This window comes from Myotis nattereri, assembly GCF_964212035.1.
Source record: "Myotis nattereri genome assembly, chromosome: 10".
NCBI classification, from domain to species: Eukaryota; Metazoa; Chordata; class Mammalia; order Chiroptera; family Vespertilionidae; genus Myotis; species Myotis nattereri.
In genome coordinates, this window is record NC_138085.1 from 6881858 (window position 1) to 6953094 (window position 71237).

Consider the following 71237-nt stretch of genomic DNA (forward strand, 5'->3'; position numbering starts at 1 on the left):
ACCTGAGGAGGACACTCTTGGTGCACCCCCTTGTGGTCTTTGTGCACAGTCTTGTTGTAGTTAAGCCTTGATTGTTGTAGTTATCACTGGGAGGAATTGACCTCCAGGTCAATTGGCTGTGAGAATCAGCTGTGTCTGCAGTGGGAGAACTTCTGTGCTGGACACACTCCTCTGGGGCAAGACTTGCTTCAATGGGGCTTTGGTGCTCACTGAGTCTGCCCCCTGAGTGTGTCCTTTATGGTTCCATGGAGCTGCAAACTGGATGGTTCCACTCTGACCTCTGGGTTTCCTGGCTCCTGGATCTCTAGGGAGGTGCTAATCTAGCCTTTGCCTGGGGCTATCCAGCAAAAGCCTCCCTGCAGGGATTAGGCGGGGCGGGTCCCATGGGATCAACAGGGCGGGGCTAGCAGTTATGGCTGCTCTCAGTCCAGCCCTCAGAGGCTCTGCTTCTCAATGTCCTGGTAATTGCTGCAAGCCCCTCAGAGAGAAAGCTGGTCTCGGGTTCTGACCTATGCCAGACAGTCCCGCTTCTCCCGTATGAGTCTGGGTCCCTAGAGACTTGCCTGGAACTGGAGCTCAGAGCCTGAGACTCCCTCCTGATTGAAAGGACAACCACGCCCTCAGCCGCGAGCTCGCTCCGCATGCACCTCCCCACTATAGTATTTTACTGCCATACTGCGTCTCCTCTGAGTCTCGGTATGCTTTTCTCTTTCCTTCTCCCTTCTAGTTGTACAATTTCCACTCAGCCAACCTTCCTGTGGTTCTGGATGGTGTCCGTTCCGTCTTTTAGTTGTATTTTTGAAGTGGTTGTTCGAGGCAGCAAACTCCAGTGTTTACCTATGCTGCCATCTTGGTTTCTCTCCATGACTAACTCTTTAAGGAGACCAGAATGTAGACTATCCCATATTCTGGATTTGTCTAATTGTATCTCATAGTGGTTTTTTCTTTAAGTCTTTATGATAGAAAATTTCAAATATATACAAAGTAAACAGAGTAACATAATAAATCTCCAACAGCCAGCTTCAATAATTCTCAATTTCTGGTGGTTCTTGTTTCATCTATACCTCCACCCATTCCTCATCTCATTTTACAAACTGATCCTCTAGCCCCCATACTTCCTATAACTGGAAGTTAGGTCTACATATTCATATCAAATATTTGGGGGAAGAAAACTGAGTAGATGACATCATGTCTCCATGCCACATTACAGCTGTAGGTATAAAGGAGTCCTCTGTCCCCTATCAGTGATGGTAACCCACCAGGTTGTGGAGGTGGAGAACAACATGCAGCTTCAAAGTAGAGATGCATTTGTTTCTTCACTTTGGGTGACACCTTGGTGCCATGCTAACACCTTTCACGCAATGGCATTACTATCCCATTTACAATCCTTGTCTGAATCAGAGGTTACACTGGAGTAAGAGGTTACACAGAATAGCGATTTTCAAATTCTACCATTCCTTCTATATTTATTAGCTGGTATTCTTCTTTAAATAAGGGTTTTCCTTTATTAACTGGAGATGAACTGCAAGGCTTCCTAAAAAGGCAGGGCAAATGCTTAATTCTGTCCCTTTAATTACTAATTTTTATTTGTTTCTATTCTTTTTTTATAATCAGTTAGAAATATATGTAGTTTACATATAAATAAATATACATATAAATTTATATATAAATTTATGAAATATAAATACATATATAAGTACATTTTCATTGACTTCAGAAAGGAAGAGATAGATAGAAACATCAATGATGAGAAACGTTGATTGGCTGCCTCCTGCATGCCCTCTACTGGGGATCAAGCCAGCAACCCAAGCATGTGCAATGACAGCAAATTAGATTTTTTTTTTCCTTTCCCTTACTCTCTGAGTATTTTTACTATGAACTTGATTTTTATTTATTCAACACTTTGCAACCAAATATAATCATGTGCTAATATATTCTTATACCCTTAAATTTAAGTCTTATAAATTTTCTTGGCAATAAATAATTAAATTACTCAAGTGTTTAAACATTACCATGAAATTGACAAGGAACAGTGCAAAAAAATGATGATATAGAAAATAATTGAAATGTTTATTTCCCTACCATTATCTTCACTACATGTTAAAACATATATCTAGCTACTGAGATCATTATATATTGTTTTTATTATTTCTGTTAAATTTAGGATAAAAGCTTTGTTTTTTAAAAAAAATTACTCAATAATCAATCAAATACTAAAATTCAAATCAACTCACCTGTTGAACAGGACTATCAACTGTAAAGGCCTTGTAAAGAGCCAATGCCTGGATTTTACTTCCTTTGCTCCAGATCACCATATTTCCAGCCACAGAGAGTTCCTCGTCATAATCCATTTCTCCAATTTCACTTCTGCCTCTCCTTAACTGCCAGCTTTCCTTAAAAATTTACATACGTAAGACATGTTTACGCGGTTTTTATTTCTTTTGCAACATTATGGAGCAATATTTATTAATTAAAATTGAACAGCAATCCAGATACAAGTCTCCTGCTCTGTCTGTGGAGTAAGGCTCAGTCCAAGCCAAACTCTTAGGTTTGGTGCCACTGATTAACAGAGGAGGGGGTGTGGGTGTATGTATCATACTGTATCTTACAGGATTTCAAAAATGGGAATTTACCTCAAGAATTCTCTATATTAAGTATTTTATTATTACGTTACCATTTTATGCTGCCAAAAACATAAATAAACAAAAACTAGACCTTACCTATATATCCAAAAACTAAACCAACAATCCTGGGAGACTAAAACATATGAAGCATATGGGGGGTGAAGCAGAGGGGGCAGTGAAGTGCACATGGGACACTGGGGGAGCTTACCCACCATGCAGACTTCCCTGCTTCACAACTGCATATACATTCACCTTCCTGCCCTTGTGCCAACCGTCAAAATGAACAGAAAAGAGAAAGGTTTGGATTCCTAACTACAGACTTCCGCTCCTGGAAATTTTGGTATCCCAAAAGGGATACAGAAATGGAATTAAGATGAGAAAGACTGACTGTTTAACATGCACTTACTTCTCATGCCCCTATTTAAAAACTAGTACTGTATCTACTTATGTGGCATTTCTTTTCTCCTCTAGAAACTTGTAAGTTTTTGGCAGCAGGGAACATTGCTAACTCCACTATCTAACCATCAAATAATATGAAATCTGGTCCCACATACTAAGTGAAGAAAAAGAGATTTAAATGGACCATAATCATAGTGACTCTCATTATAAATCCCTGAGTTATATGTCTAAACAGCCATGACACTGTAATACAATTAAGGTCATTATTTTTAGCTTTCATAAAAGTTACCAAATCTTAACCAATACCCTAGAAGTAGCATCATACTCATTTCTCAGTTGCATCTGGGTAGCCTTAAATTACAAGTAGATCGAATCTCTCTACATTTCAAAAGCAAACTGAGAATCTTGATAAAACCTTCTGTTTTTCGTGGATTGTAACCTCCTGCAGGGATCCCACCAAGCCAGCAGCACCATCAGACGACCACAACTCAGAGGCTGGCTGCAGCTGCCGAAGCTGAAGGTTCAAAGCATTAGGGTGGTGTCTGCAGTGGTCCCGACCAAAAGGAACAAATTCCTGCAAATCCCCAGCTGCAATCATTGTTGCCCTTTCTTCAGAGAAGTTCAGCATGGCTTTCAGATATCAATATTATTTCTGTATGAATTCAAACACATTCTGGCCAGCTGTTGGAATCAAAACGAGAAGAAAATTATCAGAAGTTTACAGAAGAGCCATTAATCCTTAGATGAGTGTCATACAATCCTATCACGCTGTAGGTGTACAAGTAATCATAACATCAACGGGCATTCCAGATCTGATTCTTTCAGGTAATTAGTTACCATTTCATAGTTACCTTACACTATCAGTACATAATTAACATTACAGCTACATGTTAGTTGCTGACAAAATCAACTGTAGGAAATCACTGGGCTGAGAGATAAGCACTTATGTCTGACAATATTGATCCTACATTTCCTACTACTACTCACTAATTTCTCCACATTTCACATTTAATGATTTAGGCAAGTTTTACTTCGTAGTAAATGGCTCTCAACATTTAAGGGCATTTCTGTTCAAATGCTGGAACAACATTTAAAAAGCACACCTAACAGATCACTGGCATATTGAAATGAAACAAACAAAAACCACATATCATTTCTAATTCATCAAAAGTTGACCCACTTGGTGCTTTAAGAAACTAGTCAATGTCATCATTAATTGTGAGCCTCAATCCACCTAAACAGGTAATTGCAAGCAATGCCAATTTCTGGGGCAAATCCCAAAGACCAAGGCATGAACAAAATCACTGGCGATGGAACAGTCATGCTTGTTTGCAAACTTAACAGTTCTGGCTTTGAAAGAACACAATCTACTACAGTTCAGCTCATTACTACAAAGAAGTGGGCGAGCTGTGGGTGGAAAGAGCCCTCACCCCTTACTTCCAGAACATTTCTACGAACAGTCACTGACAGCCAGTCAAATTCGGCCATTGTAGAAGGTGGATGACAGTTCTGCCTCAGACAACTCTTATATGGAAAACGGTTTTGTGGCATAGCGGTTAAGCTGCAATCCTCAAATACAGGAATCAAAACACACATTCATGTCAGCACTAGACAACCTTTAAAAACAGTGTTGGAAATGGCTTTCACATCACAAACAGTTTAATATGACTTTGTTTCTCCTCTGAGATCTTTTTGGCACCAGCAGCTTTCTTGGCTGAAATATCTAAGGCTGTGGTTCCCATGCAGCTCCTCTAGGGTTGCAGTTATGTTTTCTGTGAATTAAGTGTTATTCCTGAGAGAACGGTTATGTCACATTCATGACACTTTTTCCTCCTTCTGATAAGTCAGTTTTGAGAACAGTTTAACTTGGGCCATGACTGAGATAGTGCCTGTGGGAGCCTAATCAGAGTATGCCAGATGTTCAAGGCCAATCTGAGCAGGAGAATCCTAATTGGGATGTTCAAGGCCAATCTAAGCAAGGACACAGAGATTGTACTGTACACACTGGGCAGGAGTACCTTACTATCACCCAAATACTGATGTCACTGTTGGGCAGGAAGCCTTTGTGTCTAAGTTAGTATAAATGTGTTACTAACCAGCCAGTGGGTGGCTGCTTGGTATGGCTCCTGTTTGCTACTGTATTAGCAAGGGCTGCTTGGCGCAGCCACTGTGTGAAGCTACTTTGAAGAACTGTTTTGTCTGATGGCTCCTTGTTAGCAATGGCTACATGGCCTGCAAAAGAGACTCTCCTGCCCTAACCGCTTTGGCTCAGTGGATAGAGAACAGCCTGCGGACTGAAGGGTCCCAGTCCAGGGCATGTACCTTGGTTGCAGGCACATCCCCAGTAGGGAGTGTGCAGGAGGCCGCTGATCTATGTTTCTCTCTCATGATGTTTCTAACTATCCCTCTCCCTTCCTCTACGTAAAAAAAAATGAAAATATATTTTTAAAAAGACTCTCCTATATGCCTCTGTCTCTCATGTCCTCTTTGTCTACTGCCTGGCGTTCACGTGGGTACAGCCCCTGGCAGAGGACTGTGCACCCCACAGTGCCTTATAAAACTTACACCAAACACCACAAAATCCAGCCGGCCTTCCTATGTTCTAGTCAACAGGTTAACCAACATATTAACTCTGAGAGGAAGCCACAGAATCAGTAATTAAAGGATCGCCTGCACAGAACAATGGCCACTTTGTGCTGATTAGTATATTTAGATCTTTGCAGCCCCAACTGTGTGTGCGCTTCCTGGGGGCCCTATAACAGCACCGCATTGAACTGATGCGCTCCCAGGGAGACCGCGGCCTCGCTTCCTGGGAACAGGGACCTGCCAAGAGCACCCGAGGCGGCTCGGGGGGACCCGAAGGCACAGGAGGCACCGGAGCCGGGTCTGGGCGGAAGGGCCGCGTCAGGGGCCTCAGGGTCAGCGAGACCCGCGGGCTGAACTGAGGCCTCAGCAGCGCCAGCCACAGGGCGGGCCTGCTCTGAGCTGCAGCTGCGGAGACACCGCGCTCAGCTGGGAAGGAGGCTGGGGGCTGCGCGGGGAGGGGCGGCGCGGAGCCCATGCCACGCCGCCCGGGGCGGTCGGGTGGGGGGTCAGGGACACGCGGCGACCAGCAGCGCCACCGGCCAGGCCTCGCCTGAGTCACTCGGGACGCGCGAGGCGCGGGAGCCCGGCTGCGCCCCCGGGGCCACAGCAGAGTCGGTCACCTGGACTCCGCCGCAGCTGAGCGTTTCCTCCCCCTCCATCCCCCGCTCCTGAGAACAGGCGAGCAGCAGCCAAGGACCGCGGGCGTTAGCTCCCGCTCTAAAACCAAAGGACGGACTCCGCTGAATTTCCCGTCCTGCTTCGCGCGGGGCCGGGGGCGGGGCCTTGAAGCACTGGGTCTCGCGGGAGGCGCCGCAGCCCGCAGTCCAGCTCTGCTCGCCTCCAGGAAGGATGCTGGGTCCGCCCGCCGGTACCGCCTTGTCCCCGGCGCCGCGTGGAGCCAGGAAGCAGGACCCGGTCAGCTGGAGTCTGAGCTGTGACCGGACCGTCCCGGCCTCTCCATCTGCGCCGGGTCCTGTCACTAGGAGCCTGAGCTGCCTCCACCCGGAGCTGCTGCACTTCCAGGCAGGTTCTGCTCGCTCCCCCGTGGGACTGGGGCGGTGAGGGGCGCGCTGATTTCCCCTCTGCTGGTGCTCCTTCACCCTGTAGGGCCAGACCCTGTGACAAGTGCAGGAAAGACACGGAGGTCCTCACAGAAACATGGCGTGCCATTTCTGAACTTCACAGACACACCGCCAGGTGACGCCTAGACCTAGATGAAGCACCCCAGCTTTACCGGCCTTCGCTCTCCGTGGACTTAGCTGTACAATCTCACACTGATGGAAACTAGAAAACTTTCCTGAGCTCTGCTCTCCCACGGCATAGGATGTCTAGGTTAAAAATGTCAATGGAGCCCTAGCCGGCTTGGCTCAGTGGATACAGCGTCAGCCTGCAGACTGAGGGGTCCCAGGTTCCATCCAGGCCAAGGGCATATGCCTGGGTTGCCGGCTCCATCCCCAGTAGGGGGTGTGCAGGAGGCAGCTGATCAGTGATTCTCTCTCATCATTGATGTTTCTATCTCTCTCTCCTCCCTTCCTCTCTGAAATCAATAAAGAAATATATATTTTTAAAAAATATCAATGGAGCTCTGACCCCGTTGTTCAATTGGTTGAGTGTCCTCTTGTAACCAAAAAAGGTTGGGAGTTTGATTTCCAATCAGGGCACATACCTAGGTTGCAGTTTGATCCTGGGTGAGGGGCATGCAGGAGGCAATTGATTGAAGTTTCTCTCTCACATAAATGTCTCTCTCTAAATAAACAAACAAATAAATAAATAAATAAATAAATATATCCTCAGGTGAAAACTATATATATATATATATAGTTTCCTCTCCTTCTCTCTCTCTCTCTCTCTCTCTCTCTCTCTCTCTCTCTCTCTCTCTATATATATATATATATATATATATATATATATATATATATTCATTCAATAGACAACTTATGGCCTAAGAAATCAAGTTCAAATTCTTTATCCAGAAATATAAAATTGGCTGAAACCTATGTCTGCACTAAGATCATCTCCTGAGTGTCCCCAAACACACCTTGCACTTTGTGGTCTTGGGATCTGGGTACATCCTCATTTCTTTATTTGGAATGCCAGCCCTCAGGGTTTAGCTCAAATGCCTCTTCTCAGAAGACATCAATACAAGAAGGAGTTTGCTGAGAGGACTGAATACTTGCCCCCCCCCCCCTCCGCCCCAAAATTCCCATGTGGAAACCATATGCTGTATGTGATGGTGTTTGGAGGTGGTGCTTAGGTCATGAGAGTGGAGCATTCCTGACTGGCATTAGTGCCCCTTCCACAAAGTGAGGACCCAGTGAAGGGAAGGTTGGCAATGAGCGAGAAAGCAGGCCCTCAGCAGACACTGAAACTACCAGCACCATGATCTTGGGGATTTTCATTGAGAAAACAGGATGCTATGTCCCTGACAATGATCAGAGAGACCAGGGCAAAGCCAGCGGGGCAGGCAGCACGTTCCGGGACCAGACCAGGGACGGTGGGTCCCTCGACCTGCCTCCTAAGTGCCTAAGTGCGCAGATGCTGAGCAGCAGGTGAAATAAGTGGGGAAATGCTGTGTGCCATGCCCTAGCCATCTGTTATCGTCTGCTCCTGGGATGAAGATGTTTTTATCGTGAGTGTGTGAGCAAACCTTATTCCTTTACTAAAATTCGGGTCTTTTGTGAGTTAAGATTCAATTTAATTCACACTCATCTGTTCAACAAATGTTCACTGAGGAAGGCCGTGTGGCTCAGGGCCAGGTGTCAGCGACCTGGACTTCTGGCTCAGCAGTGGACAGCAATGTGACCTGAGTCTTCCAAGCCTCAGTTTCCCCTTGTAGAACACAGGGCTGAGCAGAGCTCCTGCCTCTTTTCCTTTTGTGCAGATCAGAGATAGGGGAGGGCGGGGGAGCCCCGAGGGATGTGTGAGGAGCAGGGAGAGGGTGCGTGTGGGGCCCACAGGGGAGCAGGGCAGAGGCCGTTGCAAGGACTTGGGTGTTGATCCTGGAGGCACCTGGAGGGTTCTGAGTGGGAAAATGGACTGGGAAGGGTTCGTGCTAACGGTCACCCTGGCTACAACGTAGAAGACGGAGGTGGTCAGGCAGGAAGACCCTCTTCAGGGGTCAGAGATGGTGGTGGGAGGATTAGCTCTGTGGTAGTGGACGTGGGTGTGGGAGAGGGTGTGGGAGTTGGAACTGACCAGGCGGAGAATGGGTGGGAGGGAAGGTGGGGTCAGCGCATGTTCTCAGCTGGGCCTTTAGTGGACAGCACTACATGCAGGAGACACAGGCTCAGAAGGGAGGACGGGACCATCCTGAAACCTGAAATGCTCACTGGGATGTGCTGTGGTCTGAGCCCTCTGAGGACGCACAGCCCTTAACATACGCAGTGGACACTGTGCATGGGTGGGTGTGATGCTGTGTGAATGCTCTCACTGAAAAGTGAATACTTGGAGAAATCTCAGACAGGGCTCTCTGGGAGGTCTCTGAATTCTGCTTGCGACTTTTCTCTCAGTGTGACATTCTTTCCAGTTGAAAAGTTAAAGAGGGTACAGGCCAGGAGTGGGGAAGGAATGGCCAATGTCGTGGAGAGGATGGGTGGCTCAGAGCCCAGGGCCAGGAGGGAGGAGTGCAGGGAGGGGGGAGAACGAGTGGGAGGAGGGGGGTGGAGGGGAGCAGGAGAGGGAAGGGGAGCTCTGTGGGTAGTGGTCCAGGCCCCGGTGGAGGTCTGGCGGGAGTCCGGTGCCGGGTCATGTTAAAAGGCTGCAGAGGCTGGAGTGGGGATGGTCTGCCTACGACCATCGGGATTATCAGCAGTGGTGGCCACGTGCAGAGTTGGTTTGTTTCTTCCCAAGTTGAAGTGATGACCGTTTGAAATGGATGGCTCTCTCTTTCTTTTCCTTATGTTTTTAAGGTTCGCTGCGTGCTGGAAACGATGCTGGTTCTGAAGAGCAGTGGCGTACAGAGGATTCCGGGCTGTGAGCCTGAGCCTGTGGAGAAACTGAGGAAATTGCTAAGAGCGGAAGTGAGTGCCCTGTGGACGTGGACCCACCGTGGAAGGCTGGGAGGTAGTTGGAGCCGCGAGTCGGGTGCCCGGCCTGGTCAGCAAGAGTTGCGAGGGATCGAATGGCAGCTGTGTTTCTGCGGTGAGACCCTGTGAGGGGCCCGTGTGCAGTGTGTCCCTGTGAGATCAGCATCCCCCACACTTAGCCGGTGGTGCTGGACTCAGCTGTGCAGCAGAATCACCATAGACCTTCTGACCACTTTGGAAGAGGGCCCACCAGGACCAGAGGCGTTAGCCCAGCAGTTGAGGGGCTTTTCTATGTAACCTCCCCAGGTATGTTTACGTGGGACCACAGCAGAGACCCACCGCCCTCTCCAGTCAGGGCGTCCTCTACCATTACTTCTTTATTCATTTTTCTGAGGAGAATTCTTATTTTATATATACTTTTCTTGACTTCACAGAAAACTGGAGACGGAGCGCGAAAGAGAAACGCCAATGATGAGAACCATTGATTGGCTGTCCCTGGACACCCCCCATTGGGGATGGAGGCCACAACTGGGACATGGGCCCCAACCTGGAAGCCAACCATAACTGCCTGGTTCTGGTTCATAGGTTGACACTCAACCACTGGACCAGGCCGACAAGGCTCGGGTGCCGGTAAACCTGCTTGTATAAAGAAAAGAATGGTATTCCTGGTTTAGTTAGCTTCAAGGTATTCTTTGAAACTATTGGAGAAGTCGGTAAGAATTGATAACTGAAAATTTGAGAATGACTTTCTACGACCTAATGGAACCCACTTTTTCTTTAAATCCTATGGCAAGGATGTGCTTATTGATTTGAGAGAGAGAATCATTGATGTGAGAGAAAAGCATCAGTTGGTTGCTTCTCATACACACTCCCACTGGAGACTGAACGCCCAACCTAGGTATGTGCCCTGACCGGGAATTGAACCCACAGCCTTTCCGTGTAGAGTATGATGCTCCAGCAAACTGATCCACACCGGCCAGGTCGTGGACCAATTTTTAGGAAAGAAAACTTTCTGTGACTCCTAACCTTTGTGCATATCCGTGGTCCAAAATACAGCTCAGTCCATGGGAGTTCATGGAACACCTTGATGACTTTGAGTTGAGTGAATGAGATGCAATGTGTGCAATGTGCTCATCACTGTGCCAGGCTTGTGCTCACTCTTTTGTGGTTTCAGTCGGCCTCATCCTGTTTTCTGTGTCATTCTTATGTATTTTCTTTAAAAATAGCACTAGGTTCATAACTTTTGCATCGTTTCTCTAAAATGTTGGCCCTGAAAACGGGGAGCAGAGAGTTTGAATTTTTATCATCCAGTTTATATCCCTTTGGCATAAGCTCATCAATTCAACTGTTCTTGAAATCTTGATTTGCATAATGATAAATAATTTTCATTATCTCAAGATTCCTTAAAGTATATGTTATTCGCTGTGTTCTCACTTCAGGTCACTGCATCTATAAATTTGTTTCCAGGTTAGATCACATTTCGTTGGACATGAATTGAAATCTCATCATGCTGCCCACAAATGAAGGCGGTTAGATTTATGGAATAGCTTCTGTACGAGGAATTGATTGAGATAAGTATGAAAAAGTAACCACTTTAGGTGGGATTTTTTTCAGTTTTGTTCTTTTGTTCCGGGCAGGAATAAACTGCTGGGGACTCGCTATGATTACAAGGAATATTAATGGTGCTCTGTTAAGCATGATTGTTCTGTTCTAATGAGGGAAAGCACGTTCTGATCTGGTGGAGAGTTGTCCGCCCTGGGACATGGGAGCTAACAAGGGAATGCAGGCCACCCTCCTTTCTGAGAAAGGCCTAGATCAGCAACCTCGTTGCCTGTAATCTGGACCAAGAGCCACCCGGCATCTGCCAACACCCAGCCCGAGTTGCCTGTAACCTGTAACCACTATACCTTCCTACTTTCCCAGGCCTGAAATGTCTGCTTTCCCGTGTGATCTTTGTCCTTCTACCCAAGATAAGCAGCTGGCTTATTGGGGGAGGGGGACAGGGGGTAGAGCAGACGTTTGTGGGTTACCTGCTGCTCTCTCCTTCTGCTGCATTCATGGAATAAATGATCTCAACCCTGTCTCTTCTCATTGGCTCAAGGAGTGACCAGCAGCCCGGACCCATTGCTTGTCCAGATTCACTTTCAGTAATTTTATAACAGTCATTGGAGCTGGATAATGAATCGAAATGCTAATCAGTACTCTCCCCCCACCCCCAATCTAAGTCCAAAGATTTCATCTACTTTAAACAATTTAAATTTGTCTTAAATTAAGAATGAGTATTTTAATTAACCCAAGTAAACCATTACTAGTTTAGAAATAATTGATTGGCAGCCTAAATGTTTAAATTCTGTTCTGAGGGTGCCTGTATATTTGTTCTCTAAATGTCTTTCTTGCATGTGCTAATTTAGTACTCCTTGCACTGAAAGCTACGTACAAAGTCCTTTTGTTAAAATATTTTCCAGTCCGGCCGGCACGGCTCAGTGATTGAGTGTATCACTACGACCAGGAGGTCACCATTAGATACCCAGTCAGGGCATATGCCCTGGTTGGGGGCTTGATCCCCATTATGGGGCGTGCAGGAGGCAACTGATCAATGCTTCTCTCTCATCATTGATATTTCTCTCTCGCTATCTCTCCTTTCCCCTCGGAACTCAATAAAGATATATTTTTTTAAAATATATAAAGTATATCCCTAGCCAGTTTGGCTCACTGGATAGAGGGCTGACTTGGGGATTGAAGGGACCCAGGTTTGATTCTGGTCAAGAGCATGTACCTTGGTTGTGGGCACATCCCCAGTGGGGAGTGTGCAGGATGCAGCTGATCGATGCTTCTCTCTCATCAATGATTCTCTCTATCCCTCTCCCTTCCTCTCTGTAAAAAATCAATAAAATATATATTTTTAAAAATATATATGTATATAAAATATTTCTCAAATATATAGCTTTACTTTGTTCATTTTTCTTATAAACTACACATTAGTGAGTGGGCTGTCAAATTGTTTTTTAGGCAATTGACTGGTGGACTTGAGGGGTCTTACGTATGAACTATTGACAGTCGATGGTGAGAATTTCCGAGCTGGGCTCTGTAGGTAAGACTTCACAAAATAAAATGATTGTGTAGTTCCCTGAAAGGAACGAATCAAATTTCTGTAATGTGGCTGATGGGAAAAAATAATTTTTTGAAACATAGACAGACATATCAGAATGAAGTGGTTAATTTCCATTGATAATGGTATAGGATCTATAAACATAACCTTTATGTTTCTTTATATTTTATGTGCCAGATAGATCTTAATCTTGATGGGGAGTGTTTCCTAATTTTTGCGTATTCCTAAAGCAGTTGGCATGGGGCATGAGCCTCTGGCAGAGCCGTTTAGAATGCTTGGCCTAGAGCAGTTTGGTTGGGGAGCCATGGAGACAGTGGAATGTTAGGTGTGAGGTCGGTGGGCGTGGAGTCGGTGGGCGTGGAGTTGGAGGGTGAGGAGTAGGTGTTTGCGGAGTTGGTGGTGCGGAGTTGGTGGTGCTGAGTCTGTGCGAATTGTCAGTGTGTGAAGAGTCCGTTTGAAGAGTTGGAGTAAGAAGAGTCGGTGGTCGTAGAGTCGGTGAGTGCAGAGCCTCTTCCTGTGTGAGAAGGGACTGTCCCTGCCTCCCCCTCAGGGCTCTTGTGAGGAGTGACTGTGCAAGGACAGAGGGCACCTGGCGCAGGGCCGGGATGGGCAGAGAGACAGTGTCCAGGTGACTCCCAAGTCTGTGAACAAACCTTTCCCGCTGCCAGGCTTTGACCAGAACCGTGTCCACTGGCGGCAGGTCCATGGCTTCCCTTCTACCAATTGGGATCCCTTGGCCTGGCCTACGGGAATTGGGCTGAAACTGGCTCTCTGACAGCCCCTGAGGAGTCCCAGATTGCGAGAGGGCATAGGCGAGGCAGTGGGACTCCACTGGTATATGATGAGGGCGGGGAGGGACACAGGAGGTTGGCTAGTGGGGAGGGACCCTGGGAGGGCCCCAGGGCATGTCAGGCCTGTCTAGTTCAGCCCCAATCAGCCAGACCCCAGCAGCAAGCCAACCTGCCAGTTGCAGCGTCTGCCACCCAGTGGTCAGTGCACGTCATAGCAAGCTGTTGAGTGGCCTTAGCATATCATTCGTGTATTATGCTTTCATTGGTTGAATGGATGACCGGACACTTAGCATATTAGGCTTTTATTCTATAGGTTGTTAAAAAAAAAAAAAAAAAAAACGGATAGGGCCTGACTGCTGTGTTGCTTTCTGTAAGGATGGATGTAGGTGGGTGACTGGCAATAAGGGTTTCTGCTGGCAACTAGGATGTGGGCCGAGCTGTGATTTGGGAGTCCCTACGGCCTTTCCAAGACATGGTAAACCAGCTAAGGGGCCTGAGAGCCCCCCGTCCTCCTGTCACCTGCTTTACAGCCCTGTGCTGTGCGTCACTTTGCTCAGACACCACAGAGGCCTCATGGGTCTTCATCACCTACAACGGGGTCAGCATGTCTTTTAGTGGCTGTAGGTCTCCCAGAAGGACCCTGTGTTGGAGTCCCTTGTGTGCAGCGGTGCTCTAGGAAGCGAGCAGGTGCATGGAGGCCCTTCATCCTGGGGAATGAGGGTAGCTGCACTGGGGCGGGGCAGGCCAGCGGGTTCCATGGTGCGCATCCTCACCCCACCCCTCTTCCTGCACTAGGATCGTGGACACATCCCCCAGCAGTTCCTTGAGGAGCTGCTGGGGGACATCATGGCCCTCGAGGCTGAACAGGTCCAGAGGAGGAACCAGCCCGCCCACCAGAGCTGGGAGCTGGAGCTGCTGATAGAAGGTAGGCAGCAACCCCTGGCGCCGGGGAGCCAGCCTGGCTGTGGCTTCTCCCTCACCCAGGGAGCTGAGCCCTTGGCTCTGAATCTCCTGGGTCAGCCCACCCTCAGCCCAAGTCAGTAGGGTGTGATTCAGGGGCCATTTGGGACCGTTTCATTGCCATTCTACCCAAGGGGAACATGAGGGGCCTGGCAGCCTCAAAGTCAGGACATGAACTACAAGTAAGTAGATTCAGATTTCTCAGCGCCCGTGTGGGCAGTCCCGGGAGCTTCCAGATGACAGCACGCTGACACCAGAGGCTGTCTTAGATCTGTCCGTGGGGGATTGAAAGCTCTGGATGGCAGGAGCTTCCCCAGTGCTCACTCACCTGCATTATAACAGAGGCCTGGGCTGATTTCCTCCATTCATGTCCTCCTCGGGCAGATGGGTGCAGTCTGCACTCTGTCTCCCTGGGCAGAGACTGCTCAATGACCTCTCCTCCCGAAGGACCTAACCCACGGGTGGCAAGTCCTCGACACACGCGCCCCAGATCCGCTACCCCCCGCAGGCATACTGGTCAATTACCGTGCCTCCCACTCCCCAGCTGAGCCACCCAGCCCCCCCCCCCCCCCACTCTGACGGCTGGCCCGGACCATGCCATGTCTTTGCCATCTCTGTGAGTCTCTGAAATCCTTGACTAGACAGTCAGGTTAGAACTCGGTAAAAAGTGGTTCCAGAAGTTCCAACGTTTGGAACTTCTGCTTTGGCCTCTCCACGGTCACCTGCCTTCTTCTTAAGGTCTGGATGGCTCCCCTACCGGCCCCCAGCTGAGCCAGCACAGGGGCCACAACCAACAGCGGCAGCACCTTGTGTACGACACCCAGCTGACCATCCCCGGCCCTCACACCTTGGCCTCGGGGTCGGGGGGGTGGCCGTCTGGGGGGATGGTCCTCTCGGGGCCAGAGTCAGAGAGGGGAAGTGGAGGCCCTGGAAGCTGGGCTCTGACTCCACTTTGCTCTTCAGCCTGCACGCGGATCACTGATTTGGAGGAGAATACCCATGCCCTCCGGGGCACAGTAAAGACGCTGCAGGAGGAGAACCAGCAGCTCCGGAAAGAGGTAACGGTGGGCGGTTCCGGAATAGACGGGCAAGCCGGTGGCCAGGTGTCCCGTGGGGTGACAGGTTTGGGGTTTGCTCTCAAGCCAAGTTCACTCTGTGACCTGACTGTGTCACGGGCTGGGTCTTTGGCTCTGCAGCTGGAAGAGTTGGGGACCCAACTCACCCAGGACAAGGCCAACAGCCAAAAGGAAGAGCTGGAGGGAGAACCCCAGTCTAACATCGCCAACACCGTGAGGCCCTCCAGGGCCACGCAGGTAGGCCCTCCAGAGCGCATGTCCCCCTGGCACCCCCGCCTGCCCGAGGGAGCCTCCGGGATCACAGCCGTGTCCTGGTCATTGATCAGTGATTCCTGGGTGACCATATTCCCTCGCTCAGCTGCAGCTCAGACCAGCAATTCTCAGCCACTGCCGGCCGCGGGGGCAGGTGTTGCCTCCCTGGGACACTGGCCATCTTGGTGGTGGTTGACAGGACTGAGGGGAGGAGGAGGGCGGTGCTGCTGGCTGTGCCCATTCGATGGTTGTTCCGTAAATATCAGGGTCAGTTGGCTGCTAGTGTTGTTCAGATATTCTGTATCCTGACTGCTGTGCTATGTACTTTTTCTTTTTCTTTTATTTTTAAAATATTTTTATTGATTAAGTTATTATTTTTTTGTGTGATTTATCACTATGCTTTTATTATGTTCAATTTGTAACAATGAAATTGGGGGTCACCGCAACATGAGACACTGTATTAAAGGGTCGCAGCATTAGGAAGGTTGAGAACCACTGGTTTAAGGTTTATTTCGACCTCGATTGCTGGCCCCTACCTAGCCTGGCCCTGTTCCGGGCTTGGGCAGGAGGCAACCAACTGATGTGTTTCTCTCACATCGATTCTTTCTTTCTTTCCCTCTCTCCCCTACTCTCTCTAAACATCAGATATCCTCTCTGGGTGGTAAACGTGGTCGGGGGTGAATGTTCTTGAGCATCCCCAGGAAGGCCTGCGGGGATGCTGCCTCCACATTCTGGAAGGTGTTCTGGACTCTGCCAAACAGGATGAAGGCTTTCTCCTCCAGATCGATGAACCCCAAGTGGTTCTCATCGAACAGGATGACGACTCCAGGGTAGCGCCAGTGTGAGGGACATACGGGAACAGTTTCCATGCCATAGAAACACATCCTGCAGGTCCAGGGGTAGTTCTGGTCCCCTGGGCTCACGCCCACAGGCAGAACAAACGGGACAGGGTGCTCCTCTGCAGCTGCAGCCCCGGACTCCCCTACGCTGGGCTGGGCGGGGCTCTGCCAGCCATGGCCCTCGCTTTCCTCGGTCCCGTCTTCTTGTTGCTGCTGCTGCTCCTGGAGCACCTGCTCCTCCATCTCCCGGACCACGCGGGAGAGCTCCTGGAAGTCGCGGAAGATCTCGCCATCTCGCAGCTGGATGCAGCGCGTGAGGTGGATCTCTAATATGTGGAATGCGATTCCCGTGCTGTGCGTGAGCCTGGCACACTTCCCGTGGAAGCTGAGCATGAAAATCGTGAGGCCCAAGCGATCCGATCGCATTTGCCTTGGAAGAGGCCTGGCCTGATGAGGTCCTCCGGGTGGCTGGGCAGGAGGTAGAGGCGGCGGTAGGTCCAGCAGTGATGCCGCACTGACTGTGACATTCCATATCAGCGCCCGCAGTCCCGAATTCCTCCCTAAGCCGCGTGGGTGAATCCCTTCCGTGGTCTCTCTTCTGGCGCTGGAGGGAGAAGAGCCTGTCCTTCCGAAGCTGCAGGTGGCGGCTGTGGGGCCTGCGGTGGCGGCCTTCCATGCACTCCACCGTGGCTGATTTCCGCTCCGTCAGGCGGATTCGGAATGCGGGCTTGAATTGCATTGGGCCGTCCACATGGGTGTTAAGACCAGGCCTGTACGTCCAACCAGTAATGCCTAAGCCGTCCACCGCTACATACAGCAGTGTTTTATAGAGCTCAATATCTCGCCCCCACAAACCCAAAATGTGTCTGTCTGGGTGGAACACCTTCACATAGACTTCTCGGTAAGACGTGCCTACTGCCTCCAGATTCTGCAAGGTTTCACAAACGCCAACCTCCTCCCGGAAGCGCCGTCTCCAGATGTTGTCGATGTGCAGGGTGCGGCGGAATTTGGTGCAGACCTGGGCCAGGCTGGCCAGGGCGGTGATGGGGAGCGAGGCACAGATAACCACCAGCATCTCCACCCGCAGGTCCTGCAGCGAGCAGTGCGGGGGCGGCCTGGGGCTCGCGATTCTTCTACTCCCCACCCAGCACCCCGCTGCGGCGTCCGCCTCCAGGTGCTTTTCTGCTGGGGCCCGCTTGCCCTCGGCCGCTGCCTTCTCAGCCGGGCCCTGGCTCTTCTGAGGACACCGCTTGCCCTCGGCCTTTGCCATCTCAGCCGGGCCCTGGCGCTCCTGAGGACACCCACATCCCCGCGAAGAGTCCAAGCCTCAGAGGCAAGCGCACTCCTCCATGCCTCCTTGCTTACCAGCCACCACAGTCGATTAAGTTATTACATATGTGTCCATATCCCCACATTGCCCCCTATTGGTGTGGGGAGGGAACTCATGCTCTCAGCCCCGTGTTGTCCGTGTCCATTGGTTAGGCCTATATGCTGACATAGAAGTCCTTTGGTTGATCTCTATGTCCTTTTAAAAAAATAGGCTTTTACATGTGGTCACAGAGGGCAGCCAAGGAGCTGATCCAGAGAGCGGGCATCCTGTGCCCCTAAAGGTCCCGAGTGTGGAGAGGGCGCAGGGCTCCCGTAGCACCATGTGGGCCCGGCCAGCGCAGTTCCTTCAGCGCTGGGGGAACCGCACTCAGCACAGCGGGTGCTGCCTGCCCCGAGGGTCCCTGCTCTTCTGGGGTCTGCACTTGCCCTGCTCTTGGCCCCTCACTGCGTGTGGGGGTGCAGGTATATGGGGTCTGTTGCTCCCCGGGGCCTGCACCCAGTGAGGCATCCTCACCTTTTCCCTCGGCAGGAGGATCCTTCCATTCTGGGCCCCCAGAACCAACAGGGGGCCGAGGAGAGGGAGCTGGAGGAGCCGGGGCAGCAGGAGAAGCAGGGGCCCGAAGCCCAGGAGGCCCTGAAGCAGGAGCAGGAGGCCAAGGCCCTGGCCGCCGCCAGAGAGAACCACGGAGAGGAGGAGAGGCTGCGGCAGGAGAAAGACAGGTACCCGCCCGCCCCTGCAGTAGCATCTCCGCCTTCAGTCACACCAGCTCCCTCAGCTCCCGCTGCGCTCAGCTCAGGGGAGTCCCCTGGTAATGGTGCCCTTTCACCTGCCCTGTCACGGTCACAGCTGATGGTCAGGAGGGAAGGGCCTCCAGCTGGTGGCTGGGATGGAGCATCGTCCAGGTGTGGGTGACCGCCCCTCCCACATGGATGATGGGGATGACTGTGTCGGGCACGGCCATCTTCATCCTCTCTCACCAGCCATTCCAGAAGGACATATGCTTGCTCCCCGTCATTCCCGCGTTCCCTGTTGGCGAACTCACCTCCTCGTTGAGATACACTTGTCACCCCCCATCGGTCCCCATGTCCTGTCAGGGGCCTGTCCATAGGGCGAGATCCTGGGATCGCCTGATGTGCACATTTGCAGCTGCGGTTGAACAAGGCCTCTGACTCCTGCCTGTTTCAGCTCTCATACTCCACACGAGCATCCCTGCTGTGGTCCATGGAGTGCCATGGAGTCCTCTTCTCTTGCTTTTTGGTGGCGATTTCGCTGTTTGAAACGGCCCCCAGGTGGAGTGCTGCAGTGCTGTCTAGTGTCCCAAGTGCACGCTGCGCTGGGCCTCAGGGAAAATATCCGAGTGGCACATGAGGGTCGTTCCGGCCCGAGGTCTGGTGCTGTTGGCTGTCCCAGTGAGCATATGGCACAAAGCGTCCTTATGTCTTGATTGGTTGACAGAAATGTGGCCAGAGACTCACAGGAACTGGTGGGGACAGTTGCAGTCTACACTGCTCAGTGCTCGCGGGGGCTCCCTAGGACATTATACCGCGAATCCTGAGAATTGACTGCGTTTTTATCCTTCTCTTCAAACAGATGAGGAAAGAGGCTCAGAGAGATTCAATAACTTGTTCGGGCCAGTCCTGAGTGTAGTGGCCCAGTCAGGACTCAAATCCAGGTCTTGTTTCAGCCCAGTGGCCTGACCACGTGAAGCCTTCCTTCGCACAGCCTTGTTTTAATATGTTTGGGGCTACACAGTCAGGTGCCTGCGGGGCCAGGCAGGTCCAGCAGGTGGGGAGGGAGTGTCAGCGGCAGGGCAGGCCCTCGTGGATAATACACACCCTCAGAAGGCGGTCAGCTGCGGGGCGGACCCGGGCTGCCAGGCCATCCTTTTGTTTCTACTTTTTTATTCTTCTTATTATTTAATCCTCATCCCAGGATACTTTTTCCATTGCCCTTCTGAGAGAGAGGGAGGGAGGGCTGGGACGGAGGGAGGGAGAGAGAAACAGCGATGGGAGAGACACATCTATTGGATGCCTACAGCACACACCCCTCTATGCCAGGGAGCAATCCCACAGCCCAGGGACATGCCACTGGGAATCCAACCCGTGACCATTCCGGACACAGGCTGATGCTATCACTGCTAAGTTGCCCCTGCTAGGGCCTTTGCTTAATGCTTTCTCCCCACCCTCCCAGAATCTCGGTAGCTGAATGTTGATGTGAAACGGAACATTTTTAGAAATATTGAATAACTAATTACTTTAAATTAAATCACGGAGACTGTGTGGGCCTCACAGGGCCCATCTGTGTTCACATGGAGTCCATGAGCCTCTGGTCGTTGAGATTTCAGGTAGAACCCTTACTCCTGGAAAGCCAGTCGGGTAATTATGCCGATGATAATGATGATGATGATGTCAGTGGCTTTACATAATGCTCCAGAATCTCTTATTTGTGTCAGGAGTTGGGATCAGAAAGGGTCTTGGAATTGGGGAGAAGAGCTCGGCAAAGGCAGAGTTTCAGAGCAAAGATGATCTGATTCCAAGTTTTTCAAAAGTGTTTCAGTCGAAGAACCCTTTTTCCAAGGAGGCAGACATGCAAAGCCTTCCATGGGAAGGATTTTTCACATGCTGCTCTGTTGAATTGTGTCCGAGCCTGCCTGTCCTGTGTCCCAGCCCAGAGTGTGGCAGCCGGGGTGGCCGCATAGAACCCCAACGGACACAGTTTAAGAACCTCTGAATGTGCTCAGCCCTCATTTCCACAGGGGAAACCTGAGGCCCAGAGAGGATGGGGGTGTGATTGAGGTGTATGTGGGACAGAGGCTGGGAGTGCTCCTGAGCCCTGGGCAGTGTGGCTCTCCACCCGCAGGCTCACTTCCTGGACTGAGCTGCTTCAGGCGGAGCAGGAGGAGCTACGCTCCCACTGCCAGGAGCTGCAGGCCACCCTGGAGCAGGTGCAGCGGAAGATGCGGATCTGGCAGGCCATCTGGCAGCCCGAGTACCAAGACCTGAAGGCGGAGCAACTGCCCAAGGAAATCTTGCTCTACAAGCTGAGCATGCAGTGTGAGGTGAGGCCGGGGGCTGGTGGGCCTCAGGACCGGGCCTGAGCCCGGGACTGACAGCCTGGGGCTCAGCCAGGTCCGAGTGGGTCCTCATTGGCATCTGTGCCCAAAGACTGTGTGGGAATGTCACCCAGAGGCCGAGAGGAAGCCAGAGGCATTTAACGGGGACAAGCACCTTGGCTGGAGGGGATGTGTTAGAAAAGACCTCTCACCAACCTTTGCTTTTGTATTTTTTAAAGCTATTTTTCTTGATTTGAGAGAACAAGGGAGACGGAGAGAGAGATGGAAACATCTATGAGGACAGAGAATCGTGGTTCCGCTGCCTCCTGCACCACCCCCGCGGGGTGCCAGCCCACAACTGGGCATGTGTCCTTGACCGGATTCGAACCTGGGACCTTTAGTTCGCAGTCCGATGCTCTCTCCACTGTGCTAAACTGGTTAGGGCCTGACCTTTCCTTTTCGCAGGGCCGGGGGGGTGGGGGCCATGCATGGAAGCAGCTAAGTGCTGTTTTCATTCTGTCCTCGCGGCTGAGCTCTTTGCTCTGTGCTCCCCGTGTCATCTCACTGAATTCTCACAATGCTTTTGTGAGCTGGCGCCCATCCTCATCCTCTGAGGTTGGGTCTGAACTCAGTTTGTTTGAAGCCAAAGCTTGGGCTTTCCCGCCACTCCAGCCCGATGATGTTCTGGGTGGAGAGTTGAGCAACCTCAGCTCCGAATTCCTATCGAGCCCGGCATTTATTTTTCTGATGTCAGAGAGAGGAAGGGAGAGGGAGAGAGGGATGGGAACTTCAATGAGGAGAGAGAACCTCTGATGGGCTGCCTCCTGCACGCCCCCTACTGGGGATCAACCCCTCATCCTGGGCGTGTTCCTTGACCAGGCATCTCTTTTGTGAACTCCTAGTGCGTGGGGGGCCACTCCACCACCTGAGCCACACCCTTTGGGCTGCTTCCTAATGAGATACTTTACATTCTTTTTAAAAATGGCTGTCAAGTCCTCAGAGCCTCTTGTACATTTTGCACTGATGGCGCCTCTCTGCTCAGACTGGCTGTGTTTTCTGTGCTCAGTGGCCACACGTGGGCAGGGCTGCGCGACTGGCCGGTGCACTCGGCCATCCCCATGTCATTGGCTGTGTTGGTCCTTGCGACTGGTGAAGCTCATGCCGAAATGGCCATGTTCATGCACGTGGCCCTTTTCTCCTTTTGGGAGCAGTTTCCCAGCAGTGGAGTCACAGGGGCCCGTGGTGTTGAGGACATTGTTGATCTGTGTTTCAGTCGCTCACCCTTGCGGAGAAGGACTGGCAAGAGGAGAAGTGTCGCCTGAGGAGGGAGATAGACACCTTGAAAGAGCTGAACCAGATCCTCCTGGACGCATGGGGCCAGCACTGCACTGAGAACGTGTAAGGGGGAGGGGTGACCGACACCTGTCCGCACAGGGCTGTGGGCTTCCAGCTCCAAGCCCAGGCCTCCACGTTCTGGGCAGAGAGCCCGCCGGCGAACTGGTGTCCCCAGGGCAAGGGAACAGACCATCTTCCCAGTGCAGCCTGCTCTCCTCTCCCCGGAATGGCTCTAGAATTCTGCAAGGAGCGGTGGTTGGATTTTGCTGGCTTCAACGACATGGCCCACTGCCAGCCGCTTCTTAATCTGCTTTTGGAATTAAGCTCAGTTTAAAAATGATGACAGAGGCAAAGAGAGGTACCTAGGGAAGCCATCCAGGTCACGGGTTGAACCCGTTCTCTGTCTGATTTCCGCTTGAGGGGCTGGAGAGAGGGTTGTCCTCCCTCTGCTGACGTGACACGGACCTGGCTGTGGCAGGGGGCCCTGCGAGGTGCACAGAACCAGTGACCTGGTGGCCACACACAGGCAGGGGTGATGGCGTGTGAGCAGAGCTGTGTGCCCAGCAGACAGATGTTGAGGAGCTCCAAGGAGGCGGAGAAGGAAGCATGGTGTGGGAGTTGGGGTTCTGCAGCTGACCCGGATGGGGACAGGGCTAGCCGGGGGGGCGGGAGTTGGGGGGACGTGAAGGTGGAGCACGGGTGGTCGGGGTGCAGGGAAGGTGCAGGCAGTGGCAGGAGGGAAGGCTGGAGCAGGGGGCACTCAGATGGGGAAGGCCTCCATGCCTTGCTAAGGAGTCAGATTCCGTGGGAGTGAGTATTTACGGGAGGCTGGTCTAAGGGCCGAGGGAGCTGCCAGAGAGGAGGCAGGAGGAAGAGGCTTGGTGCTGGAAACCTTGTGGTTGGAAGTCAAGTGACCCAAGATGCATCTGGTGGGCCCAGGGTGCTCTTCACCCCTCAGTGCTGAGCTGTGGGACTGTCCTTCCTTGTGATGGGGAGTGGCTGGCCAGGAGGGACAGAGGGACACGGTCACAGTGGCCACAGGGGCACTGACCCAGCCCAGCGGGGTCACGGTGCTGCTTCACTTTTCTCCCGGGTTCTTCTGCTCGTCTACAGCTGGCTCACCACCTACCCAGGATGGTTTTTGGGGAAAGCCACACTGTAGTTTGGGGTGGAAATGACCGTGGCCTGAGTTGGCTCTCTTCAGCGCAGCGGGTCCCAATGACCAGCAGAGGTTGGGTAGGTGCCAACTAGAAGCATCGGGGCCTGGTACCCAGGGGGATGATCTGATGAAGGTCTTGCATTAGACAGTGTGTGCAGGAGGCCAGGGAGTGGGCAGGCTTCCTGAGCTGCACCGAGTGGAGTCTTCCCAGCCCGGGGTGGGTTGGGGGCCTGTCTTGTGTGAATTTGTGCTCCTAGTGGTGGGGGTCGGTCAGAGCCAGACAGGAAAGCGCTCTAGCATAAGGCCCAGCAGCACGGCTGAGGGAAGAGAGGAACACAGACTTGAAGAACAGATGCCGAGCCAAGGCCACTGGGAGCAGGTCAGGGTCGGTGGTCCTGGGCCCAGCGGTTTGCGAGTCATCGCTTTTCACAGCTGCTCACTTCACGGTGAAGTCTCAGAAAAGCCCGCGTCTTAGGTGGGACCTGGGCAGCCTCATGGCCAAAGGAGCCTGAGCTGCTGCTTCGATCCAGGGGACTCATGTTCAAGCAAGGAAGCCAGGGTCTCTGCCGTCATGGCCCACGGGTTTGCCATCCTGAGTTGCACATGTTTCGGGGCTTGCTCTCCTGAGATGTGGTCCAGCCTGCTGCTTGGTGCTACAGCAGGTCTCCTCATGTGTTAGGGTTCCCGGACCCACGCCTCAAGCTCCCCTCCCCATCTTCCCCCCTCGGCGAGCTTGAAGGTCATGAGCACCGTGATGTCCGAGTCCCCGGAAAATGCCGGCCCTTCTGGGCCAGGTCCCAGCCAGGGCCGATGAGTCCATTGACACGTTTTATATAAAACCAGACTGTTCTTTCTTTCTCCTCTGTTTCCAGCGACACCCGGCAGACGATGCCTACAGGAGAGGCGGAAGAGGACAGAATTGGGGCTCCAAAGGAGGCTCAGTGTCCTGCTCCTAGGAAGTGAGTTGATTTCAGCAGCAGGAACTTCAACTCAGAACAGGAAGCTGCTCTTTCACGAGTGGGGAATGCCATGTGGAGCAGTGCCCAGTGTGTGGGGCCCTCACCTTCCCCTCTAGGGCAGGTCCCCTGAGCGCACCTCCCTCCCAGCTCTGAAAGAACTGAGAGTTTCTTTCCGGCCTTCCTCGGGGTTATCCTCTGAGGGTGGCGAATGCCAGCTGCCATGTCCGGTCGAAGGGGCAGAGCGTCTGGATTAGAGCCACTGAAGCAGGACTATCAGGCTGTGTCTCCAGGTTTCAGGACCTAGAAAGCCATGTTTCTGTTTTGGGAAGGAAGCGTGGGCCGGACACCTGGGCCAGCACCCATGGTCTTCAGTCACAGGAACCTCTTGGTCTTCCCTACATTCCTCTGGAGTCTCTGGACGCCAGGGTGTTTCTCAAACACGTTCCCTTCTGCAGAGCAGCAGCCCCGGTGGTGGGCGGCTCGGTCCCCGAGGCTGTGGGCTTCCGTCCAGCAGGCCTTCCCCTGCGTTCGGGCCTGAGCCCCAGGAGCTGGGCCTTCAGATTGTCCTGCCCCAGCCCAGCCTTGAGGGCAAATCACCATGAATCCTGCAAGGGCTCTCTGTTGACATCACAAAACCACATAATTTGCCACCCTCTTCCTGTCCCTTGTGTTGGCGGGGACATTGAGGCCTCGATGAGGAAAGTACTCGAGTTGAGTCAGCACAGTGTCGCTCTGTGGCAGAGCCAGGATTAGAACCAGCTGCGGTGCTTCTTGTGACATTAGAATGCCTCCATTTCCGCTTAGCTGCACTGTATGACCCTTTAAGTTCACTGTTTTCATTGATTTGTTTTTATTTTACTATATATATATATATATATATATATATATATATATATGTATGTATATGTATATATATTAGTATATTTTAACTGAATTCAGAGAAGAAGGCTGAGGGTGAGAGAGAGAAACATCAGTGATGAAAGAGAATCATTAATTGGCTGCTACCAGCACACCCCCCACCGGGAATTGAGTCTGTAACCCGGGTATGTGCCCTTGACCAGAATGGAGCCCAGAACCCTTCAGTCCATAGAGTGATGCTCTACCCACTGAGCCCAACCGGCTAGGGCTATTTTAATTTTGCTCAATCCTCACCTGAGGATTTTTTTTTCATTGATTTTTGGAGAGAGTAGAGGGGAACAAAGGGTTGGGGGGAAGGGAGAGAGACATCAATGAGAGAGACATCAATATGAGAGACACATTGATTGGTTGCCATCCAGCACACGCCCCCAGTGGGCCCAGGGATAAAACTGCAACCCAGGTACAATCCCTTGACCCAGAATCAAACCCTTGACCCTTCAGTGCTTGGGCCACTGCTCTAACCCCTGGGGAACACCAGCCAGTGTCCACTCTTTTTCATCCACATGGCCCACTGGGCCCACCCTGTTCCCCCCTCACCCAGATTCCTCAGTGCCCGGAAGGGGCTAAGTCTGCCCCCTGTCTCACCTATTGGGAGCTCCAGTGGGAAATGAGGAGGCCCTGACTCTCCCTGACATGGCCCTGGGATGCACAATTGCCAGCACACCTAGATGAGCACAGCACCTCTCCCGGTGCCTCCCGGTGACGCAGAGTGGAGGCTGCATGTGAGGTTGTGTTTCCGGAGAGGCTAGTGCGGGTTTCTGCCACAAGGAATGCTTCTCCTGTCCCTGGTTCTGTGCGAATGAACTGCCAATGGTGCCCCACGCCCTGAGGCCACATGCGATGGTCCTGGTGCTGGCCATGCAGATTCGTGGGGAACCTGGTGCTGAACCCCAAGGGAAGGGCCGCTTCCCCGGCTGGAGGGGCAGTGGGGGTTGGCAGTGTGCTAACCCTCTACTCCTAATAGGAAAAAGCGCTGGAGTCGAGCCAGAGCCTTCCTCAAATTGTTCCAACGCCAGAGAGACGGCTCACGAGGACAAGCCCAGTCACCCGCAGATGGGCGTCCTGGGCCCCTGGAGGCCACCCCATCGTGCTCATACTGGGAGGAGAAGGGATACGCCCGCAGTGGGCCCGCACCAAAAGGTAGGAGGGGCTGGCCTGGCTGCAGGAGGGCAGTGAAGGCGAGGATCTCAGGCCTTCCTTGAGGTCAGGGCAGAACCGACGAGATGCGAGCTGGGTGCGCAAACGTGTGCTTGGAGCCTGAAGGGGGCTCCGCACGCCCCCGTCTGCCCCCTCAGGTGTGTGAACACCCAAGTAGAACATGTAAGCCCACGTCACTGTGGCGGCAGTTTCATCCAGAACCATTTAGTTCCTTCAGCATGAGGAGCCTCCCCATCACGTACACTGTGGTGGGTCCTCAGATATCCAGAGCGGATCTCCAGACAGTTACCGCGGAGACACGCTCAGGAGAGGATGTGTTTGGGGCTCCTTGTCTCTGCCAGGCCTCGCATTAGCCATTTCTGTCGGGGGAGCCCCCATGTGACCCGTCGTGGACATCTGCCAGGCCTTCAGCCAGGCTCGGGCTCTGCTCTTGCTGTTGCTCTGAAAAGCAGGGGTGGTTCTCTTCTCCCACCTGACCTGGCCCTGAGTCCTCCCACCAGGGGGCGCTGGACCTGCTCATTGAGGGCTGTGATGGGAGTGAGTCATTGGGTCCACAGTGGATTTGTAGCTGCATGTGCTGCCTGTGTTTTCTGGGATCTAAGAGGCTGTCAGCTGTCAGCTGCCCGATTTTGTGCTCATAGAAAGAAAGTGATCCGGTGGTGGCAGTGAGGGTTTTGTCAGAATCGCCACCAGCCGACAGTGACTGGGAGGGATGCTCCAAGCTGCACCCTGATTTCAGAGATGGAAGGTTGAGGAGGGGGTGGGGGGATTCTTCTTAGAACCAATTAAACAAAGCCATTGACTGAAAGGTGGTTTAGTTTTCACATTCACTTTGAAATATCATTTTATTGATTATTTGCCGATAAACCTGCCAAACATGCCCCCTGAGAAAGTTAACAATTTGATGAAGGACACTAGGACTTTCTGAAGACGGGGCCAGGCCCGAGACTCGTGGGCTCCCAGGGGCTGTGGTGACAGGACCTGACAGGACCCGGGGCTGTGACAAGGCGCCCTGTGGCTGTGACGGGTGCAGCAGCCATTCCGGGTGGCAGTCACCACTGCAAGTCCTGCTGTGTCACTCGAGATGCAGAAATGAAGTGTGCGCACGCGGACACACTGTCTGGGGGCTGCTGCTTGCGTTCCCGGTCTCACAGGAGGTGAAGTCGGGGAAACGCTCACGTGCAGGTAAATGATCATGAAGCTTACTGCCTTGTTAGCATGGGTTTTCTCCAGAGGGTTCTGTGGCCTGGGGTTTTCCTACTGGCTCCTCACACTTTTGGACATGTATCACGTCCACTTGTGTGATTGGCTAAGTTGATGAATGAGCTATAATCAGCCCAATTGAGTCAGCAAAACCTTCTGAGAAAAAACTGCTTGACAGATCCCCACTGTGGTTTGGATCCCTGAGTGAGCAGGTCAGGGGCTGCAGTTAGTAACGGCAGCCGTGCGAGGGGGCTTTCTGGGCTCAGCAGCCTTTCGGTAGTTGACCCACTTTGTCTGTCTCCTTGAGTTCTAGTTGCCGTGGGAGGTCGGCTCCATTCCTGTCCCCCGTTCAGAGCTGGGAGGGGAGCTCAGGAATGCTTGACCAGGGTCAGCACTGGCCCAGAGAGTCATTGTTGGAGCTGGGACCTGAACCCGCGTCTGACAGATTCCGGGGCCCGAACTCTTAACCGCTGTGAGCACTGCCTGCCCTTCAAGCTGCTGTGGTCCCTGAAGATGCTCAACCAACTTGGGGCCCCAGCACTGAGGGGTGGGTCCCTTCTCTGTGGTGTGAGCTGTGTCAGCAGATGGCGCTGCGGGGGAAGAAATAGCAGAGGTGCAGCTGTGCACTTGAATCCTCCATCAGGACTGGAGAAATCTCTTCTGTTCATGGATTGACGTGTTGAGGAAGTCACTAGACCAATTGTCTGCTCTCATAAGACTAGAGCTTAAAGGCTGTGAGGGCTAAACCAAGAGGAGAGGGTGCGGCGCCATCTACTGTGGAAGAATGCTTGAGTTTGAGGGTGTTTTGGTATCAGATAGAGGTAGGTATTTTCATTATGTGCAAAGACATCCTGCCATCAGAGGCTGTGAGAGGTACCAGAATTCTTAGTGAGCCTGGCTGTTTGTCTCAGTGGTTAGAGCATCGAAGGACCGAAGGGGCGCAACTTAGATTTCCAGTCAAGCGCACATACCTCGGTTGCAGGGTTGATCCTGGCCGCGGTTAGGGTTTGTGAGAGAGGCAACCAGTGGATGTATCTCTCTCCCATCGATGTTTCCCTCTCTTGCTCTCTCCCTCCCTTCACCTACGTCCTCCCATCCACTCTCTCTCTAAAGACCAATGGAAAAAAATCCTCCCGTGAGGACTATTTAAAAAGAAGTATTATGACTGAGGAGTCCAGGTGGACTGTTTCACTGCCTGCAGCAGGCCAGAAGCATGCCACTAAGTGTTTGGAGGGGAGCAGGAGTTAGTTGTGTGTGAGACAGGATGCCAGGGAGCCTGTCATTAAAATGGATGAGTAAGCGCAGCTGGTGTGGCTCATTTGGGTGAGCATCGTCCCATGAACCAGGAGATCACCTTCTGATTCCCAGTCAGGGCACACTAGTATGGGCGTGCAGAAGACAGCCGATCCATCTTTCTCATCATTGATGTTTCTATCTCCCTCTCCCTCCCCCTCTCTGAAAATCAATAAAAACACATTGGACAAAAAAGCGGATGAGTAAGGAAAGCTGCCCCCTACATCAATAAACACCCTTGCTTAATAATGTAACCCATGGAAATGGAAAAGCAGTCTAAGACATCCACTCCTTGAGCAGTACAGAATGCTCCTCTCGTGCTACGTGGAGCCCTGGCTCCAGCTGCCACTCCAACATTTGACTGGAGTCCAAGCAGAAAGGGTCCACCGGGCCCTGATGCTGGTTGTGCTGGGGGGAATGTTGCCATCTCTCCCGGGCTGGACTGGATTCTGACTTCCCAAGTACATTTGGTGAATGTAGCGTCATTTGTCCATTATTCAGTTCATTTACTTGCTGTTTTCTGTGTTTTGATCCTTCCTCCCTTGGTTATACGGGATGACAATTTAGCGACGGAACAACGCAAGAGTGCCTTTTGGAGAAGAAAGAAGCATGTTGCGGTCAAAGACAAGTCTCCAGTGGCCAGAGGGTTGTTCGGGTGGTAACCAACTTGGTCTAACGTCATGAAAAGCTGCATTTAATGCACCCACCCTCTCCTCCCTAACTTGCCTCTCCCTTTTTTCCGACCACGAAGATTTATAATCCTTTCCCTTTATCCCTGTCTTGAACATATACCCTTTATTTCTGAAAATTTTTTAAGTTTCTTTTAAAAGAACAAAAAAACTCCAACAACAACAACAACAACAAAAGCCCAAAGAAAACCAGTTCGCTTGGAAGCAGAAAAATCCTGAACCTAATGGAAACCTCAGTCGCCATGACAACAAGGCCACGCCAAAGCAGGAGTCACCATCGCCCTGACTTAGTGGCTTGATGTGTCCCCTACTTGGCCTCTTGCACCGGCTGTAACTCCTGGGCTGGCACGGCCTGGTCCTCCCTCGGCCTGTCTCCCGTGGGCGCAGTTGGAAACCCGAGGTCTCTCTGGCTTGGCTGTGTGAGCCCCTCTGCTCCTCCAGGTGACACCACGCAGTGGAGGCCTGATGTCAAGCGGTAAGATTTGGGTGCTTCAGACTTCATGGTGGGTGTGACATTGAGTGGCTGAGGGGCCGGGGGGCAGGTCCTGGGAGAGTGAGGAGGGGCCCGCAATCCCCACAGTGGGTGTGGCTCCGGGCCCACAGCCCCGGGGCTGCCTGGAGCCTACGCTGTGCAAACAGCCTGGCCTCCTGCTCCCGGAGCTCCACCCCACACCTGTGCCACTGGGATTGGAGAGGCCATCGCCTGTCCCACGATGAGGTAGTTGCAGGTCTTTTCGGGGTTTTGCCCTCATGTTTTTTTTTTTTTTAATTGGGATTCTGTTTAGCTTTGACAAGAGTATACGTTCATGGTAGAAAATTCAGAGATTGCAGAAAGCACAAAATACCAGGTAAACTCATGGTGCAGTCAAAGTCACCATGCGGAGAGGAGGACTTCTTAAACAGAGGGTTGTTCGGGTGGTAACCAACGTGGTTCTCAAATCCTAAGGGTGCCCTCCGGGACCGTGAGGGCCCGGACCACAGGTGTGGAGTGGTCCTAGGCAGACTCGGGTCAGGGTGCTTTGAAATCAGGGATCTGAGGACACAGTGTCTCACAGCAGGTGTGCCCAGGAGTTATGTGTTGGCCTTGTGCCAACATTTGGTGCAGCCTCGTGAGTTGGTCCCCCAAGTTCTCCCAGCTGCTCAGAGCCCGCCCTGTGAGTGATGGGTAGAGTGGAGGCCTCCACTCAGGCCTGCGGCCAGGGCCTCCCAATCAGACCACAGCCCGTGAGGCGCAGCCCCACCTCTGTCCCTGGGCTCCGTGGGCCCCGCTGCCTCTGCTGCTAGGCCTCGGTGTGGTCGCCCCCCCTTGGCATGGGGTGTTGCAGCCCCATTTCTCACTGTCCTTCCCTGCCCCAGGCCCTGGGGACCGGATACTGAAGGGAGGGGCCCTCTACGGAGGCAGCCTTGACCACTCAGATGCCTCTGCTGACCCAGCACCCAGGCCTGGCGTCCTGACCAAAGGCGCTGCGGGAGCTGGGGTGACGCTAGGCTGTGAACAGGCTGAGCAGGAGCAGCAACTTTGGTCCTGGCCATGTGGCCTGTGAGGGGCGGCCCTGGGAGGGGAGGGCTCTCCGAGAATCCTCCTGCCCTCACTCTGTCCTCTCCATCCTTCCTCTCTTCCCTGTAGGACACTCCCAGGTGCCCAATGATCTGCCAAGGTACCTGCTCAGAAACACCTTCATCTCCTGACCACCGGGGGCCAGGCAGGCGCACCTGCCAGGAGCAAAGGGAGGATGCCCTCCAGCTCTTCCTGCAGGAGGACTGTCAGCCCCTGCGGGGGAAGCTGCTGAAGGCCGGGCGGTATGTGAAGCCCAACTGGAGACCTGCTGAGCCTGAGGACCACCCAGTGCGCCCTGAGGCAGCCCTGCCTCACCAGAGCCTTTCTCTGGGCAGAGCCAGGCCACCCCATTCCCCCCTTGCCCCCCCACCTCCCACACAGCTGCCCGCTGGTGCCTGTCCCTAAATAGGGCAGTCAGCCTAGCCTCAGCCCAGCTGCTTGGGACCGCAGGCCACAGGCCGGCAAACAGGAGTCACCTGAAGACGGGGGTTCTGAGGACTCGAGGGGCAGAAACAGCCAGCCACACCCTCTGCCCCAGCTCCTTCACCGCCAGGCTCCCCAGTGCCAACCACTGGACAGGAGGCGCTTCTCACTGGCTCCCCCAAAGGAGGAGAGGCTGGCTCCCCTGCAGCCTCTGCCAGGGCCCCGCCATGGCCACGGGAGGTGGCGGCCGCAGCAGCTCCAGCCCCAGCACCACACAGTGACTGCAGCCCCGGCTGCCAGGACTCGGCCTCAGCCCGGGACGTTCAGGGCAAGGGGCCACCGTGGCCCCTGTCCTGGCAGTGTCAGCTTCTCAGAGCCCGACGGGTCCAGGGCAGGACCACAGGGAGGGGCTCCCTGCCAAGAGCACACGCAAGTCACCGGACGTGGCTCCCACGCCAACGGGCCCCTGAGAACGTCAGTCACGGGAACAACTTAGAGAGCAGGCGGGCGTCGCCACAGCTGAGTGGGACCAGCAGGTGGAGCTCAGACGATGAGCATGGCTGTGGGCGACTGGTCTTTTGGACCCGCAGCCCCTGAGCCTTCAAACTCCTGACGCCCCTTCTGACCACCAGGGTCCCCTCTCCCATCGGACTGAGGGGTCGGGAGCGACTTTGGAACGGGGAAGCCCAGACCGGCCAGACGACCAAGACCTCGCAGCCCTGGGTGGACCTTGGAGTCGGGCTCACTGTTACCCCAGAGCGTTGCCGAGCCAGGCCTGGGCCCCACACTCCTGAGCCCGGGGCCGTCCAGGCAGGTGGCCTCAGCCTGTGCCTCTCTCCAGCAGGCTCCTGGGCCCCGGACCTGCCCCCGGGTTCACTTTTCTACCATCATGGGCTCTGCTCCGCCTGGCGCAGAGAAGCCCTGCCCGTCCCCTCCCAGCAGAGGCCACAGTGTGCAGAGGGGAGCGTGTGCGAGAGGCGGGTGCAGCCTGGTCGCTAACGTGGCTGTAGCCCCCGGTGTCCACCATCGAGGATGACACTTTGAGTCTTTGTTTCTGAGTCACTCCCCGGGATAGAAACCCAATTTACTACATTCCATACCCGTGTAGGCACTCATGAAATATATGTGTTTTGAGGTGTCCCCCAAATGGATGTACCACAGCCTGGCTGTCCACCAAATGTACACGCACTTTAACAGCTGAGAACCCAGTTTTCCCTCCTTTCAGGGTGAGCGGATTTGACGTAATGGGTGAAGCCAGACTCAGCTTGGAACCAAGAAGATGTGTCCTCTGGACTTTGTGATGGGGACACATCCAGGATGAAGTGTCTGGTCCCGAACGGGCCCCAGTCCAGGCATCCAGGGCCGCTGTGGACAGAGGATGCGCAGAAACACCAAACACAGCGATTCTCGGTGTTTGCGGTTCCATTGCTTCAGCAGCAGCAGCGCCTGGACCAGAACTGACGCAGCCACGGAGCCGCACACATCAAGAATCGTTCCTTCGGTTCGGTGTTTGTACGCTTCTCTCTCAATAGCTGCCCTCGATTCCTGGACTGCTGGGTGTTGGGTCCCCTCAACTTTAACTTTTCTGTGTCCCCATAAAAAGTCTTGTGGAGACATGCTCTTCGTTCAAATCTTACCGTCTTCACTGATTTCTTCAAATCTGTTCAAACTGAAAAGAAGTGAAAATTAAGTGCGTTATCAGCTGTTAATGTGTCTACATTTTGGGGGGATACTACATGTACATTCAATGGAGAGAATTTTCCATCAGTTGTCTGACCTCTTTGTACCTGTTTTGGGGGACAGCCTGTATTTACATTCAATGGGGACTCATTGTCCATCAGCAGCCCTACCTCTCTTTACCTCTTTGGGGGACAGCCCATATTAATATCCAATGGGGACTCATTTTCCATCAGCAGCCCTACATCTCTTTACCTTTTTGGGGGACAGCCCATATTAACATCCAATGGGGACTCATTTTCCATCAGCAGCCCTACATCTCTTTACCTTTTTGGGGGAAAGCCCATATTAACATCCAATGGGGACTCATTTTCCATCAGCAGTCCAACCTCTCTTTACCTTTTTGGGGGACAGCCCATTTTTAAATCCAATGGGGACTCATTTTCCATCAGCAGCCCTACCTCTTTTTACCTTTTTGGGGGACAGCCTATATTGACATCAGTTGGCATCAATCTTTCTCTTTGGGAGTCACACCTCTAGTGTGTATATGGCCGGTTTCCTGACACATGGTTTCCGGTTTCCTAAGGTGCTCTCCTGGGATGGGCTTGGCCTGGGGACCGGGGATCTATAAAGAGGTTTTCCTTTGGCCTTAATGTGCTGACAAAGAACTGGGTGTGCAAAAGTGTTGTGTCTCTGAGTGCTGTGACCTGTACTGATTAGCCATTGATTTTGGAACACAAGGATGGGTTTGTAATAAAATGAGTTGGAGTCGAATTGAGTCCTGGATTTCCTCACCGCTCGTCACTGGCAGCGATGCCCGGGCTCCAGGCTCCCCGCTTCCGCCCCCGGGTCCTGGACCCCTGGAATGCAGACCTCCCTCGGCCAGGAGGCCAGAGAAGGGGAAGCCAGGTTTCCTGTTTCCCAGGCAGCCGCTCTTCCCAGGCCTTGGTGTATTTTAAGTCCCTCTAAGTGGAATCCCATTTTGATTTGGGATTTCTATCACAGCAGGAGCTCAGCTTAAAATGATCCTTGGGTTTTCCAAGGCCACTCAGCTAGGAAGAGGCCGAGGAGGGAGGAGGACGGCAGGTGAAGATCCCCCCTGACCTGACCTCATGGCGGCCCGTCCAGCTGCCGCCTGCGTGTCCCTCCTCCCTCACCAGCCTCTTCTGTAAGGTGCTTCCTGTGGCCTCCTTTCCCCTTCTTTCCAAGGCCCTGCCCCTGGGGGAGCCGCCCCCTCTGCGAGCTGCCCTCCCCAAAGATGGGAGCCAAACTGAGCATGTGGACACCTGAGGCCGCCTCCCCTCCGCCATTGGCTGTTGCAGGGTCTGAACCTGACCGGTCACCCCTGAGAGCTCTCAGCCTCTGTCCCCTGATTCTCTCCCCTCTGGGACAGCTCTTCAGGGCGCACACTGGCCGGTCCCTGGGTCCCCCCTCATCCTTTCCACAAACACTCATTGGAGTTCCCTGTGTGCTCACTCCCAGGTTCCATCGTGGAGGCAGCCCCCTCCCTGCTCCTCTGCAGGGCTGAGCCACCTGCTCCCCAGCACTGACCGCTCCTGAGCTTCAGGCCTGAGGTCGCTGCCTTAGACCCCCTGCCTGGGCTGCAGGCTTCTCCACTGTCCCTGACTCCTCTGGGCTCCCTGCTTATCCAAGGCCACCAGCTGTCAATCACAGAAGCCAAAACCTGGGGTGCGGGCTGGACCCCTCCTCTCTCCACTTCCCACAGGTGATCGCTCCCCTGAACCTGGGTCTGGAACGGATCTGGAATGTGCCCACCCCTCTTAGCTGACTGTTCTCATCCCAGGTCCCGCCGACACCCCTGTCCCTGGGTCTTGGCAGTGCCTGGCCAACTGGTCTGCCTGCCTCCCACAACTTCTCAGCCCCCTGGCACCTCTGGCATCCACCCCGCTGACCTACCTTTGTTAACCTCCCTCCCTCAGCCTCCACACCAGCTACACCCGTCCTTCTGCGGACTATGTGTTCCACGTGACTCACCGCGGGGTGCACCCCACCCGCTCTCACCCCCCTCCAGCCCCAGACAAGATGGTCGTACCCACAGCTTTCACTGCCATCTTCCCAGAAGGCTCCCAGCACCACTAGCCCAGGCCTCTCCTGGGAACCCCCAGATCTGTTCCCAGCTTGGAGGTCCCAAAGCCACCTCCACCCCACAATGCTCAGCACACCGTTCACGCTCCTCCCCCACCGAAGCCTCTGTGCTCCTCCTCTCATCCCCTCTGTCCCCTTGCCCCAGACCATGCTGGGCATCACCCTCCCTTCCCCCTGTCCTATCCTTCACTCCCCCAGTTGCTCCCAACTCTGACTTCTCACTCACATACCACCCAACCCAGGGGGTGGTCCTCCCAGGGCTGTGCCACGGGATCCTGTTGCTGAGGGAGCACCCAAACCAGGCCCTCCTGAGCTCCAGGGCCCCACCTCTCTGCACTGGCTGGGAGCTGCTCGCTCTGGGGGGTGGTAAACATCCACGTGACTGCTCAGGGCTGAGGTCTGCCTGCAGAGAGGGCGGGGTCACCTGTGGCACCAGAGGGGCTCCCCCTGGGGAGAGCAGGAAAGTGAGAAAATGGGAAAAGCTCAGACACACCTCGGGAAAGAAGCATCCAGCCACATGTTTATCAACCAACCAGAGGAAGAGGAGGGAGTGTGTTTATATGTCCACACACACATACACAAACACAGACACACACAGAGACACACACACATAAACACACACACACACAGACACACACACACACACGAGAATATAAACATGTAGATACACAGCCCATTGACTCCCTTTGAAAGCTCTTCTTGATTTTTGCCAAACAGGTGAATTTATAGTCACCCTATGCTTGCCCTCAACTGACGGATGAGTGTCATTCCAATGAGAATGTTGGGTGATGCTTGCTGTTATGTTAGCAAGTAAGACAAACTGGAGGTGCCTATGAGATGCTCACTCTTTTGTTCATGATGTGGTGACTACTCAGTCAGGTAGTGGTTTTCTGAATGCCAGCCCAGTCCCTCAATTCTTATAATGTGTTGGCACTGCAAGGCCTACAGAGGTCTTTTTAAAAAACAGAGAGATGATTTACGTGTCATAATATTCACCCAAGGCACACTTTTAGGTTTAATCTTCACTATTAACATTTTCTGCATCACTTTCTCAAGTCTAGAGACCACAGGCACAGAAGAAAACAAATCAAGTCCCGATTTGGTAACACTGGCCAATTCCTAGGGTGCAAATATTTTCACCAGAGGTGATTTCAGGCTGCTGACATGGTGTCCCGACCACGAACCTGGGGATAGATGTATGGTCCACCCTGCTCTATAATATCACCTCCATGCAGGTACGATAGGTCTGAATAACCCCAAGAGTATGGGTAACAGGGAAAAAATTACAAGTAACCAGTTTTGGGTTTTTTTTTTTTAATCTATTTTTATTGATTTCAGAAAGGAAGGGAGAGAGAGTGAGAGAAAAGAGAAACATCAATGATGAGAAAATTATATATCGGCTGCCTCCTGTACACCCCCCACTGGGGATCAAGCCTGCAATCCAGGCATGTGCCCTTGACTGGGAATTGAACCGTGACCTCCTGTTTCATTGGATTCTGCTCAACCACTGAGCCATGCCAACTAGGCCAAGGGGCAAGTTTTGAGTATTTATAACCTTTCTTTCTTATTATGTTTTTATTGATTTTGAAAGAGGATTAGGGAGAGAAAGAGAGAGAGAGAGACATTGACCAGTTGCCTCTGCCAACACCCCTACCATGAACTGAACATGCAACATGGGCCTAAATCCTGACTGGGAATGGAATTGGTGACCTTTGGGAGCACAGGACAATCAATGCCCAACCACCTGAGCGACACCGGCCAGGGTTACCACCTTTGCTTTTAATATAATTTATTGAATTCTAAGTTCAAATAAGTTAATTGTTAGCCATGTCTGTGTGTATCACGTGGCCTCTGAAGCCCCTGGACACACCCATGGGCTCTCACCAGCAGCACAGGCTGCTGCAGCTCAGCCAGGGCCACTGCCTGGTAGGGTGGGCTGAATGGCAGGGGCCTGTGAGGGTGAGAGTGAGCCCTCTGCCAGCGCGTGCACTGAAGAGGACCCGCAGGAGGAGCGGCAGGACCATGGTCACAAGGATGGGAGAAGAGACTGGGCGGCTCCCAGGGTCTGACCGAATGTTCTCCCCAGGCTCAGGGGGGAAAACAGCTGGGTGTGGCTGTGTGGCTGGCTGGAGGGAGCTGAAGAAGAGGGTTGGGTGACCTTGCAGCCTAGGGTCCCCCGTATCCCTTCCCGTCTCACAGGGTCTCTCTATGCTGACCTTCCACCTACCAGATGGGCAAAGATGAAAACCCAGGAAGGAGTCAGTGAAGGAGGAGGTGTGGCGAACAGGCGCTCACTCTCCATTTGAGTGTGAGCTGGCACAGAAGGAGCTTGGACATTTGCACTTACCTTTTCATTAAAATAGATTCATGCATTTTCCCTAAGCTAGTTCTAGGATGACAGCCTAGGAAACACTGCATGTCCTGCAAACACACACACACAGACTCTCTCTCTCTCCCTCCCTCTCTCTCTCTCATGCACACATGTGTGCACACCAGCACCCTGTCCCTAGCACTTGCCCTGTAGCACACCTGTCAGTCTCTGTCATGCTTGAACTGTCCTATGTTTGCGACCAGGCCTTTCACCAGGAGCAGAGAAACAGAACTTCCTGTCCACCATCTGCCCTGAGTGCCTGTGGAGGCCGCTGGTATATATTAACTGAGCCTCTGTGCCAGAGCCCTTGTCAGCACTCCGTGGGAATAAATCGATTCACTTCATTTGGTTCCTGTGAAAGGGGGTGACTGACTCCCTCTTCCCAATTAGCAACGGAGAAACCACTGAATGACAAAGAGGCATGGGCTCCAGGGTGTAAGACAGAGGGAGACGCTGTAGAGACTTGGGTGGGGGTAGTGAGGGTGCTGAGTGTACGCAGTCCTGCAGGCGGTGGGAACCGATTGAAGGAGAGCTTTGTCACTCCTGCTCTTGAGTTTCCCTCGCACAGCCCTGCGCCCTGGTCCTCAGGCCCTCTGGACAGATATAAACCCAGGGCCACAGGTCAGGGCACAGGAGACAGTGCCCGGGCGTGTGGGCAGGGACCGGAGCTCTTCATGCTGCCTGAGAGACTCTCACCCCTGGGATCAGGGAGAGGGCAAGGCTGGTCCTCCTGGGGCTGCAGAGAAAACCTCTCCCAGCTTCGGGTGGAGCCAGCTGTCCTAGGTTCCTGGGCTGGGAGCCCCATCCTCCCACCCATCTCTGCGCCCAAGTCATATGACCATCTCTCTGCCAGCGAGTCCCATTTCCCTCCACAAGGACACCTGTCACTCAGTTAGGCCCACCCACCCCAGACCCTGAGACCCCTCTGACCTGGATTACACCGGCCAAGGAGTACACCGCTCTGGGCTCCGCTCTGGGCTCCGCTCCAGGGCTTCCAGGGCCCAAGGCCTGTGGTGTCGGACCCTCATCCTCCTCAGCCACAGGGTTCGACTGAGACAGAAAGTCCCGTCGGGAGTGAGAGCCATGGACCCCGACCTCCCGCTGCCCGACCTGGCCCAGGAGGTCACTGTGCACTTGGCGCTGCAGTCTTCCCCCGCAGCAGGACGGACACCGGCCATGACGCGCTCAGGGACAGCCTTCAGCTCCAGGCCTGTCGCGACCGGGGCGTCCTCGTGGGGCCCAAAGTGTGTCCCCAGCCCGTGCCCTCCCACCCCTCCCGAGCTGCTCTCGGCTCCTGGATTACACCGGCCATGTTGGGCCACGGTCACTCTGTCCCATCTGCATGGACCTGGGGGCACAGAACACACCCCAGAAGAGGCACCACGCCGCACAGGGAGGCAGGAGGCCCCGGGTTGAGTGGCAACACCAGGCTCAGCAGAGCAAGCAGAGTAGAAATTGCTCGTAAATTCTGGCCAATATGCGCCCAGGCCACGGGCACATTCCCTATGGCATGTTCTCACCAGTCCATGCGCCCACCTGTACATGACATGAAGCCTGCGACAATCAGGGCCCTTCCTTGGCGGGGTGGGCAGAGGCCTCTGCACCAGGACCTGCAGGGCTTCCCTGTGGCAGCGAGAGCGCCCCCTGCCTCCCCTGCTCAGGGCACAGTGTTCCCACAGGAGGCACCTGGCAGCAGTCCCTTCCCTGTGCTGCTGCCTCCCGCCACCAGGGGCAGCCAGGGACCCTCGCTGGTACAGCCCACCGCGCGGAAGTCCCGCCCCTTCCAGAAGTCAGCCAGGTGCCTGTGGAGCCAATAGCATGGAGGTGCGTGGACTGTCTGACCTGAGTGGCTGCTGGCAGCTTGGGGCCGGACAGCCTCCAGGCTTCTGCGGGGTAGATGGCGAGTGGGGGCCCCCGGGCTGAGGACCGCCCCGCTCAGGCCCCGGGTCCTCGGGGCGGCGGACCCTCGCTCTGCCCTCACCAGTGTCTGGGGGAGGCGCCTTCCTAGTCAGGGTTTTGTTTCTGAGGAAGACGCCCCCTCACAGGCCAGGCCGCCCGCCTCCCTGTGGTGGGCACTGGACTTGGCGCCGGCCCTGCCCTGTGTGGCCCCACTCTGGGCTCTGCTCCAGGGCTTCCCGGGCCCAAGGCCTGTGGTGTCGGACCCGCATCCTCCTCAGCCACAGGGTTTGGCTCAGACAGAAAGTCCCGTGGGGAGTGAGGGCCACGGACCCCGACCTCCCGCTGCCCCACGTGGTCCAGGAGGTCCCTGTGCACTTGGCGCTGCAGCCTTCCCCACGGCAGGACGGACACCTGCCATGACGCACTCAGGGACGGCCTTCAGCTACAGGCCTGTGGCGACAGGGGCGTCCTCTTGGGGCCCAGAGTGTGTCCCCAGCCCATGGGCCGTCCCCGAGCTGCTCTGGGCTACTGGATCCATCAGACAGCAGGTCTGCAGAATGTGTGCACGTCCCATCGGAATCACTGTAGGTGCTCGAGTAACTCCAGCCACATGAATGCTATTGCTCGTTTTAAAGGCTCTACTAAGCTCTATTTTATTTATTTTCATTTTTTATTTCTTTGGCATTTTCTGTCTCTTTTTCAAGAAAAAAGATTGTAAATATACTAATGTTACATGCAGTAAACAATATTTTAAGAAAAAGAATTTAAATATAACTAGAGGCCTGGTGCCCAGATTTGTGCACCAGTGGGTTCCCTTGGCCTGGCCTGCGCCCTCTCACCATCTGGGACCCCTCAGGACATGTCCAAGCCCCACAGGCCAGGTGAGGGTCCCCATGGGGCCTCTAGTGTGCATATAAGATCTTTGGTGCATCTCTTCCAGCCCTCCCCCAACCCCTTCCCTCTGAGATTCATCTTTCTGTTCAATGTTTCCATGCCTGAGCTTTGAGTGTCTGACCCCTAGTGGTCAGTGCACATCATAGCACTGGACCAAGAGTAGCTTAGGACTTTATATACACTGAGGGGCTAGATTATTATGACCACCTGATGTGTGTAGGCAAATAAGCCATACACTGCATTGTTTGGGATATGGAAGCTGAAGGCTTGGTCAAACACCTTTGCTGTCTGCAGTTACCAAATAAAACATCTCCAATTTGCACAGGAACACAAGGATTGGATAGTTGAGCATTGGAAAAAAGTCATGTGGTCCGAAGAATGATGTTTCCAGTTGCCTCATGCAGATGGCAGAGTGAGAATTTGGTGGAAACAGCAGGAAAGCATGCACCCCACATGCATGAGTACAGCCCTTCAAGCTGGTGGGGGCAGTGTTATGGTCTGGGGCATGTTTTCCTTGGCATGATTTGGGCCCTTTAATTGGTATGGAACAACATCTGAATAGCACAACATACCTAAGTTCATGCTATCATGTTGAGGGCGTATCCCAATGGAGATGGCTTCTTCCAACAAGACAATGTGCCATGACGGTGCTCGTATGGTGCAGGAGTGGTTTCAACAACATGAGGGAGACTTTACCTTGCTTAGGTGGCCCCCACAATCACCAGATCTCAATCCAATTGAGCATTTGCGGGACGAAGTTAAAAGAACCATCAGGCAGCTGGTTCCACAACCATCAAATCTCACAGAACTGTACAGTGCTATTCATCAGGCATGGTGTCAGATTCCTCACATCACTTTTTAACATCTCGGGGAGCCAATGCCAAGAGGATTCGCCGCAGTACTGAAGGCAAAAGGTGGCCCAACGAAATAGTGATGGTGTCATAATAATCTGGCCACTCAGTGTATATAGGCTTGTGGCCCAGTGCCCGAAATTCGTGTGTGTGGGCGGTGCGGTGTCTCTCAGCCCTGCCTGCACCCTCTCCAATCTAGGACCCCTTGGGGTGGTCTGAATGCTGGTTTAGGCATGATTTCAGGCATCGGGCCTAAACTAGCAGTCAAACATCCCTCTCAGCATCCAGGACCGCTGGCTCCTTACTGCCCACCTGCCTGATTGCCCCTAACCACTCTGCCTGCCAGCCTGTGTACCCGCAGCTGCCCCCCAGCCATCTGTCTTACCCTCAACTGCCCTGCTTGCCAGCCTGCTCACCCTCAACTGCCCCCCACTGCCAGTCTGCTCACCCACCACTGGCCCCCAATGCTGGCCTGCTCGCCCCCAATTGCCCACAATTACCAGTCTGCTCCCCGCATCTTCCATTCCTGCTGGCCTTCTTGCCCCCCAACTGACCCCCCTGATGGCCTGCTTGCCCCCCAACTGACCCCCCTCATGGCCTGCTTGCTCCCAACTGCCCCCTACTGCCGGCCTGCTTGCCCGCTGCTGCCCTCTCCTCCTGGCCTAATCACCCCTAACCGCCTCTGCCTCGGCCTCACTACCATGGTTTTGTTCCAAAAGACATCTAGAACAAGGGTCCTCAAACTATGGCCCTCGGGCCACATGCGGCCCGCCGAGAACATTTATCAGGCCCGCCAGGTGTTTTTGCCGCTGCTGCCTGTCCTGCTTAGCAGCCAACTCATCCCGGGCCCACAGTGCGCATGTGTGGAATGTCTGAGGGACAGTGAACTGGCCCCCTGTTTAAAAAGTTTGAGGACCTCTGATCTAGAAGGTCTCCTGGTCTAATTAACATATTAACCTCTTATTAGTAAAGATGTTATGTGCAATAAACATGAATATTTCAAGAAAAACTTTTAAATATAATATTACCTGTAATAAACATTAATATTTCAAGGAAAAAAGATTCAAATTATAATAATATTACCAAAACTATACTAACATAGTATATCACAAAAGTTGTAGGAAATATTAAAAATCTGCAAATAACAGGATTACTTCTATTATATTCTAAAATAGTTTTTGTTCTGGCTCTATTTTTTGTTCATCAGTTTACGTTTTTCATTTTATTCCACAAATGAGTGAGCTCACATGATATTTGTCTTTCTCCAACTAGCTTATTTTGCTTAGCATAATGCTCTCCAGGTCCATCCATGCTGTTGCAAATAGTAAAAGTTCCTTCTCTTTTAGGGCAGCATCGTATTCCATTGTATAGATGCACCACGGTCTTCTAATCCACTCATCTGCTAAGTGGGGCCCGTAGGCTGTTTCCAAATCTTAGCTCTTGTACATTGTGCTGCTATGAACATAGGGGTGCATATGTCCTTTCTGATTGGTGTTTCTGATTTCTTGGGATATAGTCCTACAAGTGGGATTACTGGATCAAATGGGAGTTCCATTTTTAATTTTTTGAGGAAACTCCACACTGTCTTCCACAGTGGTTGCACCAGTCTGCATTCCCACAGCAGTGCAAGAGGGTTCCTTTTTGTCCCCATCCTCGCCAGCACTTGTGTTTGTTGATTTGTTGATGATAACCATTCTGACAGGTGTGAGATTGTATGTCCTTGTCGTTTTGATTTGCATCGCTCTGATGATTATTGTCTGATATTTTGCTGCCTATGGATTCTTCTGCGTATGGATATATGCCTGATATTTTTCTGCCTATGGATTCTTGTAAGATTTTTATGGTTCCCCGCCTTATGTTTAAATCCTTTATCTATTTTGAGTTTATGTTTGTGTTTGGTGTAACTTGGTGGTCTAGTTTCTTTCTTTCTTTCTTTCTTTCTTTCTTTCTTTCTTTCTTTCTTTTCTTTTTTTTTTTTTTTTTGCTTGTATCTATCCAATTTTCCCAACACCATTTATTGAAGAGACTATCTTGACTCCATTGTATACTCTTGTCTCTTTTGTCAAATATGAATTGAGTTTAATGGCCTGGGTTGATTTCTGGATTCTCTGTTTGATTTCATTAGTCTACACGTCTGTTCTTGTTCCAGTACCAGGCAGTTTTGAGAACTGAGGCTTTGTAATATGGCATAACATCTGGTATTGTGAGTCCTCCCACCTTGTTGTTCTGTCTCAGGATTCCTGTGGCTATTCGGGGTCTTTTTAAATTCCATATGAATTTTTGAAGAGTTTGTTGTAGGTCTGTGAAATATTCCTTTTGTATCTTAATGGTATTTTCATTGAACCTATAGATTGCTATCAGTGGTATGGACATTTTAATGATGTTGATTCTACCAATCCATGAACACGGTATATCCTTCCATTTGTTTATGTCTTCCTCTATCTCTTTTTTCAACATCCTGTAGTTTTCCTGTACAGGTGCTTTACCTCGTGAGTTAAGTTTATTCCTAGGTATCTTAATTTTTTTGGTGCAGGGGTAAATGGGATTGTTTTATTAGTTTCTCTCTGTGTGAGTTCATTATTGGTGGATTTTCTGAAACAGTCTGAGGAGTATACTAGTAGGTGCTAGTTCTTCTTTGAATGTTCGGTAAAACTCCCCTGTGAAGCCATGTGTTAGATGATTAGTGACTTTGACTAGGTTTTCATATGTCTCTTGGCCTTTTGTGTGTCCTCTTTCGAAAAATATCTATTTGGTCCTTTGCCCATTTTTTGATTGGATTATTTACCTTGGTTTTGTTAAGCTGTAGGAGTTCTCTGTAATTTTTGGAGAATAAACCCTTATTGGACATAACATTGGCGAATGTGTTCTCCCATAAAGTGGGCTTTCTTGTTCTTTTGGTTGATGGGTTTTCTTTTGATGTAGTCCCATTTGTTTCTTTTCTCCTTAGTTTCCATTGCCCTAGGAGCTGTATGGGTCAAGGTATTGCTGTACTTTATTTTAAAGACTTCAAATAAATTCAAACTTTGAGAAAATTTGATGTAGTTAAGTAATTCCATTAGTGTGTTGAAAACATTCAACCATTCAAACGTTCAGTTTTATACATAATTTTTATATCTGTAGAATTCTAATTTCTCTTTTAGAAAATCTATTTCTGTTGATTTAGGAGAAGAAGGGAGAGGGTGAGATAGAAACATCAATGATGAGAGAGAATCATTGACCATCTGCCTCCTGCACGCCCCACAGTGGGGATTGAACTGGGGATGTGCCCTGACCAGGAATTGAACTGCGACTTCCTGCTTCCTAGGTCGGCGCTCCACCCCTGAGTCATGCCGGCTTGGCTAATTTCTCTTTTTTAAGTTCTATTTGAACATAATGTCGTGGTCATGGTTTGCTCTCCAGGTTGATGTTTAGTGAAAAGGCTCCAATTGGGAGTTTACAGGTTAAATGTATTATTTATTAAATTAGGAGTAGCCCCTGTCTATGGGCGCTGGCCTCTGTGAAGTCATGGTTCCCTCCTGCTCATCTGCGCCCCTCCTGGAGCCTTCTAGAATTTAGTGTTTGCCTTCAGCAGTGACACGTGTTCATGAGACCCTGACCTGGCGGGCCGAGCTCACCTGCACCCACAATTGAAGCTGCCCCCCAAAACCTGCTCTTCCCCCCCAGGTTTCCTCTTCCAGCTCCTGGTCCTCAGAGTTTGATCTTTTCCATCTAGTGGCTGCGTGGCTGGTCACAGCTGCTGGGTCTCCGGTCTTCCTTCCTGAGTCCCAAGGGACTGCGTCTGGCAGGTCTCCCTTCTGGACTGCCCCTTACACAGGGCTCCAAGTCCCCACCTGGTGCTGCTCCTGCCCCCTCCCCCGGGCTCACCTGGGCGTCAGAATGAGGGCTGTGGGATGTGCAGCACTGCAGACAGATGTGCGGTGCTCCGTTTCCAAGGAGCCAGACGGCTGCTGGCTGAGGCGGTCCCCCTGGACTGAGAAGGCCAGAGGGCGGCTCACAGGCAGGGCCCAGTGCTCTGGCAGGTGCTCTGGGCTGCAGCCAGCAGTCCTTGTGGCCCTGTGCCAATGCTGCACACTCAGACCGGGTCTTACAGGGTATGTCCTGTGGCCGTGAGTGTCCTACCAGGTGTGTGTTAATGCGCTGGTTCTAAAAGGACTGACTCTTTCAGCATCAACGCCTCAGCTGGCTGAGAAGAAGGGTCCCTGAGAGGAGCACGCTGCCATGATGGTCAGGTGTGTGCGAATAGGCTGGGTCTGTTTCACTCCTGCAGGTCAGAACTCTCTCTCTCTGGAGGCCGCGCTGAGGAAGTTCCATGACGTCTATAAAAAGGGAACCAGGGGCACAGAGGGTGGCAACCGGCTTGCCATCCTTGCCCTTTTGTATGACTTCCACCTGCTACAGTCTCTCCGCATCTTCCACATTTTGGAAAAACTGACAGGAACTTTCACAGAGAAAGATAAGGAACTGATCCTGTTCAGGCTGAGAAGTGGGGATTTTCATTGAGAAAACACGATGCTGTGTCCCTGGCAATGATCAGAGAGACCAGGGCCAAAGCCCGAGGGGCAGGCAGCACCTTCTAGGACCAGATCAGGGACAATGGGTCCCTCGACCTCCCTCCTAAGTGCCTAAGTGCGCAGATGCTGAGCAGCAGGTGAAATAAGTGGGGAAATGCTGTGTGCCATGCCCTAGCCATCTGTTATCGTCTGCTCCTGGGATGAAGATGTTTTTATCATGAGTGTGTGAGCAAACCTTATTCCTTTACTAAAACTCGGGTCTTTTGTGAGTTAAGAGTCGATTTAATTCACACTCATCTGTTCAACAAATGTTCACTGAGGAAGGCCGTGTGGCTCGCGGCTCAGGTGTCAGCGACCTGGACTTCTGGCTCAGCAGTGGACAGCAGTGTGACCTGAGTCTTCCAAGCCTCAGTTTCCCCTTGTAGAACACAGGGCTGAGCAGAGCTCCTGCCTCTTTTCCTTTTGTGCAGATCAGAGATAGGGGAGGGCGGGGGAGCCCCGAGGGATGTGTGAGGAGCAGGGAGAGGGTGCGTGTGGGGCCCACAGGGGAGCAGGGCAGAGGCCGTTGCAAGGACTTGGGCGTTGATCCTGGAGGCACCTGGAGGGTTCTGAGTGGGAAAATGGACTGGGAAGGGTTCGTGCTAATGGTCACCCTGGCTACAACGTAGAAGACGGAGGTGGTCAGGCAGGAAGACCCCCTTCAGGGGTCAGAGACGGTGGTGGGAGGATTAGCTCTGTGGTAGTGGACGTGGGTGTGGGAGAGGGTGTGGGAGTTGGAACTGACCAGGCGGAGAATGGGTGGGAGGGGAGGCGGGGTCAGCGCATGTTCTCAGCTGGGCCTTTAGTGGACAGCACTACATGCAGGAGACACGGGCTCAAAAGGGATGACGGGATCATCCTGAAACCCGAAATGCTCACTGGGAGGTGCTGTGGTCTGAGCCCTCTGAGGACGCACAGCCCTTAATATACGCAGTGGACACTGTGAATGGGTGGGTGTGATGCTGTGTGAATGCCCTCACTGAAAAGTGAATACTTGGAGAAATCTCAGACAGGGCTCTCTGGGAGGTCTCTGAATTGTCCTTGCAACTTTTCTCTCAGTGTGACATTCTTTCCAGTTGAAAAGTTAAAGAGGGTACAGGCCAGGAGTGGGGAAGGAATGGCCAATGTCGTGGAGAGGATGGGTGGCTCAGAGCCCAGGGCCAGGAGGGAGGAGTGCAGGGAAGGGGGGGAGAATCCATGAGCAGGAGAGGGAAGGGGAGCTCTGTGGGTAGTGGTCCAGGCCCCGGTGGAGGTCTGGTGGGGGTCCGGTGCCGGGTCATGTTAAAAGGCTGCAGAGGCTGGTGTGGGGATGGTCTGCCTGTGACCATCGGGTTTATCAGCAGTGGCGGCCACGTGCAGAGTTGGTTTGTTTCTTCCCACGTTGAAGTGATGACCATTTGAAATGGATGGCTCTCTCTTTCTTTTCTTTATGTTTTTAAGGTTCGCTGTGTGCTGGAAACGATGTTGGTGCTGAAGAGCAGTGGCGTGCAGAGGATTCCGGGCTGTGAGCCTGAGCCTGTGGAGAAACTGAGGAAATTGCTAAGAGGGGAAGTGAGTGCCCTGTGGACGTGGACCCACCGTGGAAGGCTGGGAGGTAGTTGGAGCCGGAAGTTGGGTGCCGGGCCTGATCAGCAAGAGTTGCGAGAGATCAAATGGCAGCTGTGTTTCTGCAGTGAGACCCTGTGAGGGGCCCGTGTGCAGTGAGTCCCTGTGAGTTCAGCATCCCCCACACTTAGCCGGTGGTGCTGGACTCGGCTGTGCAGGAGAATCACCAGAGACCTTCTGATCACTGTGGAAGAGGGCCCACCAGGACCGGAGGCGTTAGCCCAGCAGGAGAGGGGCTTTTCTATGTAACCTCCCCAGGTATTTTTACGTGGGCCACAGCAGAGACCCACTACCATCTCCAGTCAGGGCGTCCTCTACCCTTAGTTTTTTATTGATTTTTTTGAGGAGACTTCTTATTTTATATATACTTTTATTGATTTCACAGAAAACTGGAGACAGAGCGTGAGAGAGAAACACCAATGATGAGAATCACTGATTGGCTGTCTCCTGGACACCCCGCATTGGGGATGTAGGCCACAACTGGGACATGGGCCCCAACCTGGAAGCCAACCATAACTGCCTGGTTCTGGTTCATAGGTTGACACTCAACCACTGGACCAGGCCGACCAGCCTCGGGTGCCAGTAACACTGCTTGTATAAAGAAAGGAATGGTATTGCTGGTTTAGTTAGCTTCAATGTATTCTTTAAACTATTGGGCAGGATGCTAAGAATTTATCACTGAAAATTTGAGAATGACTTTGTTAACGTAAAAAACCATTGAAACCTGTAAAGAATTTTTGTGAGTTTATTTGAGCCAAACTGTCGACATATGCCGGGAAGCAGAACCTCAATGAATTGAGATAGTGTTCCGGAGAATGGCAGGGTTACATTCGTATTTATACATGAAATTCATTGGTGACAGATTTAAGGAGGTGGGATTAAGCAAAGCGGGGAAACCTCTGTGATAGGATAAAAAGTAAAATGATGGACACATACTTAGGTTGGTGCAGGATCAATCAACATGATAATGAAGGAATTTGTAGTATCTGCCCTGGAGCCCAGAACATTTGGTTGTGCCCCAGGGGTTCCAGAAAAAGGGAAGTTACAAGTTACCCAGACACTGCAAAGGAATGTTATCTTAGAGGCAAAAAGGCAAATGGGCTCAGTAAGGATCAAAGTTGATCTTGTCAGTGAAGATACTGGCCTAGGACATAACTGCCCACCATAACTGCTTTTAGTCAAAGTTTAATTTCAGACCATCCTTTGTGGTTGTTTTAGGTCTCTGAGTCTGCTAGGCCGCCACGCAGGCCGCCCCTGAGCTTGTCAGGTCAGCGTGTGGCCCCTTTTGTCCACAACTTTCTACTGCCTAATGGAACCCATTTTTTCTTTCAACCCTATGCCAAGGATGTGCTTACTGATTTGAGAGAGAGAATCATTGATGTGAGAGAAAAGCATCAATTGGTTGCCTCTCATATACATTCCCACTGTGCTCTGACCGGGATTTGAACCCACAGCCTTTCTGTGTAGAGAATGATGCTCCAGCAAACTGATCCACACCGGCCATGTCGTGGAACCAATTTTTAGGAAAGAAAACTTTCTGTGACTCCTAACCTTTGTGCATATCCGTGGTCCAAAATACAGCTCAGTCCATGGGCGTTCATGGAACACCTTGATGACTTTGAGTTGAGTGAATGAGATGCAATGTGTGCAATGTGCTCATCACTGTGCCAGGCTTGTGCTCACTCTTTGTGGTTGCAGTCGGCCTCATCCTGTTTTCGGTGTCATTCTTATGTATTTTCCTTAAAATAGCGCTAGGTTCATAAGTTTTGCATCGTTTCTCTAAAATGTTGGCCCTAAAAATTGGGAGCAGAGAGTTTCAAATGGTATCAAATGACTTTAAATGTCGCATATGGCACACTTTAAAATCAAGAAAATATGCCTAGCTAGTCTTGCTCAGTGATTGAGCATCAACCAATGAACTAGGAAGTCACGGTCTGCTCTGAAACATGGATATTAAAGTAGCATCCTGGATATTTGGTAACATGCCCCAAAGAGGTGTGCTTTAGTGATAAATCTCCAATAAAATCTGTTTCAAGGGTATTTCAAGGATGAACCAACTTCCAGGAACTCTTCACATTTCGCCATTCTTGGAAAAAGATATCCTTGATGCCTAAATGTGATCATTTCCCAATTATACTAATTCTAGAAATAACCATACGAAGCCTTATCTGCAAATAGTAATATTGTTGGACTTGGAAGATAACAAGGTCCCTCTATTTAAAATCCTCCGTGTGTCCCAATCAAAAGAGTGAGTCTATTCTTAGTGTTTTTCTAAATATTTACTGTCCTCTGCAATTCATTTGCCCTGTGTACTCACTGTCTTTTAGCCATGCCAGTCTTTAAACTTCCAGATAATTTACATAATCTACCAGATGCTTTACATAATCTACCAGATGACTCTTATGGTTTATGAACATTCTGAAGTTATAAGAAAAAATATTTGCTCATACTTGCTAATACACCTCAGTTCCCAATATTTCAGAAGCAATATTCTAAAAGACCACAAGATGGGGGTATTCCTGCATACAAGCAAATTCTCAAAGCAGTGCACTGAGCTCCCAAGTGTCAAGTTCTACTTTGTTGGTTATGTTTGTTTGTTTGTTTTTCTAAGATTTATTTATTGATTAAGTTATTACAAATGTGTTCTTATCCCCACATTACCCTCCCCATCCTTCCCACTCATGCCCTCACCTCCCTGTTGTGTGTGTCCAGTGGTTAGGCCGATATGCATGCAAATAAGTCCTTTGGTGGATCTCTCCCTCTTACCCCCACCCTCCCCTACCTTCCCTTTGGGGTTTGATGGTCTGATAGATGTTTCTCTGTCTCTGGATCTGTTTTTGTTCATCAGTTTATGGTGTTCATTATATGTACCACAGTCCCTGGAGTTCTAGTGCTTAGGATTTGGCGCTCTCAAGTTCTGCTTTGACCAATGAGGTAGTCATTACCCACATGAGGCTAATTTACAATGAAGTAAAAGGAGAAATCACGCTCCTAAGTGGCACTAACCACCTATCAAGAGCTCAATAGCCATATGTGGCTGCTGGCTACACTGCTGAGCAGTGCAAAATAAAACATTTCTATTCTCACAGATTTTCTAGTGATTCTAAAATTAATTTCCTTTCATTTAAAAAATGGAGAAAGTTTTAGAAAGTGCTGATTCTTCCTATTATTCATAATGCTGAACAAGTGGAAAAAACTTAAATTTCCAGCGATAGAATTTTGGTTCTCTGAATTGTGATTTAAACATATGCTGGAATATTACAAAGCCATTAAAATAGTCTTTTCTTAGAATGTGCAGGAAGGTTTATGGCATAATTTTAAGAACAAGAGGAAGCAAAAAGTATGTGTACTTATATTTTCATAAATATATGTATATACACATTTGAATATATAATTCCAAATTTTGCAATTTTATAAGATATATATATATATATATATATATATATATATATATGTAAAAGAAACAAAGGAAAAAGATCATACTATTATCTGTTAACTGTGGGATGTGAAATTATGCCGGATTTTATGTTCTTTGAACATGGCTTTATTTTTTATCTTTTTCCAATATCAGGGGAAAAATGAATAAAAAAAGAAACTATAAAAAGAATGTGGAATTTTTTGAACTTTTGCAAAAGCCAAAGTAAGTTTCAGAAGATTCAGTAATTCACTTAAAAAAAACACAACTAAAGATTTTTTCGATGTATAAAATGTTTTGTATATCCGCTCAAGCCGTCCGCATAATTCTTGTCACCAAGGCAGGTGTCAAGGCAAGTGTCATTCGTAGGATGCTCCCATGTCTACAGAGCAGCTGAGTGGTCTCTGGATTTTCTGTAGCTGCACCTGTCTAAACGTTGAGCCCAGGGTGACATTCATTCATTTATTCGGAAGCAGATCTGTAAACATTGTCTATGCTCCAATTGTTCTGAATGAGAGTCTCCTCTGTGTCCCTATTGCTGCCTTAACCGTAAAAATTCTTTTCCCACTGGTGCTTTTGGAAATTGGTTGAAATTCATGAAGACACCAGTATGTGTGTTATGGACGGAAGCTCAGACTCTCCATCAGGGAGGACAAGAAACCCTGGACACAGGAGGCAGCTTGCTCTGGGGGAGCCGACTTGGCTGGATTTGGAGCCCCACCAATTCTGGCCTCCTGTCTTCAGTCCTCTGACTTCAGTTCTCTGCTTTCTAAAATGGGAGGCACATGGGGACCATTGTGGGATTAGAACAATACATGTAAAGTGCCTGAATTATGGAAGACAACTAGGTTTTTTTAGTTCTTATTATGCAGATGTTTATTTAACAAAAAAATAATCCATTTTTCCCTTTTATCAACCATTTTGAGCACTGTGAGATTTTACACTGTCTGGCCATGTGTCAGGCTGTGTTTAACATTTGTGTAGCTGGAGGAGACCGAGGCTCCAACTACCTCTGAAGTCTCTGCTTTTGTTTTTCCTGTGGCCTTCAGATCACCCTAAGAATTCCTTCTCAGATAGGGTTTGATTCATGCAGTATGATTACTTGGCATACACTCATATTTCAGAGGGCTGGAGTGTGTCCCACCCAGGGGCAATGGTAAGATTTCTGGGAGGAGGTGGGGAAGGCATGGTTTTCTTTAGTAAAATGAGAGAAGAGACTGTGAAAGGTGAGATGGAAAAAAAATAATCACAGATGACTCCTCAGGCAGTTCAAATTTGAAAAGAGCACCTAAAAGAAATGTGGAATTTCGAAATTAATTTTCTCAAATACTTTGTATACACTTACATACTCTTGAAAAGCATTTACCTGCCCTGATTTCCAATGTTCTCAAATTTTCCATCAGGGAAGGTCTGTATGGATAGGAAGGAGAAGCAAAGCCTTCTGAGCTCTGGTAACTGTGGGAACAAATGAGGAGATTGAGGACAGGGAACTGCAGATGCCTCCTGTCCCCTCCTCTGCAGCCAGGACTCTCAGAGGGGAGAGGGGGACACACAGACACTGGGGTTAGAAGTGGATGGCTGAGGACTGCTCCCCTGGGATTATCGGGGCAGACTGGGAGCCCCCAGCAGGGATGCTGCATGTCCTCACTCTCTGGGTGAGTACAACTCCAGAGGGAAACTTGGAGTAGGACCTCACACATGGACCCAGACTAGCTACTCCCTGAGCTACAATAGGAGATACAAAGACTCTGCCCCTGTTGCCAGAAAAACAAAATAGCTCCGCCTCGCATCCCATATAACACCAATGGGAAAGGCACTGGGTTCATTTAAAGACAGGATTCCCTTCATGAGGCTGAGCTCAGATATTAAACTGGGCTAAATATTTTCTTTTGCTCCTCTCTCCTCTATCCTTTGGTGGGGGACTCAAGAGCAAATTCATTTAGAAACAAGTAAATAAGCTCTATTTCTTCTGCACATTTAACATACTGAATATATTTGCAACTTTGAGCCGTACTTATCTTTATTCATGCAAAACTGTAACTCTATCTGACATTTCTTCTGAAAGTTGTTTCTTCCTCGCTACAATGTGCAAAGGTAATTTCTTATTATAAAAATAGTGCTGTGGTTTTAGCTGTTGTGTTTCTGTGAAATAAGCTGAGCTTCCTTTCACCAGACACTGAGCAAGTGTCTTGTGAAAATAGCATAAAGGCTCTTGTGAGGAGAGAGCCCTTCCTAGCACACGGGGGCCTTGACTTACAAGTGTCCCCGACTAACGAGTTTTTTGAGATACCAGCTGTCTCTTGGCTGATTTTTTGCATGGAGTTGACAGAGTAATTTGAGAGCCACATCCTGGCGTGAACCTGGTCTTCAGTCAGAAGACCTCTCCTCCCCAAGGCAGGTCATAAAGCAGCTACTGCATTTCTGAACAAGAAATTGAGACACGGGTTTTCACCAAAAAATTAAGATATTTTGAAAATTCATGAATCTATGTGGGATGTCCTAAAAAGGATTAAGATATCATATGTATGTACATGTTAATGAATCAGGTTTATTACAAATATAAAATAAAGGAAATCAAAAAAGAGCTCTTTGCTCAGGAAATCATTCAGCAAGTGTGTGCTGTCTACCTGGGTCTTGGGGGCGGGGCCTTCACAGGTCACCTTTCAGGTGCTGAGAGGTCCTGAGAGACAGACAGGTGAACAAGAACCAAGGCCACACTTTATTTCAGAAGATAGGAAGAGTCATGAAGAAAACAGACTTAGCTTATATGACTAGGGAGCCACAGGGACACAAAAGATTTCTATTGGTGCCCTGACCTATGACCTTAAACGCAGTGGTTCACAGGACAAAGTGTGGGGTCCCAGGTGCTGTGGGTCAGAAACCTGAGGTGGTTCATTGGGTTGCCCTCCTCCCAGGAGGCCTCGGGGGCCTGCTCATGGGGAGGTGGCAGAATCCATTCCTTATGGCACAGTTCCCTTCTGTGTCCCTGCCAAAGCCACTCCCAGCTTCCTGGGGCTCCCAAAAATCTTGGCCTTTGATCCCTTCCTCCAGCCTCAAAGCCAGCAACTCAAGTGGAGTCCCTCCCTGGCTTCTCTGACCCACCCTCCCACCCAGTTTTCACTTTGAAGAACACCTGGCTACTGAGGGCCAGGACCCAGGAGAGCCACACCTCCTGTGGTTTCTGTAGACGGCCTTTGGTATGTTGGGGTCAATAAATGTTTATTCACTGATTTTTAACAACACCACCACCAGAAAACTTGAGAGGTTGGCCCACATGGCTGACCTGGCATGGTGGCTAGGTTACCTCTATGACCTGTCTTACCATTCTGACCTCTGTTAGTATTGTGACCTACTGCCAGGTGATATACCATAGGGCTACATGGGGGCTTCAGAGCAGAGTGACTCCCTAGCAGGCTCAGGAAAGGGCTCCCCAACATGTTTAAACTGAGACATGGCTGTTGAGACAGAGCTGGCCCCATGGAGACCTGGGGAAGCCACCCCAAAAGGAGAGGCAGTGCCCCAGGGCAAGGACAGCCAGGCTGGATGGGAACAGCAGAGAGCGGGGGCGGGGGGGAGACATAGAGGGCCCTAGTGTGGGTTGAAATTGCTCTCACAGCAGGAAGGCTTTTAGGCACGAGATAGGTGGATCTGATTTATATTTTTTAAAGATCACTCGGTGATTTGACATTTGAAATGATATTTGACATGTGTCCTGAGAGCCCGGGAGGATTTGGGCAGATGAAGACGGTGAGATGTGCTTCAGGTGCAGACAGTGGACATGGCCTGGAGGCAGGACAGATGAACACTGGGGACCAGAGCACATGCCTCGCAGAGCCTGTGAGTGATGGGACCAGGCAGGGAAACAGAAGACCCTGCATGGATGGGGCAGGGCAGGGGGAAGGGGTCCTTCCATGGAGGGGGCAGGGTAGGGGAGGCAGTGAAACCTCCATGGAGGGGGCAGGGCAGGGAGGAGAGAGGACCCTCCATGGAGGGGAAAGGAAGGGAGGAGAAGGGACCCTCCATGGAGGGGAGAGGGCATGGAGGAAAGGGGACCCTCCATGGAGGGGACAGGCAGGGAGGAGAGGAGACCCTCAATGGAGGGGAGAGGGCAGGGAGGAGAGGGGACCCTCCATGGATGGGAAAGGAAGGGGGGAAAGAGAACCCTCCATTGAGGGGAAAGGAAGGGAGGAGAGGGGACCCTCCATGGAGGGGAAAGGAAGGGAGGAGATAAGACCCTCCATGGAAGGGAGAGGGTAGGAAGAGAGGGGACCCGCCATGGAGGGGACATGATAGGGAGAAGCGACCTTCCATGGAGGATGCAGGGCAGTGGGGACTAGGAACCCTCCATGGAGGGACAGGCAGGGAGGAGAGGGGACCCTCCATGGAGGGGACAGGGCCAGGAGCAAAGGGAATCCTCCATGGAGGGTACAGGGCAGGGACTAAAGGCCAGCCTCCATGGAGGGTGCAGGGCCATGGGGAATGGGAACCCTCCATTGAGGGGACAGGCAGGGAGGAGGGGGAACCTCCATGGAGGTGTCAGGCAGGGAGGAGTGGGGACCCTCCATGGAGGGTGCAGGGCAGTGGGGAACCTTCCATGGAGGCGACAGGTAGGGAGGAGAGCGGACCCTCCATGGAGGGGAGAGAGCAGGGAGGAGATGGGACCCTCCATGGAGGCGGCAAGGGTAGGGAGAAGATGGGACCTTCCATGGAGGGTGCAGGGCAGTGGGGACAGGGAAACTTCCATGGAGGGGACAGGCATGGGTGCGAGGGGAAACTCCATGGAGGTGATGGGCCAGGAGAAGAGGGGACCCTCCTTTCAGGGACACGTAGGCAGCAGAGGGGTCCCTCCATGGAGGGAACAGGCAAGGAGGGGTGGGGACCCTCAATAGAGGGGATGGGTCAGGGAGGAGAAGGATACCTCCATGGAGGGGAAGGGCAGGGAGGAGAGGGGACCCTCCATGATGGAGAAGGGCAGGGAGGAATTGGGACCCTCCATGCAGGGGGGACTGTAGGGTGATGGGAACTCTCCATGAAGGGGACAGACAGGGAGGAGAGAGGACCCTCCATGGAGGGGACAAGACAGGGAGGAGATGGGAACCTCCATGTAGGGGACGGGTCACAGAGGAGAAGGTACTCTCCATGCAGGGGGACAGTAGGGTTTTGGGAACCCTCCATGGAGGGAACAGGTAGGGAGGAGTAGGGACCCTCCACGGAGGGCATGGGTCAGGGAGGAGAAGGATCCCTCCATGGAGGGTACAGGGCAGGGAGGAGAGGGCAGAGACGGAGAAAGGGATACCTAGAGTGATGGGCCAGACAGGGAGGAGGGGGGACCCCTCCATGGAGGGGACAGGACAGGGAGGAGAGGGGACACTCCATGGAGGGGACATGCCATGGAGGAGAAGGGACCCTCAATAAAGGGGGTAGAGCAGGGAGGAGAAGGATCCTTCCAGGGAGAGGAAGGGCAGGGAGGAGATGGGAACCTCCAAGGAGGAGATGGGTCAAGGAGGAGAAGGTACCCTCAATGGAAGGGGGGAGCATAGGGGACAGGGAAGGGAGAATAGGGGACCCTCCATGGAGGGGGCAGGGCTATGGGGAAGGGATACAGGGAACCCTCTAAGGATGGGCTGGGCAGGGAGGAGAGGGGACACTGCATGAAGAAGGGAGGGCAGGGGAAGTGGGGACCCTTCATGCAGGAGACAGAGCAGTGGAGCAGGGGATCCTCCATGGAGGGAAGAGGACAGAGAGTGAGGAGACCCTCCATGGATGTTATAGCTAAAGAGGAGATGGGACCCTCCGTGGAGGTAACAAACAGGGCAGGGAGGAGCAGGGACCCTCCAAGGAAGGGAAGGATAGTGGTAATGGGTGCTCTATATGGAGGGGGAAGTGCAGGGGGTTTGGGGAACAGGGAACTCTCCATTGATGGGGCAGGGCAGTGGGGACTGGCAACATGGGACCCTCCAAGGATTGGCCGGTCAGAGAGGAGAGGGGACTCTCCATGGAGGAGGGAGGGCAGGGAAAGTGGGGACTTTCATGGAGTGGACTGGGCAGAGAGGAGAGGGAACTCTCCTCGGAGAGGACAAGGCAGGGAGGAGAAGGGACCCTCCATGGAGAGGGCAGAGCAGAGGATAAGGTAACCCTCCGTGGATGGGACAGGGCTGGGGGGAGAGGGCATACTCCTTGGAGTAGACTGGGCACGGAGGAGAGGGGACCCTCCAGGGAGGGGGCAGGGCAGTGGTGACAGGGAAACCTCCATGGAGGGTACAGAACAGGTGGGGCAGGGAACCCTCCATGGAAGGGGCAGGACTCGAGAGGGGGGGCTTCCCAGGGAACCCAACAGGGACGGGCCAGACAGGGAGGGAGGGGACCCTCCTTGGAGGGGGCAGAGCAGAGGAACAGGAAACCCTCCATGGATGGGACAGGGCAGGGGGGCGAGGGCACACTCCAGGGAGGGGACAGGGCAGGTAGGAGAGGGGACTCTCCATAGAGGGTGGAGGGCAGGAGACAGGGAAACCTTCATGGAGGGGGCAGGGCAGGGGGCCAGGGAAACCTTCAGAAAGGAGTTAGAGCTGGGGGACAAGGAACTGCACTTGCAGGGATGGAATAGTGGGTACAGGAAAGCCTCCATGCAGTGGGGAGGACAGGAAGGAAGGGAACCCCAATTATAGGGGGCAGGGCAGGGAGGAGAGGGGAGACCAGGAACCCTCTATGGGGAGGGGGCAGGGCAGTTGGACAGGTAATCCCCATGCAGAGGGTAGGGCAGGAGGAAAGGGAACCTCACTTTGGGAGAGCAGGGCACAGAGGAGACAGAACTATCCATTGAGGGAGCAGGGCAGGGGGACAGGGATCCCAACTTTAGGGGGAGGGGCAGGGAGGAGAAGGTACCCTCCATGGATGGGGCATGGCAGGGGTGTAGAGAACCCCACTTTGAGGGGGAGGGTCAGGGAGGAAGGTTTCCTTCATGGAGGGGGCACGGCAGGGGGACAGAGAACCTCACTTTGAGGGGGCAAGCAGTGGTAAAAGGGAGCCCCAGTTTGAGGGAGAAGGGCAGGGAGGAGACAGAATCCTACATGGAGGGACAGGGCATGCATGAGAGGGAAAAGGGAAGCCTCCATGGAGAGGAGAGGCTGGGGGGATAGGGAGGCCTACTTTGAGACAGCAAGGATTTTAGCACAGGTCCTGAAATAGATGGCAGGGCAGGGGGGAGAGGGCATCCTCCAGGGAGGTAGCAGGGCAGGGAGGACAAAGGACCCCACATAGTCCGAGCAAGATAGGGGGGTTAGGGCACCATCCATGGAGGGGCCAGGGAACGGGGGACATGGGAGTAGAGATAGGTAACAGGGGAAACAGACCCCTCCATGGAGAGTTCCCTGTTCCCCATGGTGGAGCCCTTGCCCCCAGCCCTGCCCCTTGGCAGCATTCCCTCTCATACCTGTCCATCGGCCCCTCCCCCGGTCCCCTGACCCTGCTGCCCTGCCTTCCCATGGAGGGGCTGCTGTCTCTCCTGCTCTGACCACTCTGTGGTTGGTCCCCTTATCCCTCTGCCCTTTCCCTCCATGCAGGGTCTTCTGTTTCCCTGCCCTGACCCCTCACTCACAGGCATCTGAGGGGCATATGCTCTGGTCCAGTGTTCATCTCTCCTGCCTCCAGGCCGAATGTCCACTCTCTGTACCTGAAGCATATTCTCACCTTCTTCATCTGTCTAAATCCGACCCGTGCTCTCAAGACACATCTCAAATATCATTTCAAATGTCAAATCACAAGCAGGGGAAGGGGGGTGGGCGGTGGGGGCTGGGAAGTTGGGGGTGGAGGATGGGAGGTGTGGGGTGTGGGGTACGTGATGGGGGTCCAGTGGGGAGTAGGGTTGGGGGTAAGAGTGGGAGGTGGGGGTGAGGGGTAGTGTTGGGGGATGAGAGCAGGCGGGAGGGGAGTTGGGGGTGGCAGATGGGGGCTGTGCGTTGGGGATGTGGTGAGGCAGGTCGGGGCTGGGGGTGTGGGGTGTGGGGTGGCGGGTGGGGGTGGCGTGTGGGGAGTAGGGGCTAAGGTTGGTGGGTGACAGGTAGGGGAGGGAGAAGAGGGAATAGGGCGGATAAATGGTGATGGAAGGAGACTTGACCTGAAGCCAGTGAGCACACAATGCGATATACAAATGCTGCATTAGAGAATTGCACACCTGATCTATGCAATTTTATTAATGAATGTCACCCAAATAAGGTTGATAAAAAATAAATAAAAGGGGGGTCTTTTGAGTTTGATTAGGTTATGAGGGTGGAGCCCTCGTGAATAGGATTAATACCCTTTTCAAAGATATCCCATGCTACACTTATCAGGAGATGCTTTTATATGTTATATAAATGTCTAACCACTATTTTGTACACTTGAAACTAATATTGAATGTCATCCCTAATTGAAAAAAAAATTAAAGAAGTAATTTTTAATAAAAATGCAAATGCAAATCAGAGTGATCTTTAAAAAATATAAATCAGATCATTACACTCTGTGCCTAAAAGCCTTAAGCGCTCCAGCAGGGGTCAGCTCTCCAGACAGAATCATGCCTGTGAGGGTGTTACACTGCTGGGAGAGGAATGCCCTGTCTTCTTCCTCCAGTAGCTCCCTTCATGGCTCTGGTGATGTGTGGCACTGGTGCAGGGCAGAACTGTGCTTCCTTGAGAGTGAGCTAAGCATCACTTTGGCTGCTTAGTTGTAGTGTGGGAGCAGACACAGAGAAAATCAATTTAAGCCTTAAAAGTTCTCACAGCATTTCAACCCTCCAAACGGACCTCTATCCTCCCTTCCCTACACTCCAGCCAGCCTGGCTCGCCCAGCCTTGAGGAAAGAAGGCAGGGACAGTGCTGCCCGGGAAGCCAGTGAGCATGCATGTGGTCGGAAGTCTGGAGAGAGCTCTAGTTCTCCTAGGACAGAAATGGAGGGATGAATCTGCTGAAATCAGCCACCCATGAGGGGACTCTACTTTTCACTACGTGATGGCTGGATTGCACCTGCATGATCCCACCATGCTCTCGCTCCCCTGTGGCATCCCAGGGGATCCATGGATCATCTACAACAGGAAGCAGCTCTCTGTCTTTTGAGAATCCACAGACCCTCTGCAAAGCCCTTAAGCTCACACGGCTGATCTCAGACTACAGATTCCAGACATCTTCAATCCTGGGAAGCAGCCTCTTTTGATTTTTCATTCTCCTCCTACAAACAATGCCAGGTCTGTGTCTTCTGTACACTGCTCAAAGATGTGTGAGGACCCAGCGGGTGGCAGCTGGACGTGGTATACCCTGGGACATTTGCTGAGTGGCCTCAGACCCAACACTGACACTGAGCTTGAACCTGTATCCATCTGGGGAACACCACTCACCTCTACCTGGGTTCTCCCTGAGAACCTACCTCATGCAACTTGAGTGCTTCCAGAGACTCTTTCATTAACTGAGAGAAACAGGCAGCCGGCAGATGGAGGCAGACAGGGAGGCAGAACATGGTGTGCTCTGGGACTTTTGCTGACTGTCCCCAGGCTCAATGCTAGTCAAAGCCAGCTTTGGTGCCCTGCTTGGACCTTCCTGTGCTCACTGGGCCTCAGCAGAGGCTGTCACAAATTGTGAATTGCTTTGTAGATGCAAATAGATTGCCCTGGGAGAGTCACATCAAGCATCTGACATTGTTCGGCACCAGAGTCCCTCCCAGGAAGCCCCAGGACCAACAAGCCGATAGCCAGCTTCAGAGCACATCAGAGAAGGATACAATTAGCCTCAGAAGCGGCATATCCAAAGAGAGATCTAGGCAGGCACCAGACCCCGCTGAGATAAATTGCGCTCCACGTGGTCAACACCTGTCAGCAGCTCATACACTACACTGTAGGCAGGGTACACTGTGGTCACAGCCAACTAGCCTGAGCATCGAATCAGTACATGAATGGGCCAACAGCCATCAAGAATCAACTGCCACAGGAAGGTTCACATAACACACACGGGACATCCCTGGAGCACTCAACTCAGATGATCAAGAAGAAATTGCCACTGGGTTCCACAGGACTCCTACTACACGAAGCCACACTACCAAGACCTGGATTCTAACACAAAGAAACAAACACACAGAGGCAGCCAAAATGCAAAGAAACATGCCCCAAATTTAAGAACAGGGGACACATCCAGAAAAAATGCTAAACAAAGTGAGGCAAGCAATATTCCAGATAGTTAATGGAAGTTAGGTGAAGAATGGATGAAATCAGTGGGAACTTGAAAACTGATAGTAGGCATGAAAAAGAACATTTAAGCCATATAAAAGATCCAGTCAGAAATAAAGAGTAAAATCTTTGAAATGAAGAATACACTAGAGAAAATAAATAATTTGATTAAGGAGAGAATCAAATGAGTGATTTGGAAGACAGGGTCACAGAAGACAAAAGCAGCAAAAAGAAAAAAAGAACTTTTAAAAATGAGGACTGTTTAGGGGACTTTTGGGACAACATGAAACATTAACAACATCCACATTATAGGAGTACAAGGACAAAAGAAAGGTTAAGGGACTACACCATATTAAAAGAAATAATGACCGAACACTTCCCTAACCTGGTGAAGGAAGAGACACACGTCCAGGAAGCACAGAGTCCCAAACAAGATGAACCCAAAAAGGCTTGACACCAGGACACATCATCATGAAAATGACAAAGATTAAAGACAGGACATCTTAAAAGCAACCAAAGAAAGATGGTCAGTTACCTACAAGGGAGCTCCCATAAGATTGTCAGCTTATTTCTCTACAAAAACATACCAGGCCAGTAGGGATTGGCACAAAATATTCAAAATAATGACAAGCTAGGACCTTCAACCGAGACTACTTTACCCAGCAAGGCTGCCATTTAAAATTGATGGAGAAATAAAGAGCTTCCCAGACAAGAAACAGCAAAACAAGTGTGTTACCACCAAACCATTAGTATAAGAACTATCAAGAAGGAATAAAAGGGAAACAGAGTTAAAAGAATAAAACATATCTACAAACAATCACTTTAAATGTAAGTGGCTTGACTGCTGCAATTAAAAGACATGGTAGCTGAATCGATAAGAAATCAAGAACCATATATATGCAGTCAACAAGAGACCTACCTCAGAATGAAAGATATACAGACAAAAAGCAAGGGGATGGCAAAAGGAGTATTTCATGCAAATACAAATGAAAAATAAGCTGGGGAGGTAAACCTATAGCTGACAAAATAGACTTTAAAACAAAGGCTGTATTGAGCGATAAGAATGGACACCACAGAATGATAAAGAGAGCAATCCAACAAGAGGATATAACCCTTGCAAACATGTATTTCTTCAACATAAGAGCAAGTAAATGTGTAAATCAAAACCTGATGTACATAAATGGAGAGTTCAACAATAATACAGACGTGGTAGGGGATTTGAATATCCCACTGGCATCAATGGCTGGATCTTCCGCACAGAAAATCAAGAAGCAAAGAGTGGCCTGGTGCTGGACTCTGCCGCAGCAACAGCACATATAGTAAAGCTGGAATGATACAGAGGAGATTAGGGTGGCCCCTGCGCAAGGGTGACAGTGAAATCAGTGAAGCGTTCCCTTCGCCCTAGCATGTGACATGCTCCCCTGGCTCCCCTGGGCTGGGGCCCCTGCGGGTGGGGGTGGAGGGAGATGGGCGGTGGCTGGGGGGGGAGGGAGTTGGGCGGGGGCTGGGGGGGGAGGGAGAAGGCGGGGGGGAGACTTGAGCCCTGACCTCCTCCTGGGCTGGGGCCCCTGTGGGTGGGGGCGGAGGGAGATGGGCAGAGGCTGGGGGGGGAGGGTGATGGGCGGGGGCTGGGGGGGGAGGGAGAAGGCGGGGGGGAAGACTTGGGCGCTGCCTCACCCTTGCACAGGGCGGCCTCACACCTAGTCTTTAAAAAAAAAAAAAAAGAGTGGACAGAAATAACACAATAGATCAAATGGATTTAATTGGTATCTTCAGAGCATTTCACCCTGAAGCAGTAGAATATACATTCTTTTTAAGTGGACGTGCAATATTATCTAGATAGGTCACATATTAGGGCACAAAAACAGTCTCAGTAAATTTAAGAAGATTGAAATCATATCAAGAATCTTTTCTGATCATAACTGTATAAAACTAGAAGTCAATTAGAAAAAACTGACCTACAAGTGATCTATTACTGAATTGTACACACCTAAAACCACCCTGCCCCAATAAATTTATTAACAGAGATAAAAGCCATGAAAAGCAAAAATGAATAAATAAATAAAAATTTGGGGATACATGGTGGTGAGAATTGCATGTCAATATACTTGATGTATACTTAAATGTGGTTAAAACTCTAAATCTTATATTTATTTGACCACAATAAAGAATCATGCGTTTGATTCCCAGTCAAAGGCATGTACCTGGATGCAGGTTCACCCCTGCCACCTGTTGAGGTGAATAGAGGGAATTCACCTGAACATAATAAAGATCATGAAGAAAGAAGGAAGGAAGGAAGGAAGGAAGGAAGGAAGGAAGGAAGGAAGGAAGGAAGGAAGGAAGAAAGGAAGGAAGGAAGAAAGAAAGGAAGAAAGAAAGAAAGGAAGAAAGGAAGGAAAAAGAAAGAAAGAAAGAAAGAAAGAAAGAAAGAAAGAAAGAAAGGAAGGAAGGAAGGAAGGAAGGAAGGAAGGAAGGAAGGAAGGAAGGAAGGAAGGAAGGAAGGAAGGAAGGAAGGAAGGAAGGAAGGAAGAAAGAAAGAAAGAAAGAAAGGAAGGAAGGAAGGAAGGAAGGAAGGAAGAAAGAAAGAAAGAAAGGAAGGAAGGAAGGAAGGAAGAAAGAAAGAAAGGAAGGAAGGAAGGAAGGAAGGAAGGAAGGAAGGAAGGAAGGAAGAAAGAAAGAAAGAAAGAAAGAAAGAAAGAAAGGAAGGAAGGAAGGAAGGAAGAAAGAAAGAAAGAAAGAAAGAAAGAAAGAAAGAAAGAAAGAAAGAAAGAAAGAAAGAAAGAGAAAGAAAGAAAGAAAGAAAGAAAGAAAGAAAGAAAGAAAGAAAGGAAGGAAGGAAGGAAGGAAGGAAGGAAGGAAGGAAGGAAGAAAGAAAGAAAGAAAGAAAGAAAGAAAGAAAGGAAGGAAGAAAGACAGGAAGAAGTAAGGGGAAGAAAGAATAAAGTGAAAGAAAGGAAGAAAGACAGGAAGAAGTTGAAGAAGATACAAATTAATAAAAGTACATATGGTGTTCAAAGATAGGAAGAATTAACAACGTTCAAATGTCCAATGACGTAATTCAGAGAGCTACAACAAATATCACAAAAATCTATATGGAAGTACAAAAAAAAAACCCACAAAAACCACCACCAGGAAACCCAACACACACGCTCACACACACACACACACACACACACACACACACACGCACACACACACAAAACAAACAAAATAAAACCAAACCAATAGCCAGAGTAATCTTGAGAAAGAAGAACAAAGTGGGAGGAATCATGCTACCTGATAACAAACTATACTACGAGGCCATAGTAATAAATATAGTATGGTACTGGCATAAAACAGACATAAAGATCTGTGGAACAGAACAAAAAGTCCAGAAATAAACCCATACATTTATGGTCAATTAATATTTGACAAAGGACACAAGAATATACAATGTGGTAAAGATAGTCCACTCAATAAATGCTATTGGGAAAATTGGACACATAAGTAGAAAAATCAATGAATGCAGACTACCTTCTTACACCATATTGAAGAATAAACGCAGACTGGATTAAAGACTTGAAAGTGAGATTTGAAACCGTAAAAATTCTAGAAGAAAATAAAGGCAATAAATTTTCATAGAAATATTTTTCATTCTGATATATCTATTTGGGCAACAGAAGCAAAAGAAAAAACAAATGGGACTACATCAATCTAAAAAGTTGTTGCACAGCAAAGGAAACCACCAACAAAATGAAAAGACAACCCACTGAAGGGGAGAACATATTTGCCAATGATACATCTGATAAGGGTTTAATACCGAAAATTCATGAAGAACTTAAAAAACTCAACATCATAACAAAATTAAACAATCCAATTTAAAAAAGAGCAAAGAACCTAAACAGACACTTCTCCAGCTAGGATCTGCAGATGATTATTACACAAATGAAAAGATGCTGAGCATCACTAATCATTACAGAAATGGAAATTAAAATCACAGTGAGGTATCACCTCACATCTGTCAGAATGGCTATCATCAATAAATCAATAAACATCAAGTGCTGGTGAATATGTGGAGAAAAGAGAACTCTCGTGCACTGTTGGGGGGAATGCAGATTGGTGCAACCACTGTGGAAAGTAGTATGAAGTTACCTCAAAAAGTAAAAATAGAACTGCTTTATGACCTAACATTTCCACTTCTGAGAATATATCTGCAGAAAACTGAAACACTGATCGGAAAGGATATATGCAATGCTATGTTCACTGCAGCATTACTTACAATAGCGAAGATTTCACAGCAGCCCAAGTGCCCAGCAGCAGATAAGTGGAGAAAAGGCTGTGGTACATTAACACAACAGAATACGACTCACCCACACACGCAAAAAGGAAATGAAGGAAATCTTACCTTTTACAACAGCATGGATGGAGCCGGTGAGTATTATGCTAAGTGAAGTGAAGTAAGCCAGTCAGAGAAATACAAGTTCCTTACGGTTTCACTTATATGTGGAATCTAATGAACAAAATAAACTACAATCAAAATAGAAACAGACTCATAGGTGCAGAAACCTGACTGAATACTGTCAGAGGGGAGGAGGTTGGGGGACTAGGGGAAAAGTGAAGGGATTAAGCAAAGAAAAGACCTATAGACACAGACAACAGTTTGTGATTATCAGAGAGAGAGGGATGTGTGTAGAAGAGGGTTTAGGAAGGATAAATTGTGATGGAAGGAGACCTGACCTGGGGTAAGAGGGGAGGGCGGTGAGACACATGTTCAACATACAGGTGATGTATTACAGAACTGTATACCTGAAAGCTACATGATTTCATTACCAATCTCACCCCAATATATTCAATTTAGAAAAAGAGGCCATTGTGGCACATGCTACAACCTGGATGGACCCTGAAGACATGATGCTCAATGAAATAAGCCAGTCACAAAAGGACAAATAGTGTGTGATCCCACTCACATGAGGTCCCTAGAGCCATCAGAGTCATACAGGTAAGATGGAGGGTACCAGTAATGGGGGAGTGGATGCAGAGTTGCTGTTTAGTGGGGACAGAGCTTCAGTTGGAGAAGATGAGAACAGTGATGGAGCCGATGGTGGTAAGGGCAGCACAACAATATGATTGTTAAGTTGTGTTAAGGACCACTTACCACCACTGGACTGTGCTCTGAAAAATAGTTAAAATGGTAAATTTCATTGTGTATATATTACTGTGATAATAATATACCAAAAAAAAAAAAAATAGAAGGCTCTGTCCTGGGTGTGGGAGAATCAGGTAGAGCTGTTTTCTATCGGCCCTACATGGGCGGTTGGGTCACTGTCAATATCCTGGTTGTGAGATTTTTATAAGATATTATTGAGGGAAACCAGGTCAGATTCCATGGGCTACCTCTGCATTATCGCTTATAAATAATGGAATCTACAATTATATTTTTAACAGGTTAAAAACTAAAAGGGGCGACAACCAGATTTGGCGGTCTTGCCCCAGGGAATCTGGTCCAGCAGGTCCAGTTGTGGTCAGGGCTGAGGATAAGGAATTGCCCACAGGAACTGGTGGTCAGTGGGATTGAAGGCCACCATCCAGACCAGTCACCTACACAGCTAAGTTCTCATCCCATCATGAAGCTTCCACAGCTTTTAATACAGCTGCTGTGTCTCAGCCACCTCTAATGCAATCACTCTGGGCAACAGCTCCTTCACTGTGCCACCTGGTTTTTTAAAGGAGCTTCAAACCTTTTAACCATATCACAAAACACAACGCAGGTAGAGCAAATCTCCCACAGTGACCCTCTGCTTCATTAAACCACATCCACCAAGTGACAAGGATGGGCCTTTTGTGCCATTCCAGGAATGCTGGGCCAGGGTCTCATCAACAGAGCAGATTCACTTCTCGGTGTCTTGGTTGGGACCTGGGCCCAGGGCCCAGGAGTGACGCAACCCAAGGACAAGGATGAAGGAAGGCAGCATTGTCCTTGGAAGCAGGTGCCTTTTAATCATCTACAGATCTCAACTGTGGAAAAGATACCTATGCCCTGTTAAAGGTCAGGAAAGATAAATAATTTTTCTCTTTGTACTCAACAGAGTGGTGCTCAAAATGAACTAAAAATAATACCCTGTCTTCATATGCTCTCTCCTTCCATAGATGGCTCCAATTTTCCTGTCAACGTGAATGCGAGATGGAAGAAGTAATGCTGGTGGATGAAATCAACACATCCCTATTTTAAGGGGTGAAATGTAGATGAGAGACGGAGTGTCACTCATTAAAGGTTTGGTACTTTACTCTGTGGTCAAGTAGGGAGTTTGTCATTGTCCATCCAAACCTGTACCATTAGGGTAATAATGTAGGGCTGTCATGAAGGCCTTTTCAGTGTCTGTACCCCATAAAATCTTGCTCTTTTTGGTCCATGATGTGGGCCAGGGAGCCACCAATGCTCATGCTCTGCACGCAGTGACTCAGGGCTCCAGGGCTCCCCTGGCTTGTGGACTTAGCTGGCAATGAGCACAGCTCAATGGTGTAGAGGTCGGACAGACGAGTGGTGTCAGGATGGCCTGGGAGCAGCCACTCATGGCTATCCTTGCCTCTGGCCAGAGCTGATTCACATGGTGAGAGAGGCTCAGAAATGCAGAACAGCACAAACTCCTTGCTACTTGGCACACAGGGCAGCACACTCACCCTCTTGTTCCTTTACCTGTGCAGCCAGCCAACTCAGTCACCTTCAGGAAGAACATCCAGAAAGAATAATAAAATAAAAGTACCTCGTGCCAACCCACATAGCACTTCAAAGTACTAAGAGTAAAAAACGCACTGTCCATGCATTTCTACAGAAAGGCTACTTGCTGTCCAGACCCATATTCTTGCTCTTTTTTCTTCTTCTCAAAAGAAGGAAACACATCATTCTGGAGCCATCGAGACGGAGCAGACCAATGGCCAGCTGTCCACCCAATGATGTCAACCATGGTCTCAGAGAGAATAGTATCTGCGGACTCCAGAGAGAGCAGCAGTGGGCTGAGTGGGGAGAGAATTGAGAACCTGACCAGTGACCAGCACGGTGGTGAGCTGATTTGTCTTGAAGGCAGTGAGTCTTAGCACTGCTCTGTGCGCAGGACGGGAATGACTCAGAGAGGACTGGACCAGGGGCCTGTTGGAGCCAGAGTGGCGGCTGCCCTGGACCCTTCCCCCTTCTCTCCTGGCAGGGCCCTGGACTCCAAAGTATTGTGGTGACTCCTGATTATTTTTCTTCTTTTTCTCTAGCCAGTTTTCCCTGAAAACCATCCTGTTATATGAAGCTGCCACACAGCTCATGGGTGGAGAGGAGTGTAAGGTTCTGAGAGAACCAGAGCTTCTAGCAGAAGGACAAGGAAGGTGGCTGAAATCCAGGGAGAGAGGAGCTGTGGGTGAGATGGACCTGCACAGAGCACACCCTGGAGGCCAGCATAGGCTCTGCGCATGCTGATGCTGAGGTCACCCCCAGAGCTGCTGAGACACAAGTGACTCTGAACTTCATATGCTCCACAGCCTTACACAGGGGGCTCTCACCTCTGACACTCCGTGGTGGGAAGACAGACTGTGGAACCCGTCCAGCAGGGGCAGCACATCCATCACCAGCCTCATGTGAAGTCTGGAAGGAGAAAGGATCTGCATGTGAACAGGCACAGGGCTCAAGTGCAAGGGGCCAGGGCAGTAGAGCCCCAGCCTGCAGACCCACCACACCCTGCACTTTAATTCCAATTACAAGCTCTTTTTTGCAATAGTAACAATTGTAGATTTGACTTTGAAGAAAAAATAACCCAAATTACATTAGAGATTTCAATTTTGGTTTGTCACATCTTCAGTACATGTTAGCTGAACCCACTGTGGTAGTCATTTCACAATGTAGGCAAATCAAACCATCCTTTTGTCTGCCTTAAACTTATACAGTGGTGTATATTGATTATTTCTCAATACAGCTGGGAAAAATAAACAGTGCCTTCATAAACGGGAAAAAAGTGGTTATAGATGCAGTGGAATGAAAACACCATAACTAAGAGAAAACACATCAGGATACACACATAACAAATAGTATCATCTTGCCCTGGAGGCGTGCTCACTGGTTGAGCCTTGATCTATGAACCAGGAGGTCATACATGGAGTCCCTGTCAGAGTACGTGGGGCTCCATCCTTAGTAGGGGGCATGTAGGATGCAGGTGATGAATGATTCGTTCTCATCATTCATATTACTACTACCTCTCTCTCTCCCTCTCCTTTCCTCTCTGAAGTCAATACAACATATATTAATATAAATGAATTAATAGTATCACCTCAAAAAGGTATCTAGATATATAAATGTACGAAAGACAAAAGGAAATACTTTGAAATGTTGACAGTCGTTAACCTTGGATAGTGGAAAGAAGTGATTTCCTTTATACTATTCTTTTTAAAATTCTAATGATCCTATATTATTTTGATAATGAAAAAAATCTTCTAAAACACATTTAAGTAACTTTTTTTGGTGTAAAACGCATTTTGCATCCATGTTCAGTGACCATCCACTTATCTTTGAGAAGCTTAAAAAGTGCTTTGGGTTGTGAAATATCCTTGAAAATGCATTCTTGCACTCCAACAGCTCCTGAATGAGAACACTGGGATTTGGGGATGCTGGGTCTGCTTGGAAAAAATAATGGGTAGGGGTTAGAGGCACGGTAGGGGATGGGACGGGTCAGCAACCCTGAAGAGAGGCTCTTAGGCAGGATGCCTCAGGGTCCACAGCTCAGGCTGTATTTGAAGAATTCCTCATTAGAAGGCTGATATCTACAGTAAGGTTTCAGATTTGATAAACTTCAGACATGAGCCACAGTAACTTTTTTAAAAACGGTTTTTGCCGTTCTTATTGCAAATCCATATATATAAAAGGCTAATGTGCTAAGGATTCCACCACCTGACCACTCGCTATGAAGAGCACTGACCACCAGGGGCAGACGTTCAATACTGGAGCTGCTGTGACCTGAACTGGCCCTTTACAGAGGAAGGGCACTGCGCACCCAGAGTCCACAAGCAACACTCCGCTTGTCCCAAGTGGGACACGGGCCCCGCCACGAACCCATGGCACAAAGACCACAGGCCAGCCTAGCACAGAAATGGTGGCTGTGGGCACCAGGTAATGATGTCACATAGTAATGCCAGGCTTCCTCTCCCTAGCGACTAGCCTCCTTGGAGTTTCTTCACCCACTTGCTTTATAGCCAGGTGCAAACATTTTACACTTTAACCAAATGTCTTTGAAGTGTTTTCATGTGCCTCATCTCATTTGATCCTCACTGAAGTCCTGGAATAGGTAGAGAGGAGACTCGGTAGAATCCTGTTTTCATTTCATTAGCCAGAAAATGAAGATTTAGAATGTTTTAAAAATTGACCCAACTGAAAAGAAGCAAGAAATGGTAGAGCCTGAACATGACTTCAGGTTTTCTCACTGCACGGAATAGAGTCAAACGGGGCTATAGTTAAATATTTCTCCCTTTGTTATCTCTGCATGATCCACAATAATAATCTGCTTTCATATTGGTATTTATGCTGTTTTGCTGTCAATATCCTGAAAAAGAAATTGGGGCACTTCACCAAGCTGGAAAAAGTTTACCTAATCAGAAAGCAGGTCTAAGTAAGCAAGTATCTATATATCTATATCTCTATCTCTATCTCTATCTCTATCTCTATCTCTATCTCTATCTATATCTATCTATCTATCTATCCATCTATCTATCTATCTCACTGGCGCCAGTTGCATGTGTTTCAATCTGTCATGGTTGATCGTGAATTTGATATACACTTCTATTATTGAGAAAGGGCAAATAGTGATCTTACAATATTTCTTCTAATTAATTTCCTTTCAATGCGCACCAATTCATGCACTGGGACTCTAGTAATTAAATAATACTATCAAGACTCCTAAGAGAAACATATGTATACAGAAAAGATTTTTAAAGGATTCA

General features: G+C 50.5%; 1 protein-coding gene across 1 annotated transcript; it reads left to right on the forward strand.

Annotated features, from left to right (window-relative positions):
• Positions 1 to 12548: 12548 nt before the first annotated feature.
• LOC308525684 (uncharacterized protein) lies at positions 12549 to 34187 on the forward strand. The gene is made up of 12 exons (XM_081100484.1): positions 12549 to 12725; positions 14330 to 14459; positions 15458 to 15552; positions 15691 to 15807; positions 17749 to 17994; positions 18520 to 18710; positions 20851 to 21049; positions 22317 to 22441; positions 24410 to 24496; positions 26379 to 26554; positions 29636 to 30232; positions 31385 to 34187. Exons 2-11 carry the CDS (start codon positions 14381 to 14383, stop codon positions 29728 to 29730), a joined length of 1410 nt encoding a protein of 469 aa, XP_080956610.1. The 5' UTR covers positions 12549 to 12725; positions 14330 to 14380; the 3' UTR covers positions 29731 to 30232; positions 31385 to 34187.
• Positions 34188 to 71237: the final 37050 nt, after the last annotated feature.

Bases quoted from the DNA above. Each gene is read 5' to 3' on its own strand.
- LOC308525684 (XM_081100484.1), top strand. From the start codon at position 14,381: ATGGCCCTCGAGGCTGAACAGGTCCAGAGGAGGAACCAGCCCGCCCAC. The intron at 15,808-17,748 runs GTAGGCCCTCCA...CTCCACCCGCAG, and splicing joins GGCCCTCCAGGGCCACGCAG to GTCCTGCAGCGAGCAGTGCG. The intron at 24,497-26,378 runs GTGAGTTGATTT...TACTCCTAATAG, and splicing joins CAGTGTCCTGCTCCTAGGAA to GAAAAAGCGCTGGAGTCGAG.